General features: G+C 49.6%; 1 protein-coding gene across 2 annotated transcripts; it reads left to right on the forward strand.

The window, feature by feature from the left end:
- The first annotated feature begins 887 nt into the window (after window positions 1-887).
- EIF4E3 (eukaryotic translation initiation factor 4E family member 3) lies at window positions 888-55871 on the forward strand. 2 transcript variants are annotated; one of them, XM_089305437.1, is made up of 8 exons: window positions 888-1132; window positions 20082-20154; window positions 34199-34293; window positions 35379-35439; window positions 37822-37888; window positions 42452-42607; window positions 54481-54497; window positions 55806-55871. In XM_089305437.1, exons 1-8 carry the CDS (start codon window positions 969-971, stop codon window positions 55854-55856), a joined length of 684 nt encoding a protein of 227 aa, XP_089161563.1. In that variant the 5' UTR covers window positions 888-968; the 3' UTR covers window positions 55857-55871. The 2 variants fall into 2 exon arrangements, with proteins under 2 accessions (XP_089161563.1, XP_051708176.1); XM_051852216.3 differs by lacking the exons at window positions 54481-54497; window positions 55806-55871 and adding an exon at window positions 47437-49350 and having other exon boundaries at window positions 893-1132.
- Window positions 55872-56287: the final 416 nt, after the last annotated feature.

Here is a 56287-nt window from a genome sequence, read left to right on the forward strand (position 1 = left end):
ACGCAGAACATGTAATGAGATGCAACTCCACATCCTTCGCTGTGCAAGGCCAGAGAGGACGCCGGGTTCGTGCCAAAGATGTGCATAAGCCGCAGGCTTCACTTTTCTATTGTAGGAGAGTGCCAGAGACCTGAGGACCGGCTGTGCTGGGAGGTGCCCAGTCACCCCTGGCTCAGCAATCTCGCTGGCATGAGGACTTCCCTGGTGTGCAGAGCTGCGGGAAACACAGGGCCCGCCTTCCTCCCGCTCCTGGCCGTGCTTGGGGCAGGCCTAGAGAACCCCGGCGGGCCTTGGGAACCGTGCTTTGCGCCGGGCTGGAGCCCCTCTCTGCGGGCACGCGGTGACGCCGCCGAGGGTGCGGTGGGGTCGTCCGCCTCCGCTGCAGCTGGAAGCATGCCGCCGGCGTAAGGAAGGCAAAGCTGCCCTTCCCCTGGTCTTCTCCGGTCCGGGCCCTCGGTCCTGCACTCTCGGGCCCCGGAGTCTCTTGATCCATCTCTGTCGCATCCAACTGTGCCTCCATCTGCCCTGCCATCCCTGCGGCCCTGCTTCCCGCCTCCAGCCATCTGCCAGCTCTCCCATCCGTCCTCAGCCTCTCCACCGCGCCTTCCCTCGCACCGCGGGAGCCCGGGACGCCATCCTCTGGGCCCCGCGCCGCTCCATCTGTGCGCAGCCCGCCTGCCACCCCCTTCGTCTCCCGCCTGGCTGCTCGGCCAGCCCCTGGCCCGTCCTCCGGCCCTCTCACGCCACGGCCCGCACCGTCTCACCAGCCCCGTCCCCACCGCGGCCGGCCGGCCTGCCTTTGTGCGGTGGCCGCGGCCAGCCGGGCCGTGCCCCTGACGGCCCCGCGGAGCGGCTCCCAGGCCCGGGGCGGGGCGCGCGCGGGGCGGGGCGGGCGGGGCCGGGGTGACTCAGCCGCCGCCGGCCCCGCGGTCCGTGCGTCCGCCGGCCTCGCAGGCGGGGCGGAGAAAATGGCGCTGCCCCCAGCCGCCGCGCCCCCCACCGGGACCCGGGAGCCGCCGGGGCCCCGCGTCGCCGCCGCCGAGCCGCCGCTGGGCCTGCAGGAGCTGTCGGCGCTGCGGCCCGAGCCGGGCGGGGTCCCGCTGCACTCGCCCTGGACTTTCTGGCTCGACAGGTGAGGGGGCGCGGGACCCGCCGCTTCCGTCCTGGCTGCGGCCCCGGCGCGCGTCCGCCCGGCCTGCGCCGCCGCTTTGTCCCCGGTGCGGCCCGGGGCCCAGTGCGCTCGGCCCCACCCGGCCCGGCCCGGCCCCTGCGCCCCGCGCCCCGCAAGCCGCGAGCCACGGCGACCCCGCTTGGCAATGGCGCAGACCCCGGCCCCGCGCGCGTCCGTATCCGGCCGCGCGCCCTCGGGGGCCGGCGCGGAGCGGGGTCGGGAACCACGGCTTGGGCCGCGCCGCGCGCCTCGTCGCAGGGCCGGGAGAGCAGAGCGCAGCTGCCCCGAAAGTTTCGGCCGCACTTTCCCCGGGGCTCGCTCGGCACCACGGAGCCGGCGCGCGTGCGCCCGGGCTGAGCTGTGCGAGAAGGGGCGGCCGGGGTCGTCGGGTCCCCGCGTGGGCAGCGGCTGTCCGGGTTATCCTCGGGGCTCTTGGGGAGCCCAGGACAGGACCTTGGCCATGGCAGCCCCCGGAGAAGTTGGCAGCCCCTGGGGACGTGCAGTGGTGGCGTCAGCGGTGCACGGCACCGCTTCTCGCTCGTCCGCCGGGCAGGTGTTCCGGAGTGCACACCTGCCGTGCGCTGGGAATCCGACAGTGACAGCTCGCCCTGTCAGTCAAGGGGACAGTGACAGCTCTGCAGCGACCTCCTTGTCTAAGGTTCTGAAACAGAAACCTCCCCCCCCCCCCAACCCCCTTCATTCTGATTGCTCCTGCCCAGAGTCCCTTCTCCCCTTGGCGCTTCGTTTAACCGCAGCCTGTTATATATGAGTTTATCTTCAATCTGTCTGCACGGCGCCTCAGCCGCTGCCTTCCGTTAAAGATCAAAGGGCCTTTTCTTTTTTCTTTCTTTCTTTTTTCTTTTTTTTTTTTTTTCTTGTCCTGAATACTTGCTCAGTGACAGTGCCTAGAATTGAGCCCGACGGGTAATAGGAACGTGCAGATTTCTGACGGGGTGAATGCAAGCTTCCCTCTTAGTATTTGTGCTGCCGTGGGTGCCTGTTGCTGACGCTTCCAAGCTGTTTCCAGAACTTAGAGAAATTGTGATGAAACTGGCTAGGAGGAAATGTACGCGATAGTTATCTGAGACTCACTGAGCAGACACAAAGCTTGGTTTTTAAAAGGCGTTGCCTGAACTGCGTGCAAGATTTCTAGAAAGTCCTAATCATCTGCTTCAAGGAAGACAAACTCCTCCCTTTTTCCCTTGTTGGGATTAGCGCTCGCCCATAAATGAGGACGCTTGGAGCCATTGCCTCTGCTGGGGAGCCCAAGAAGTTGGGGGCGGAGGAGAAGGAGGCAGCCTGGCTTCTCAGCGTTTTCACTTTCGGTACGGGATGCTGAGAGCGCCTTTAAGTTTCGTAACCACCGTGGTTTTGGCAAACTTCAGCAGAATGGAATCGTGGGTGTTTGTTTTCAAAGGTGTGCGGTAGCTCTGCTGTTGTTACCTGGTACCTGTTTTCAGGGTGTTCGCTTGGCCCTGTGGTCACAGCTGTGGAGACTGCTGGCTGATGGGAACCCTCAGCGGTTTCTCCTCAAGCAGTTGGGTCTACAGCTACAGTCGGTTTTAGGAAGGGCCCAAGATGTCGTGCTGGGTAACACCAGCTTCTCAAGATTGCCTTGTACCTTTCAGGACTATGTAACTTCAGTGAAGATGCAAATTGTGTCTTTCGTACTATTGGTCCACAGTTTTCTTTGTAAGTCAGTAATCAGATAAACTGTTATTGCCACAGTGTTGTTGCCACAGTGTCCACATCTTTGACAGAAATGGCAGTAAGAATTTAGAAATAATGAGTTTCAACATTTTCCATATGCATTCATTTTGATCAGTTGTCCCCATTGTTTTTATCGAACTTTGGAATCCATCACGTGTCTGTATGTTGCCCCCCTCTCCCTTGGGGTATGCATATTCTAGAACTTCATGTGGTAACCTTTTCTCCCCAAAGAACATTCTAGAGAGGAACAAGGTTTCTCAGACGAGCCCTGCAAGGCAGCCTTGGCTGCAGCTTGGCCCGTACGTGTCACGAATGACATACATGTGTCTTGAGTGCCCCAGCGTGCAGTCTTCTGCTAATTAAAGCTACCCTTAGCATCTCCCTGCTCTCTCTCCGGCCCACCTTCAGCCTCCAGGATGGTGATGGGCACGTGACCTTGGCCCGCCCAGCCTCACTTTCATTGTTTGTAAACTGGAGGTAGTCATAGCCAGCTGAGTTTCCCTGGGCTGTTCTGCATTCCGTGAGAGCCATGGAGGCAAAACACCCGGCAGGTGTGCAAAATTTGGAGGGCTTAATAAAGGCTAGCTGTTAGCACTGCTGTTAGCCCGCTCCCCAGCGACTGGCCTTGCACAGCACCCACGTACCTCCACAGCAGGCTCTGGGAGAAGCTGTCTGACTTCAGTGTTAGGAAGTCACACACACATACACACACACGCACACAGTCAACTCCTGTAAATCCTTGTGTGGTTAAAAGAAATTAGGCTCTGCAGCTAAGAATTTAAGCAGCTGGGATGAGTAGTTTGGGGTTGGGAATATGGAATGAATAGTTTTCCTTCTGTTTTCTGGACTTCTGAAGTCCTGCCCTGTTGGCTTTTTTTTTTTTTCCCTCAAGATTTGTTTATTTAATATTTTTTTATTTGGGAGGTAGATTTACAGACAGTTAGAGGGAGAGACAGAGTGAAAGGTCTTCCATCCATTGGTTCACTCCCCAATGGCCACAATGGATGGAGCTGTGCTGATCTGAAGCCAGGAGCTTCTTCCAGGTCTCCCATGTGGGTGCAGGGGCCCAAGGACTTGGGCCGTCTTCTTCTGCTTTCCCAGGCCACAGCAGAGAGCTGGATTGGGAGAGGAGCAGCCGGGACTAGAACCAGCACCCACATGGGATGCTGGCGCCTCAGGCGGAGGATTAACCCACTGCACCACAGCACTGGCCCCGTTTATTTATTTATTTGAAAGGCAGATCAATGGAGAGAGGTAGAGACAGAGAAAGAGAGAAATCTTCCATCCGCTGTTTCATTCCTCAAATGGCCTACAACAGCCGGGGCTAGGCCAGGCTGAAACTGGGAGCCTGGACCTTCATCCGGGCCTCCCACATGGGTGGCAGGGGCCCAAGCATGTGGGCCGTCTTCTGCTGCTTCCCAGGCACATTTGCGGGGGGCTGGATGGGAAGTAGAGCAGCCAGGCTGTGAATCTGTGGAGCACCAGCCCCTCCTGTGCTGTCTTGATGCTTGGCAGGCGCCCTCGGCTGTGTGTCTCTGCTTCGTTTGCTTCTTGTGGCACGGCTCCTTCTCTCTGAGCTTTGTCCCAGGCTGCCTCCCTCATCTGCCTACACGAGGGAGTTCATCCAGGCACCAGGCTTATGCCATCCAAGGGCAGCTGACACCCAAAACTTCTACTTGCAGAGCCAGCTCCCCGTCCTGTCTGCATGCAGAGGATGGCTAATATATGAGGGTACTTTGGGAAATTTGTGGGAAAATGGAATTTAAAGATAAGTTCCTTGTGATGCAGAAAAATTTCAGAATCCTTATACACCATAATATACCTTTCCCGTGACCTTTTTGCAGTACCCTGGTATTGTACATCCAAACTCAACGTGTGCCAAGCCACCTGCTCAGCTGCCATCCCACACATGCCGCCTTCTGTCTAATCTCAGATAAGAGCAGTTGACAACAGACTAATCCTTCCAGTTGCTCAGTGCAGATGCCGCAGATCCATCTATAAGCACCCCCAACCTGCCCAGAGCAGAAGCCGGAGGGCTGGGGCAGCCCGAGGCTGCAGGCTTCCTTGCTGCTGCCGGGCCCCCCCTTCTCTCTCTGCCACTCTTCTGCCCATGCCCTCCAGCTCATTGGTCCCTTGCTCCTTCTCCATCAGCCCATGCCCAGGCCTTTGCTCCCACCTGCCTGGTGTGCCCGTCCCTCCGTTACCTGCATGGTCACTCTTTCCTGTCCTTCAAGTCCTTGCTCGTGTGTCATGTTCTCGGCAGATGGTCCCTGTCCACCAATGTTAAATGGCACACACTGCCTGGGCCCCAACCTTGTTTTACTTTCCCCTTCAGTCCTTACAGTTTGCTGTCATCTCTCACCAGAAGGTAAGCTTCGTGGGTTCTGTGGGCTCCTAGGGCACAGCCTGGCCCAAGTTGGCCAGCCCCAGATGCCGACAGTGGTGTTGAATTCTACCTAGAGTGGTCCATCTCACTTCTGGGCTCACTGTCCTCTGCTCACTTGGAAATCTCAGTGTTGAGCCCTTGACTTTCCCCCCGAGTTCGGGACGCACTGCTGAGAGCCGGGGTGTCCACAGGCAGCCCTGGTTATTCAGGAGCTGAGCTGGTTTCTCTCCACTCTTCATTTTCTGCTTATCATATGTCAGTTAACAATCCCACCTTACTACCAGTTTCTCAGAACTGGAATTTCTATTCTGTCCTTGGATCTCTTTCTCTTCCCAAGCACTCTGCTCCATCCCATTCTGTACTTCGTACTTTGATAACTCTTGGAAAACAGGGTCTGAGTCTACACTTCCCCCTCCTCCCCACTTTCTGCACCCAGACCCCCTGCAGGTCCTGGTTGCACTCTCCCTGCCTAACTGTGCACCTGTTCAGCCAGGTTCTTCTCTTCCGCAAACACTGCGAGCTGCGCCGGCAAGCTGAGCATCCTAAACATGCCCTGATCTTGGCACGCCCAGCTCCCTAGCCCGCTCCTCTGCCTCCACCGTGGGTTTTCACCACCCGGGGGTTTCTGTGCTGTGGGGTTGTGTGGTCCAGGCAGGGAGGTCTGGATCTTTCACCAAAGCAACTCTGAATGGTAGTAGTGGTGGTGGCTCACTTGGCTTTTTGAAATGGGGCTGTTCGCATTTAAAGAAGGGATTCTGGGATGGGTACTTGGGGCTAGCGGGTAAGACAACTGCTTCATGTTGGAGTACCTGGGTTTGATTCCCAGCTCCAACTCCTGATTCCAGCTTGCTGCCAATGCAGACCCTGGGAAGCAGCAGGTGATGGCTCAAGTACTTGGATCCCTGCCACCCACATGGGAGACCTGGATTGAGTTCCTGGCTCCCAGCTTTGGGCTGGCCCTGTCCTTGGCTGTTATGGGCAGCACTCTCCCTGTCTCCCAAGTAAGTAAATATCTTTTAAAACATTATTTAAATTAGTAAAAAATAAGTAAATAATAACTTTTACTGCTTTCAAGGAAACCCATAGGCTTACAGGTTATGATACAAATGGCTGTAGTTGTATTGCTGTTTTTAACAAGAAACCCACTTCCTTTGTGCGTCCCCCTCCTCAACGCCAAGATACCACTCAATCTGTTCATTCTTTCCAGTAGCATCTGACTGCTGGCCCTTTTCTTGGCTCGACCCTGGACTTGCCAGCTTGTGAGATTTGTCTCCTGATGTTCCCTCTGCTTGGGCTGCCTCCTCCCCTCTGTCTGCAGAAAACCTGCCCTGCATCCTTCAAGGCCCTCCTAAAATACCCTGTGCTCTGTACCTGTCCCCGAGCAGCCTCTGCTGCCAGTGCGAGCCGGCTCGCCCCCTCTGTATCTGCACCGAGGCTGGTGTTTATGTTCAGACCATCAATTCCTCTCCTGTCTCTGCCTCTCTCTGTGAGACTCTCGACTGCCTCCCATCCTCAGGAAGTGCCTGTGGCTGTGCCTGGCACCCAGGAGGTGCTTCGTGAGTATCTGTGAACCTGTCATCATAAACGTGAAGCATCGTGTACACATCCCCCCAGCCCTACCCTCCCATGCCCCCAGCATAGTGTCTCGCTGCCCCTTCTTCTCACAGCACAGTCCCACATCCCAGCCATGCTTGTTTAAACCACAGGGCTCCCGACCCTACCCCAGACCTCTGGTAAAAAAAAAAAAAAAAAAGGCAAGCCTAGGCAACAAAATGTGCAGGTCACTGCCTCCCTGTTTATTTTTTATTTATTTATTTTTCAATTATTTTATTTGAAAGGCAGAGTTACAGAGAGGTAGCGGCAAAGAGAGAGAGAGAGAGAGGGAGAGAGGTCTTCTATCTGCTGGTTCACTCCCCAGATGGCCGCAATGGCCAGAGCTGCACCAATCTGAAGCTTTTTCTGGGTCTCCCACATGGGTGCAGGGTCCCAAGGACTTGGGCCATCCTCTGCTGCTTTCTCAGGCCATAGCAGAGAGCTGGCTCAGAAGCAGAGCAGCCAGGACTTGAACTAGCACCCATATGGGATGCCGGTGCTGCAGGTAGCGGGTTTACTGGCTACACCACAGTGCTGGCCCTGTCTCCCTGTTTATTGATCTTTTACTTGCAGAGCTGTAGGTCATGAGGAAGCGGGGGATACTGCAGCTTGGGCCTTGCTGTCTGGGAGGGACAGCTCATGTGCCACCTGCTTCAGTCTACGTGTTGAGTTCTGCAGGGACCCACCTTCCAAAGGGCAGAGCTTCCAAATGCATTGCAATGGTGTGCTGCCTAGTGACAGATCTGCTAAAGGAGGGCTCAGGCTCAACAGAGGAGACTCTACCATCATCCCTGTTCATAGGACAACGTGGGCAGAAGAGGGCCACGGCAGGAAGGGACTGTGCTGGCATCGCCTCTTTCCCTGTGTTTCCCCCACACTTGCCCTTCCAAACCCACAGACCCTAAATGGCCCAGGGTTCACTTTCTGTAAGGGACAAGAGGCCTGTGGGTAGATGTGGCAGGGAAGGACCCTGGCCTGGGGGACTCATGGCTTTTCTGGCTGGGGGCTCAGGGGTCGCTTCTTGCAGAGTGATCCCAGGGCCGTAAACATCCTCACTCCAAAAAGTTGCTAGTCCTTAGCTGGTACTAACTGCTCAAAAAAATTTCTCCCCTGCTTTTAATATTACAGTTGCCATTTCCTTATTTCGAGACGGAAGGCAGCTGGCAAGATGTGCAGGGTGGCGCCGTGACAGTTCAGACGCAGGCCTTGTTTAGATCTGTCGTGAACTCTGCCACTGTGACACTTCTCTTCCACCCAGTGGCCACACACTGAAGGGTCCGTTCTACATGGAGATGCAAACAGCCCCAGTGACTACCGTAAAGGAGCCACATGGGTAGCTTAGCGGTGATAACAGAGGGAAGCAGGGAGAAATCAAAATCGAATAAACAAAGATGCAGAACCAAGACATTTGTATCGTGCAGACAATTTCAGCAGATGCATTATTAACCATAATAGGACTAGGATCATTTTTGTATGTGACTCTTTCTCAGACAGGAAGCTGATGTAGCCGCAAGCCACAGATCTATCCAAGAGTGATTAAAATGAAATTATCTTTAATGGAGTGAGTGATATGTGAGGAGCGTATTTAATCATGTAACCGGGCCTGTGCAGATCATCCCTGGGACAGCTGAGCCTGATGCTGATGGAAATGCCACAGGAACACTGGCTTTTAAGAGTCCTCATCCTGGCCTCAGAGACTTTCCCCTTAAGCTTGGCCTCTCCTGGCTGAACCGAAGTCCTCTCCCATAGATGGTGGAATCAGCATTCATTTTTCCAATCATATGTAAGGAACATGCTTGGGTACTGGGCACATGGGACCAGCAGCTGGACATCCCATACCGTATCAAGTGTCAAGTGTATTTTTCTGCTGCAACCTGTTCACATGAACTGCAGTGTAGTCCTGTGTGTTAAGCCCTGAACTGAGTGCCAGCTAGAGTTATCCACCAGAGTCCTCATGCTGTCTACATGGGATGTATCAACAACTTTTGCAGATGAGGAAACCGAGTCCTGGAGAAGTGACTTGCTGGAAGTCCCGCGATGATGCAGAACGCAAGCAGGATTTGAATCTGGGGCTGAGTGACCCCGGGCACTGGCAATTCCAACCCAGCTGGATGCTGCTCCCCTCTGAATGAGAGCACCGGGTGGGGCATAAGCAAAAATGTGAGAGCTGGACAGGACTCAAGAGGGCCAGCGTCTGGTCTCCTGGAAACTAGATGCTGGTTTCGTGGGAGAAGATTAAGCCTAAGACCTCCTCCTTTAAAACTTAGAAAGGGGCCGGCACTATGGCATAGTGGGTAAAACCACCACCTGCAGTGCTGGCATCCCATATGAGTGCCGGTTCGAGTCCCTGCTGCTCCACTTCCAATCCAGATCCCTGCTAATGCACCTGGGAAAGGCGCTTGGGTCCCTGCACCCACGTGGGAGACCCAGAAGAAACTCCTGGCTCCTGGCTTCAGTTGGCCCAGCTGTGGCCATTGTGGCCAGCTGGGTAATGAACCAGCAGATGGAAAACCCCTCTTTCTCTCTGCTTCTGCCTCTCTAACTCCGCCTTTCAAATAAGTAAATCTTTTTTTTAAAAAGTATTAAGTTCCTTAAAAAAAAGTTACATAGAAAAAGAAAGCTTTTGCCTGCAAAGCCCTATTTAAGCCCCCATACAGACTCATCCTTCACATTGAACCATAACCCCGTCTTGGTCACGTGATGACAAATGCATCAGTGAGAATAATGACTTTTACATTTTTCTTGGGATGCTGTTGCTCATTAGATTTTACTTGCAGACCTGTTGGCTTCTTATGATAACTTAATTTAGTATCCTTATCTGTTTATTTATGGGAAAGACAGAGTTCCCACCTGCTGATTCACTTCCCAAATGCCTGAAATGGCTAGGGCTGGGCCAGGCCAAATCCAGGAGCCATGAACTACATCCAGATCCCCAGCATGAGTGGCAGGAACCCAAGTACTTGAGCCATCACCCACTGCCTCCCAGGGTCCACATGAGCAGACAGCTGGAATTGGGAGCAGAGCCAGGACTGAACCCCAGAGCTCTGGTGTGGGCTGTGAGCATCCCAGCTGGCATCTTACCCCCTAGCCAAGCACCCTTTCCTGGTGACCTGACTTCCGTGACATAGGCCAGCACCTCTCAAGCTGTCTTGTGTGTCTGAATCACGTGGGGTGTAGCAGGTGTCTGGTGGGGCCTGGAGTCTGCACCTCTAACAAGCTCCCAGGCTGGGGTGCCCATCCATGGATCACACTTTCAATGACAAGGATGCAGCAGAGTTTGGGGGAACCTCTTCAGCGTCTTTGCTTTGTAAGAAGCATCTCCAGATACCCAGACAGCTCATGAGTGGAGTAATGGCCCCCTAAGGGCTACTCAGGAAATGGTTAAGATCATTTCCCTGGGTATTTACGAAGGCCATGTCCCCAAGAACATTGTCAGTGACTTTAGACCATAGCAGGTGGTCAGAGAATTGCGAACTGCAGGAGAATTGGGGCCGTGCTGGGTGCAGAGCCTGTCTGCGGTGCCACACAGAGTGTTGTTCATGCATTTGGCTGTGTTTGGTTTAGGCTAGAGACCAGGAGCAAGGTTGGCTGGCAGCCCTCAGTTCAAGTCCCAGCTTGGCTTCTGACCACCACTGTTTTTTCCTCCCAGAACCCTTTTATTTAAGGAATCCAATCTTTATGCATTTCCTAAGCACAACTTTGGGAACATAGTGACTCTTCCCACCATATCCACCCTCCCACGCTTCTTCCTCTTCCCTCTCCTATTCTCATTCCTGTTTTTTACTCAGATCTATTTTCATTTAACTTCATACACATATGATTAATCTAGACTGAGAGATCAACAGATAGTATGAAAAAAAAAAAACTGTTCCTCAGGACAAGGGCTGTTCAAAGTCATCACATCTCAGAGTGTCAGTTTCACTTCTATAGATTACCTTTTAGGTGCTCTATTAGTTATCAAAGATCAAGGAGAACATATGGTATTTGCCCTTTTGAGACTGGGTTATTTTACTAACTGATGTTTTCCAGTTTCATCTATTTTGTTGCAAACAACAGGATTTAATTTTTTTCACTGCTGTGTAGTATTCCATGGTGTACATATCCCATAATTTCTTTATCTAGTCTTCAGCTGACACACATTTGGGTTGATTCCATGTCTTAGCTATTGTGAATTGAGCTGCTCACACGCTGTTTCTTTAAACAAGTTGCCCTAGTACTTACTCTCAGAAGTAGTTTGCTTCTGTGCCAGGTGGGGCTGCGCTCTGATCTCCCACAAGGTGTTTGAATGAGGAGGGAATGAGATCATGCAAGTACATCCCGCGTGATGGGCAGTCCTCAGTTGTAGGTGGCTCAAGCTTCAACGCTTTCATGCATTTCAGACTTAAATTAAAGGCTTTATGAAGATTCCCGGGAACCTGCTTGAGTGATTAAATAAATATCATTTTAGATTTTTGCACGTAAATGGTGCTTAGGTGCCTGGAAACCATCTTCATAGAGCAGCTGGTCCACGCTTATCCACATCCTGCCCTTTCCTAACTCTCCAAAGAAAAGGAGTTTTCCCCAGTCCTAGTTTGTTCTGAAGTTGGAGATGCACAGGAGTGATATAAAGCTGGAGTTGGGAGTTCTGGTCTTAGGTAACATAAACCACTCCCCTCGCATCTTTACGTTAATCGTACATGTGTCAGACTTGTAAGAGTCTCCTCCCACTCCCACTTCTGTCCTGACCACCACCGTTTGTGGATTTTGCCACGTCCTAATCAAAACGGCCTAGGTCCAGAGAGGTGCTGTCAGTGGGCTTTGTTCCCCCTGCAGGTGGGTGCAGGAGGTTCTCAGCTCTGTGGGAAACTTCTTACTGCCCATTCCACAGATTAGGAAATAATCTTGGTGTCTCTCAGTCCTAATGGCTTCCCTGTCTACATCCTGTCTCAACGAGGATGATATCAGCATCAATTGCTTGTTAAATGCTGTTGGATGTACTGTAGAAATACTTTATATAGCATTGGCAGCATGTAGGCTAAGCAGCAAAGCGATGAGTAGAGACCATGTCTCCAGAGAGGATGGTGAGGGCTTGTCACACAGCTAGGAGGTGGCAGAGCTGGGACCTGAGCTGAGGTCTCTTGCTGTCCTCCTCTGCCATCCTGCCACAGCCCATCCCAGTCTTTGTTGTTTCCTTAGCTTTCTCCCTTGACCAGTGCTCCAAAATGCTGACCTGGGCATGTGCTATACACATCTGAAGTATCATAATTGCCAGGGAGTCCAGTGGCACCTGACCCTTTCCTGCATCTCTTGTTTCTGTGGCCTCCAACAGTGTGGCCAGATTGCATCGGTGCAGGAGCAGTGGGTAGACCCCAGGAGGGAGCCGGTGGGCTAGGAAGGATTGAGAAGGGGATTCACTGTAGGATGAGCTAAAATGTGTTCACCCACCGCTGACAGTGACGCCTCCAGTCCCCTTGGGAGGCAGCGCAGTCCAAGGGGAAAGTTGCGGGCATCAGAGCTAGACAAACCAGGAGCAGAACCCGGACCTGCTACTTAGAAATGAGCCTCTGAGCCTTGGTTCCCCAGTATAAAGTAGGGATCATGACAGCTGTCTTGCAGGACTGGTGTAATAATTTCAGCAAATGCAGCTGAAGTCCTGTAATAGGAGCTCAGTAACATTGTGACATTACAAGCATCAGATAGAGGGAGACTCCTAGAAGGACGGTTCCAGTTCCTTAACAGATGCATCCATCACGGGGCATTTATTGTTCCATCGTCGTATCTCAGCTCTAGCTGTGTTCTGTGAGAGTGGCTCTGCGTTCAGAGAAGTTGAAAGCAGGTCCTCATTCCTTGGTTCTCTGGAGTTGCACAGCTCCGGCCGTGTCTTCGCGTAGGAATGGTTGGAATAAGCGACCATTGGTATCTAGGTGGGACTGAGTCTGGACCAGCTCCATAGCAAACCCCCTAGTCATTCAAGTCCCATATGTAACAGTGTACTGTTTACATACAACCTCCAGTATATGTTAAGTCACCTCTTATAATGCCTAATACTATTTAAGTGATCATTAAACTGTATTTGTCAGGGATAGAGACAAGACGAAAAAAAACTAAGAATTGGTACAGATGCAATTTTTTCTCCCAAATATTTCCCATCCAAGTCACTTGAGTCATCTGAGTTCACAGGTATGAAACCCAAGGAGTGGGAGGCGGGCTGTGTATTCCCCTCTTGGCTTTTCTTTTCCGTCTCGTCCCTCCCACATGAGTAGGAAGGATCTGACCATTGTTTCACCGCCTTCAGGAGCCTGAGAGTTCCTAGAGCAGGGATGTTGGTTCCGGAACAGGAGTACCATGGGGACCAAGGCCCTGTCTGGAGAGATCCCCAGCAGCTAGAATCTGCTGTGTGTCTCCGGTCTTGGAGACCACTGTCAGTGTCCGCCGCAGGGTTTCCGGGCCAGCATGCTTCTGGCATTTTGTCCTAGGTCATCCCTGTGGCGGGGCTGTCTTGGGTACTGGGGGACGTCCAGCAGCCCCCTCAGCCTCTATGTGCCAGAAGAAGCCCCTCCACTAGGACAACCAACAGGGTCTCCAGATGTGGCCAGATGTTCTCTGGGGGGGACACATCGCCTCCAGATGAGCGCCTTTGGTCTGCAGAGAGCGAGCTCAGGTAGGATTCTGTTGGGAAATTAAGGTGTGCAGCATGAATGAACTAGAATGACTTCGTTTAAAGATAAGAGACTTCCTATATACACTTATCTTCAAGATAAGATGCAGACTGCGTGCCACCGGTACAAGTGTCTCTTTCACTGAGCTGCCTCACAAGCCGTTACCTGCCAGCTGCTGCAGCTGACTGTTGGAGTGACAGGGAGCAGAGGAGAGGCCGCCAGCTGCCGAGGGCGCAGTCTGCCCAGGCACAGCCTGCAGCACTATAAGAAACACAACAAACAGTAGACGACTGCTTCTGGCTGCACCTGTCATCAGTGAGTCCAGTACAGCCTGAGCCGATCACAGGCAGACCAGAGAACAATCTCAGCTCGCTCGCCCTGCTCACCTTGATTCTATGCACATGGCCCACTTTTGCTTGTGAAAGAAGTCTGAGGTTCAGCCCTGGGATTTTGGTGAATCAGTGCATTCCAGTGACTGTCAGAATCAGATCTGGCTCCCTGAAGAGCGCCTTGTCTTCCCGCCCTCGGCCAGCCAGCCAACCATTAGCTATTGTGGTCGCTCTGACAACGTTGTTTTGTTTGCTTTGAAACCTGAGTGTCCATGAAACTGGCCAGCAGTTAATGGAACTTCCGGAAGCAGGAAGGAACCTTCAGAGCAGGGAGTCTCGCCTCCTGCAGGAAGAAGTTAGGAAACTGAGCTTCTAGGGAACTTGCGCCTCCTCCCAAGCCGTGGTCCGTCAGTGCCCTGAGGTCTTGATCCATCAAGGAGAGGTGTCTTTGCGCATGACACTCCCTGCCCTGCTCCAATGGAAAGACTCTCTCCGTATGAGCCACTTCAAAGAGGTTGTGGGAAAATGGAATTAAAGGATAAGTTTATTTGGGGTGCAGAGATGTCTTGAGATGTCTGCATAGTTTTTTCATAATACACGTTTACCAGAAGCTTTTCAGAGACTCCTTGTATTGTTTTCTCTAAGCAAATCATAGGGTTATAATGTTGCAAATACAGATGAGATTCAGGGGTGAGATTTGGTCTGGCAGTCGGGGCAGCAGGGGCAGCAGGGGCAGCGGTCGGTGCCCATGTCCCATGTTGGAGTACCCGCCTTTGGTTCCCAGCTCCAGCTCAGGACTGCAGCTTCCTGCTGGCGTAGACTCTGGGAAGCAGCAATATGGGTCCAAGAAATTAGGTTCCTGCCACCCCTCGGAGAGGCCTGGCTTGGGTTTTCAGCCCCTGCCCAAGTGGGGGAGTCAACCATGGATGGGGGCTCCTTGTTTTTGTCTTTCTCTCTTTTTTTTTTTTTTTGCCTTTCTAATACATTTTTTAAAACTTTCAAAAAATGTTTTGTTTACTGGAGAGGTTACAGACAGAGGTTTACTTGAGAGGTTACAGACAGAGGAAGACAGAGAAAGGTCTTCCATCCACTGGTTCACTCCCCAGTTGGCTGCAATAGCCGGAGCTGGCCCAATCTGAAGTCAGGAGTCAGGAGCTTCTTTCAGGTCTTCCATGTGGGTACAGGCGCCCAAGCTCTTGGGCCATCTTCTACTGCTTTCCCAGGCCATAGCAGAGAGCTGGATCAGAAGTGGAGCAGCCGAGACTAGAACCGGCGCCACAAGTGGGATGCTGGTGCCACAAGTGGAGGCTTAGCATACTATGCCATGGTGCCAGCCCCTCTAATACATTTTTTTTTTAAGAAAACAATTTTTAAATGAGACTCAGCATGAGAATATGCCAGGAGTCAGCTGGGAAAGCCCATTTAACAGTGTAAGCGTGTAAGAGCAGGAGGTGGCAGATGGGTCATGTGTTGCTGGAACACGTATCTGTGGCTGTGGGTGCATTACTGAACCTTGGTGAGCCCAAATTCCTCAGCAAAGCAGTGTAGGTAATATTGACAGTTGCATGGTAAGGGTGCAGGAATGCAATGGAGGCCAAGTGCTCATCGCAGTAGCAAGAGCTTAGTACATCTGTGGTGTCTTCAGGAAGTCCATGCAACATGTGTGTGGGTTTCAAGTATTTGTTTGCACCAACATAGACATATTTTAATGCAGTTTCCCGCGAACATTTTGTAGCACCCTTCTACATATCTGCTGCTGGCATTGTTGTCTTACACTAGGAATCACTGCCTCATTGTTTCATTCTTTTTTTTTTTTTTTTAAGATTTATTTATTTGAAAGTCAGAGTTACACAGAGAGAGGAGAGGCAGAAAGAGAGAGAGAGAGGTCTTCCGTCCGATGGTTCATTCCCCCATTGGCCGCAACGGCCGGAGCTGTGCCAATCCGAAGCCAGGAGCCAGGAGCTTCTTCTGGGTCTCCCATGCGGGGGCAGGGGCCCAACAACTTGGGCCATTTTTTACTGCTTTCCCAGGCCATAGCAGAGAGCTGGATCGGAAATGGAACAGCCAGGTCTTGAACTGGCGCCCATATGGGGTACCAGCGCTTCAGGCCAGGGTGTTAACTTGCTGCGCCACAGTGCCGGCCCCTCGTTGTTTCATTCTAGAGATTTCTTCCTTGGCCTCTGGACACTCAGTTTCTTGGAAAACCTTGAACAGTGAAGGGAAGGGAACCTGAATGACATACGTGATTGTCTCCTCTTCGGGAATGCAAGCAAAAGACCAAAAGTGGGGGGCAGAGGCTTTTAAGAGAGGCACGTCAAGCACTGTTCTTCAGTGACTTTTTTTCTGGGTTTAATGGTATTATCTTCACATTGTGGTTGCTTAAATTGGCATGATGCTATACGAATGAGAATTTAAATTACCTCATTCTTTTTTTCTTTCTTTCTTTCTATTTATTTATTGATTGATTGATTGATTTTTATCCCCCCCCCACAAGAAACCTTTTATTTAAGGAATACAGACTTCCTGCATTTCATAAGTACAACTTTAGGAATATAGTGATTCTTCCTACCATATCTGCCCTGCCACCCACTCTCCCACTACTCCTCCTCCCTCTTCCATTCCCAGTCCCATTCTCCACTAAGATCCATTTTCAATTAATTTTATACACATAAGACCAACTCTCTACTAAGTAAACAGTTTAATAATTTGCACAGTAAAAAAAAAAAACAATTAAACAAAATAAAGCAAAAAAGAACCTGTTCTTCAATAGTTGAGACAAGGGCTGTTCAAACTCATTGCATCTTGAAGTTAATTTCACTTCCTTTTTTTTTTTTTTTTTTTTTTTTTAGAAACTTAATAAACTTTGGTGAAGCACCCAAGAATGATATATCTTTTGGGAGCACTTAGACATAATTATAATACAACTCTTTGAGGACAGAGATCCTACATGGGAAGTTAGTGCACAATGACTTTTATTGTTAGTTTAATAGTTAACACTCTTATGTATGACATCGGTGATCACCCAAGGCTCTTGATATGAGCTGCCTAGGCTATGGAAGCCTTTTAAATCCAGAAACTCCTTCAGTATTTAGACAAGGCCATAAGCAAAGTGGAAGTTCTCTCCTCCCTTCAGAGAAAATTACATTCTTCTTTGATGACCACTTATTTCCATTGGGGTCTCACTCACAGAGGTCCTTCATGTAGGACATTTTTTTTTTTGCCTCAGTATCTTGGCTTTCCTTGCCTGAAATGCTCTCATGGGCTTTTCAGCCAGACCAGAATGCCTTAAGGGCTGATCCTGAGGTCAGAGTGCAATTTAAAGCAGTTGTCATTCTAGGAGTCACATGTGTGGATTTCTTCCCATGTTGGATATTCACTCCTTTTAATTGTATCTATTATTATTACCAGATAATTAATCCTATCCATAAGATCACTTTAACACTTAAGATGAAATTGCCTCATTCTTAACCATCCTTAATTGAAGCACAACTTAAAAGTTAGTAAAGGGTAGGGCTGGCGCTGTGGCACAGCAGGTTAATGCCCTGGCCTAAAGCACTGGCATCCCATATGGGTGCCAGTTTGAGACCTGGCTGCTCCACTTCCAATCCAGCTCTCTGTTTTGGCCTGGGAAAGCAGTGGATGATGGCTCAAGTCCTTGGGCCCCTGCACCCATGTGGGAGACCCGGAAGAAGCTCCTGCCTCCTGGCTTCAGATTGGCACAGCTCTGACCATTGCAGTCAATTGGGGAGTGAACCAGTGGATAGAAGACCTCTCTCTCTTTCTCTGTGCTTCTCCTCTCTTCTGTGTAACTCTGGCTTTCAAGTAAATAAATAAATCTTTAAAAAAAATTTAGTAAAGGGTGCTGGCATTGTGGCACAGTGGCTTAAGCTGCTGCTTACAAAACTGGCATCTCATATTGGGGCACTTGTTTTGAGTCCTGGCTGTTTCACTTCTGATCCAGCTCCTTGCTAATGCACCTGAGAAAGCAGCAAAAGACGGCCCAAGTGGTTGGGCCCCTGCCACTCACATGGGAGACCTGGATGGAATTCCTGGCTGCTGGCTTCACTGTGGTCCAGATGTGGCTATTGTGACCATTTGGGTACTGAAGTTTGCAGATGGAAGATCTGTCTCTCTGTCTCTCTTTCTCTGACACTCTTCCCATTAAATAAATCGATCTTAAGAAAAAAAATTGGAAGTACCTCCTCCCTTCCCATAAACACACACACACACATTATATATATATATATATACACACATACACACACACCCCAGAGTTAGGGAAGGAGCCGTCTGTATACTCCTATGTGAGAGTCCATGAATTGATTTGCTGGGCGTGTTTGGGGAGCAGTCAGCTCAACCTTTCAAAGGAAGAAAAATTAGTATTGGAATAAATGCCGGTAGATTTTCCATCTAAAAACAATGGGTTTTTCATATAATAATCTAGTCAGAAAAAGTTCAGGTATGTTTTTAGTTTCCTCCCTAATCTTTTTATGAATTAAGCCCAGAAAAGGGCATAAACCTCTGCATTTATCCAGATTGGTTCTTCAGTGGTGCTGATACCCTTGGATCCCTGCAGATGGTGGATTCTATTAGTGTTCTTTTTTTTTTAAGATTTATTTATTTATTATTTGAAAGGCAGAGTTACAGAGAGGCAGAGGCAGAGAGAGAGGTCTTCAGTCCACTGGTTCACTCCTCAATTGGCTGGAACGGCTGGAACTGTTCTGATCCAAAGCCAGGAGCCAGGAGCTTCTTCCAGGTCTCCCACGTGGGTGCAGGAGCCGAAGGACTTGGGCCATCTTCTACTGCTTTCCCAGGCCATAGCAGAGAGCTGGATCAGAAGTAGAGCAGCAGGGACTCGAACCGGAGTCCTTATGGCTTTACCTGCTAGGCCACAGTACCAGCCCCTATCCAGTGTTCTTAGCAGAGTGTTTATGGAGCACCTGCTCTTCACCACACTGTGCAACAGTTATTTTAGGCCTCAGATCTGGCAGCAAAATGCAGTCCTGGTGGTGACTGCCGATTTGCTTTTTAAAAGTGATGTCCAGCAAGTGTACAGACAACCACGGAAGAGCTGGAACCACAGTGCTTTGGTGTCCATTTACTTAGTGGACTTCACCTGCCCAGCGAGGGCCCCTTTGCCCCCAGAGTAATCCATTATTATGACCTCTAGAAGAGGGATCTGTGCTCCGGTGCAACACCTGGGGTGCATTCCTCAGCCCATAGTTCAAGGAGCATGGTGCTTTGCCACCCATTGCCCCTGCCTCTGAGCCAGTGGGCAGTTCATGATTGCCTGTAGCCTTGCAAAAAGTCCACTGTGTTGCGGGTCTCTGCAGGTTGTGTCCCTGGGTGCCCATGACCAGTACACACTGTCTCTTTTAGGATTTCACTTGCAAGGGTTACGTCTCCCCAGGGGCTTTCAAGCCAGATCCGTGTGGTGAAACGTCTCTTAGGCTTGCTATCCTGGATCCCGATGTTCTTGAGTACAGACTGCTGGGTCGGTACAGGGAGAAAGAAAAGGCAGCAGCAACCGGGCCTACACATCTAAAGATCACAAGACGTGGTCATTTCCCTCCCGATCCCAGGAAATAATGGCACTCGTTATAAAGCTGGTTTGGTTGCATGGCTTTTCTGGTGACTAAGCCTGTAGTATGTTGCCATCTAGTGGAATGTGTAGCAAACTAAAGCCGAATGCCTTGTGGCCAGCAAGTTCAGCAGAGCTCGCGAAACAACAGCAAGTCGTTTCCAAAGGCCAGCGTTTGGGAAACGCGTGCAGATTCGGATGAAGCCAAAGCTGACTTTGCCAAGTCAGGGTTTCTGAAAGTAGGTGAGGGGCCACGCTGTTTCTCAAGAGTGGGTGCGTGTTTACCATCAGAGTGCCACTCAGATCACCAGGTCAAGACGTTGCGTCTCATTGCCATCCGTACCAGAAGCAGTTTCTCTTCTAAAGTCCTAGGCAAAAAGCCAGAGTGTTACTGGGTGATTTGCCTTATTTTTTTAAAAATGTGATTCTGGAAGTTTCTGACACCTTTCTGACGTAGGTTTTCTCGTTTCCTAGTCAAGTGTTGCAGAATTCACCTGCCGGCACGACTTCCCAGAGTTGAGATTTTACATTCTAAATTCGGCCTGGCTTCTTGGAGCTGCCCCACCTGTCGTTTTAGACCTGAGTTGCATTAAGTCCTCAGAGTGGGGTGGTGGAACCTTCCAGTGACGACTCGTTCTGTTTGTGTCTTTGTCCTTGGGCTTGGTTTTCTCAGGTCCCTCCCTGGTGCCACGGCGGCCGAGTGTGCGTCGAACCTGAAGAAAATCTACACAGTGGAGACAGTACAGGTAAGAGCAGGAGAGGGGTGCACTGGGCATTCCCCCACCCCACCCCCCACCTTGGAAACCACCAGTGTGCCTGCAGCCCCTTCCCGGAGGGGTCTGCTCTGGCCTGGGCTCTGTGGTGCATTTTAGTACAGTCTCCGCCACCTGCACCTTGCACGGGCCTGCGCCAGAAGCCGACCACGGTGGCACGGGACGAAGGTTTTGAGGCCAGTTTGCTGTGCCCCTGTTGAGACTCCATCTCTGCCACACGTTATCTGTGCTGCTCTTCCCCGCAGGTGCAGGGCCATGGACAGTACAGAGGTCACAAGGGGAGAGCAGGACAGCGTGGAGCATGGAGGTCGGGGGTCTCTGCCCAGTCTGCTGCCTTGCCTTAGACTCCATTACCCTACATTCGGCATGGATCAAGCAACCCTGTTGTTTCTGTACAATTTCTAGAGAAAGAGCAGCTCCCTGCGCAGCTTCCTGGGAGGGTTCAGTACGATCGTGTTTGCACCATGCTTAGCAGGGTAGCTGGCGCGTGACAGGTTCTCAGCAGATGTCACCAACTCAGAGCGTGACCATTTTCTTTTTTTTAAAGATTTATTTTATTTATTTGAAAGACAGTTACAGAAAGAGGTAGAGCTAGAGAGAGAGCAGCAGCCAGAGCAGAGCTGATCCAAAGCCTGGAGCCTCCTCTGGGTCTCCCATGTGGGTGCAGGGGCCCAAGGACTTGGGCCATCTTCTACTGCTTTCCCAGGTCATAGCAGAGAGCTGGATTGGAAGTGGAGCAGCCGGGACTTAAACTGGCGCCCATGTGGGATGCCAGCACTGCAAGCTGGGACTTTAACCTGCTGCACCACAGCGCTGGCCCGGAGGGTGACCATTTTCTGAAAACTGGTTTATGTAGTGGATCATGCTCCTATTTTCTCCAATAGCAAATTCTGTCAAGTTTCTCCTCACGTCTAGTATAATAACACACTGCGTATGGCCTGGGAAAGGGCTACTAGAAGGGTAGACGTTTGGCCCAGAGGTTGAAAGGCCAGTTAAGAGGCCTACCTCCCATATGGGGGTTCCTGGGTTCGATTCCCAGCTCCACTCCTGATTCCAGTTTCCTGGTAAAGTGCACCCTGGGAAGCAGCAGGTGACGGCTCCAGTAATTGGATTCCTGCCACCCAGGAGGGAAACCTGGATTGAGGCCCCAACTCCTGGCTTGGTTGCAGGCATCTGGGGAGTAGACCAGCAGATGAGAATTCTCTGTCAGTTCTTGCCCCCACCTCTCTCTCTCTCTCTCTCTGCTTTTTTTTTTTTTTTTTTTTAATTTAACCAGTAGAGTTTACAGACAGTGAGAGAAAGAGACAGAGGGAAAGGTCTTCCTTCCATTGGTTCACTCTCCAAATGGCCACAATGGCTGGAGCTATGCCGATCTGAAGCCAGGAGCCAGGGTCTCTTCCTGGTCTTCCATGCAGATGCAGGGCCATCCCACTGCTATCCCAGGCCACAGCAGAGAGCTGGACTGGGAGAGGAGCAACCGGGACTAGAACCCAGCACCCATATGGGTTGCCAGAACCACAGGCAGAGGATTAACCTAGTGAGCCACAGTACCGGCCCCTCTGCCTCTTTTTTGAAAAGGGCTGCTTCAGACTTGGACTGACCACATGTCCATCAATTTTCTGGAAGGGTCAGATTTCAGATAGTTTTCCCGTGTGTCCCTAAGTCACTTCACGTGGCAGAAGGCCCGGCAGATTGGCATGTAGGTCATTCTGTCCGGCAGCCTCTCACAGGCAGAAGTCGCACCGAGATCCCCTTCCAGCCCCTCATCCCAGAATCAGGCCCAAAGCTGGGGGATTCGCGGGCTGCTGCACCGAGTTGGGGAGAGGCTTCCCCTGGAGTCCCCTGGGTGTGAGGTTCTGGACCTGAGCTCCCGCCTCCCAGCACCCATTGGGTGACCCTCAGAGCACTCGATCATAAGGCTGGTCCTTGAGTGAAGCCCTCAGAGCTGCCTGCTCTTTTGAAAGATGCATTGGGGTTTTTCCCACTCTGCTGTGACGACACCGGATCCTCAGAGCTGTGTGTGGGATCCTGGGGCCCACAGCGGTGAAGTCGGAAGTGGGGACTGACTTGTTCTTCCTGCCCCAACTGGATAACACACAGTCCTGGGTTAGACGTCAGGGCCCAGCAATGTGTTGGCATCTTTAGTAAAGTGCCCAGACCAGAGCCAGTGCTGTAGCGTAGCAGGGCAAGCTGCCATCTGCAGTACCAGCATCCCGTGTGGGCACCAGTTCAAGACCTGGCTGCTCCACTTCTTATCCAGCTCTCTGCTGTGGCCTGGGAAAGCAGCAAAAGATGGCCCAGGTGCTTGCGCCCCTGCCACCCTCCCAGGAGACTCAGAGGAAGCTCCTGCCTCCTGGCTTCAGTCTGGCCCAGCTCTGGCTGTTGCAGCCACTTAGGGAATGAGCCAGTGGATGGAAGATCTCTCTCTCTGTGTAACTCTACCTCTCAAATAAATCTTTGAAAAAAAAAAAAATGCCTGGGCTGGCACTCCAGGACATGCTTTCCTTAAACCTGGATTTTATTGCAATATAGTTTATATGCAGTTTCTTATGTGTAAGTTTTGACAAAGGTATACACACCTGTGACCATCACACAGATGGGAGGTCAAAAAATGTCCATCATTCTGCACCAGAGAAGTTCTTCAGGCCCCCTTCCCCACAGACCCCTCCTCAAGAAGCAGCCCCTGCTCTCGTTGCCGACACCTTCCATTGATTTTTCCTGTTACTGAGCTTCATATAAATGGAATCATGGGTCTGCAGTCTGTTGCATCCCTACCCTTTCATGTAGTAAATATTGAAGGAATGAATGAGAAATTTGCCAATGAGCCACTTTGCTGTGTTGTAGCACACTCAGCAGTAACCACAGTTCTCAGTGGCGGCAAAAATTGGTTCTTGGGGGGTAGGTGAGCACCTCTTCCTCTTGTTATAGATAGAACATGAACACACAGTCCATAAGCAAGTATAGTTTGTGCTGTTAGAACTTCATCTGGGGTAGGGCTGGCGTTGGGGCACAGCTGGTTAAGGCAGTGCCTGTGATGTTGGCATTCCATATGCACCCTGGTTCCAGTATTGGCTGTTTTGCTTCTGATCCAGCTCCATGCTAATGCACCTGGGAAGGCAGTGGATGATGGCCCAAGTGCTTGGGACCCTGCCACCTACACTGGAGAGCTGGGTGCAGTTCCAGGCTCCTGACTTCCACTTGGCCCAGCCTCAGCCGTCACGACCATTTGGGTAGTGAACCAGAAGATGGATGATCCCTGTCTCTCCCATCTTTTCTCTCTCTCTCTCTCTCTCTCCTGCCTTTCAAATAATTAAATAAATCCTAGAGAACGTTTCTTCCAGGATGACTGGGAGAAGGGGTCCTTTCAGCCAGGGGGTGGGGATGGGGTGAGGAAGGACAATGGTGAAAGATCGGTTGAGAAAACTGCGCTGAGTGGTCAGGATGTGGCTTCCACCTCTGGTGTCTCTGCCCGCCTTTTCCCCCGAGCTAACAATACAGCTTGCTCCCTAGAGCTCAGCAAGGGTTCTTTGTAGTGCCTGGCACTTAGTAAGCCCTCAGATGTGGCTGGCTTTTACTAAAGTGTGACTAGATCCCAACCCTCAGCTATGGCATGGGCTAGAGTGTGGGGCAGTGACACTGCCTGGCTTCCTGGCCCACAGCTGGCCCTTTGCTAGCTTGGACAAGTTCCTCAGCCTCTCTGTATCTCAGTTTGCTCATCTGTAAGATGGGAAGAATCATGCTAGCAATTACACGATGCTGTTGTGTGGGAATGAAATGGTACAACGAAGTAAAAAGTGCATAGTAAGTACCTAGCAATAATGGTAAACTCGTCTGCCACCAGTTGCCTGCTTTTAGTGGGAGATACATTTTTGAATTTTTAAAATTTTTCATTTATTTGAGGGGGGTGTAGATGGAGAGAGTTCCCATTCACTCACTAGTTCACTCCCGACATGCCCTCAATGACTAGGGCTGGTAAAGGCTGAAGCCGGGAACTTAGAACTCAATCCAGGTCTCCCACATCGGGGGCCAAGAACCCAGTTACTTGCGCTGTCACTGCTGACCCCCAGGGTCTGCATTAGCAGAAAGCTGGAGTTGAGAGCAGAGCTGGGGCTCAAACCCAGGGCAGTGTGGGATGCAGGCGTCCCAACCAGCACCTTAACCAGCAGGTCAAATGCTACTCTCTGGAAACTCATCTAATTCCCTTTCATGTTTTCTATCAGAAGACCACATACCACTGCTTCTAGGCTGTTGGTCTCAAGTAGTCACACCCAGATTACACGAATGCCAACTGCTTGTGAAACCGAATTTAACTTACCACTGACTTTTGGGACTTCTGCCTGTGAGTGGCCCTGGCATCTCTTGAATAGTACTTAGTACTAAAGGAATAGCCTGGGTGCTGATTTTAAAGTCACTTGAGGACATGCCCTTTTCTTTTAAGATTTTATTTATTTGAGAGGTAGAGCTACAGGCAGAGAGAGAGAGAAACAGAGACAGAGACAGACAGGAAGGTCTTCCATCTGCTAGTTCACTCCCCAAATGGCCAATCTGGAGCCAGGAGCCAGGAGCTTCTTCCGGGTCTCCCACACAGGTGCAGGGGCCCAAGCACTAGGACAGTTTTCTGCTTTCGCAGGCCATTAACAGAGAGCTACATCGGAAGACGGGCAGACGGGACATGAACCAGCGCCCACAGGGGATGGCGGCACTGCAGGCAGAGGCTTAGCCCACTACAGCACAGCGCCGCCCCAGGATATGCCCTTCTTTGTTCCCCTCTCTCTCTGCTGATTGCCACACTCCCTGCCACATTTGTGCTTGGATGAAATGTAAGAATCATGCGTTGTTAGTGATTGCTTTACACCAAGACATTCGTGTCTTTTTATACTTTAAGGCCCTTTAGCAATCCAAGTTGCTGGGGTGGGGAAAGAATTTATTAGCTGGGGAGACTGAGGCTGGGAGGTGAGTGGCCCCACAGCCAGTGCAAAGAGCCAGCCCTGTGGTGTCCCTGGTACTGGAATTCCACTTCTGTTCAGTCCACTCCCTGCTGACTGCACAGCGGAAGAGGTGTGGCCTCCCCAGGACCCAGCAGCCCCTGCTGAGGACACTCTCCTCCAGGCCAACAATAATTCTGCCTGTTGGGCATTAAATTTATTTCCTACTTTCCTGTCTTTCTTGGAAAATTCCACTTTGCAGTTAGGTGTGTGTTCCAGAGGCTTACTGGTTCCTTTTACTCTTTCCTGAACGTGTGCAGATTTTCCACGTTTTTCCCAAGTTTTTGCATCTTCAGAGGGTGCAGTACAGAACCTGGCTTCTGAGCAAGGCCAGTCTCCCCTGTGGGAGAGGAAAGAGCTACCTACCACGTGTGATTGGCCAGGGGAGGCTCCCTGGGCCTCAGTATTTTTTTTTTTTTTAAGATTCATTTATTTATTAGGAGGGCAGAGTTAAAGAGAGGCAGAGGCAGAGACAGAGGCAGAGGCAGAGGCAGAGAGAGAGAGAGAGAGAACTTCCATCCACTGGTTCATTCCCCAAATGGCCACAAAGGCCAGAGCTGGCCCATTCTGAAGCCAGGAGCTTCTTCCAGGTCTCCCACGTGGGTGCAGGAGCCCAAGGACATGGGCCACCCTCCACTGCTTTCCCAGGCCATAGCAGAGAGCTGGATCAGAAGAGGAGCAACGGGACTTGAACTGGTGCCCATGGGGGGGTGCCAGTACTGCAGGCAGCAGCTTTGCCTGCTATGCCACAGCATATCCCTGCCCCAGTATTCTTCAGCCATGTCTGCCACAGACAGCAATCCCACATTTGAGAACTCTGCAGCTTTCTGTCCCAAAGCCCAGCGATCTGTGTTATCATCTTCAAGATCTCCACATATTCGGCCCTCCTGGGCTATGTTCTTCCTAGTATTTCCCGTAAGTTGAGTTCTTACTGAAATTTACGTGAAACAGAATTGTCATATTTCTTCTGCAAATGGAAGTTCAGCCACATTGATCATACACGGAAAATGCACAACCTATGCTGTCTATTAAAATTGACAGAATGTCCTGCTCATGTCTGCTAAAATCATCTAGTGAGCTACCTAGGATGTCGACTCTGAAAGTCTGGCCTCTGGACTGGAGGAGACTTGTCGCTGCAGGGTGCTGAGTTAGGGTAACTGATTGAGTGCCCAAGCCTGGGGGAAGTGAAGTTCTTCTTTCAGAAGGAGAGGTTTCTCAGGTCAGTGTGGGTAATGGAAGATGGTGGACAGATTGATTCAGAGTGCTCACTGCCCTGGACCCAGGGCAGCCCACAGTGGGGTGTGGCTGCAGTTGAACAGCCTGGAATGAACCACGAGGGTAAAGGGGCGGAGCCGAGGGGAGAGAGGGAGAAGCTCACACTGTGTAACGAGAGAGAAGGAGCTGAAGCCGGATCTACTTTGTAGTTACGTCTAGCACAGACCTAATATCTTATGTAACAGGAGTCTTTGTCCATGATTTCATTTGTTCATCATATATAAAATGGGATCACCATTCTATCATCAAAACTCAGTTATGCAGACATGTATCAGAAGTCACACTGCCCGTGACCCACCATGTTTGTTCATGGCAGTGGACACAATGGAATGGTGAGTGAATCGGAATCTTACATCGGTCACTTCGGATGGAGCACGTGGTCTCTTCCAGTTTAAATCGTTCTAGGGGGAAAGGTTCACTCTCTTCCTCTCTCCCCGGAAGTGGCATTTGCAGAGATGCACCTGCTCCTTCCTGTCCTTGGGGTATTCATTGACCATCCTCAGCCCTTCCGTGGCCTTGCTCCCAGCTGGGGTTCCTAGAGTCACTGGCCACCACCCCACTCCCCGACAGGATGAGAGGAACTTTGTTAGGCTGCAGGAGCATCACCCCTGCCACCTTCCCACTGTCCTCTGACCTAGCTACTGTGCACAGGAAGAGGGTCTTCTGTGGGGGGCTTGGAGCCTCGTGGGCCGCACGCAGGGGGCAGGGTGCACTCTATTCTGCTCTGGATTTCCCAGACTCCCCAGGGGCTTTCTCCCAGTCTTCCCAAGGTCTGGCCGCCATGCTCCCCTCCTCACTCCAAGCTTGTAACGCCCAACTCAGAGTAAAGTCAAGCCCTTTTGGAATTCAAAGCAAAACCCATTTCTCTGTCAAGTACCAGCTCTTGCAGATGAGAAGCCCTGAGCTTTGAGTCTGCTGTGAGTTTATCCACCTCCCCGAAAAGACCATTGATTCTGTTGATGGGGAGCCCCCGGGCAACTGGAACCACCTAAGGAGCAGAAATCGGTGTTTAATATTTCAAAGAACTACTAGTCTCCTGCTACCCTGACTATAAGACCCTCAGAAGCAGTCTGGGATCTCTTTCTTGCTTTTTGAAGTATGTGTGCTGGGTGGATTTGTTTCTGTTTTGTTTGACAAAACAAATGTACCACTTTGTTGTCAGTGCACACAGGGCATCCTTTCTTCTCCAGAATTTTCAAGGATATTCTTTTTCTTTAGAACATTCCAGTAGGAAGTTGAGGAGGAAATAGCCCTGCTTTCCTAGCAATAAATGATGACCTGTTTGGCGGAAGACTGTCAGGTGGGGCGTAACTGCTCCAGTCAGAACTCGGAGACTGGGGAGTGGGCTTTGTGGTGCAGGGAGTTAAGCACTGCCTGGGATATCCCAAAACATGGGGGTGCCTGGGATCAAGTCCCTCCTCCACTTCCAGTCCAGCTTCCTGCTGGTGCGTATCCTGGGAGGCAGTACATGGTGGCTGAAGTGCTTGTGTTTCTGCCACCTACCTGGGAGGTGGGGTGGAGCTCCAGGATCCTGGCTTCAGCCTGGCCCAGCCCCAGCTGTTGTAGGCATTTAGAGAGTGAAGCAGCAGGTAGAAGATCTCTCTCCCTTCTTTTTCACTCTACCTTTCAAATAAATGAAAATAAAAAATGCTACCAATATTATCATCTTACTAAAAGCTAGTAGATTGGGGATTTATCAAGTGGTCCCTATATTTCATGTGCTAACCCCCCACCTTGCTCCCTTGATGTAATCCTCCCCAGGATTTTCACTTTGTATTTAACTGAAAATCAGCCAATGAGATTGCTGTGCCATACTCACTCTACAGAAGGGGCCCCTGGGGTTCAGAAGCAGTATGGCCTATAAGAGTTATCCCAAGTATCCACTGGACAGGCGTGGCCGAGCCTTGGCTCCTCAAGGCGAGATGCCAGAGTGATGCTGGGGAACCCACAGCTGGAGGAGTGGACTCCCACGGCCAGAGGCTGCCCCTCCCGCACAGTCAGTGCCCCAGGTACTCAGCTTAGCACCCTGCCATGACTGCCTGCTAACTGACACCCAACTTTAATACTGCTTTCAGTCTCTGGGTGTGCATTAAGGCTTTTTTTTTTTTTTAAAGCATTCAACCATCGTCAGTAAACATTGTTCCCAGTTTACTTTTCCTTCCAACTTCTACTTTGCAAGCAAAGTAGAATTAATTATAAGCCAATGGCTTTTGCAATCTATTTCTAGGGTTTTATCTGTGGTGAAATTTAGGTGGTTTCCATTAAGAAGACTTAGGGTCAAATCCCAAATTATTGAGCCCTTTCGCCTCTGCAGGGGAGGAAGAGGGTCTTAGGAGCTGAGGCTTTGCCGAGCCTGTCAGTGACCTCACTGTTCAGCCCAGGTAACAGGTGTTCTCCCTATGCAGTGAGGCTTGCAACAAGGAAACAGGTCTGCTCCATGCCAAGACATTTTAAAGGGGACGCTTTTCAGTGGTATCGTGGGATGCTTTGCTCCTGTTTTGTGTTCATGCACCAGCATGCCAAGATGTGCTTGCATAAGTACTGAAATCAGAGTTGAGGCCCTCGCTGTGTCTTGTTGGGTTGTCATCTCTTCCTGTCGGTTTTGTCAGGACAAACAAAACCCGTGATCTGATTTTGTTTCGGTTTTCAAGAGACGCTTCTAAAGCTACAGCGCTTCGAGTGATCCTCGGAGTGTTTTCCTTATCTCTGGGGCAGGAGAAGCAGGTAGGTTGGCAGGGGGGTGAGGGCAGGAGCTGTGGTCTGGATGCTTCTCAGGAGACGTCGTGGCATTTGCCAGCTCCAAAGGCCCCTGGATTTTACCTTAGGCAGGGGTTTTCATTTTAGAGTCACTTTGTCCATGACTTCTGTGGAAGTCATTGCCACGTGGTAGCAGGGGACTCAGGGCACTCAGGCTGGAGTGAAGCTGACCACGGGACCTGGTGCAGTGAGGACATCTCAGTGAAGGACAAGTGGCTTCACCAGGGGTCCCTCTCTCTCTGTGACTGCAGGACCTGGTCTGTGGCTTTCAAGATGGGAGAAAGATGCACCTGCAGTATATACACTGATAGCATGCTGGCTAAGGCCTTAGGTGTCCCGGCTTCATTTTCCAGTGCTCTCTGTCCACACCTGCACCACTGAAACTGAAATGTTGGTGCAGTCCTGGCGTTTCCTCTATTAGTTGAACATGTATAGGATAGACAGTGCCTAAGGACAGACCCCTGTCTGAGAAGCTGCTGTTACTGCAAATCTACCTTCAGCTCCGCCTGCATGAACACCTTTTCCGCAGAAGGGGTTCAAGGAGGGTTCTCAGTAGGTCCACCATCTTGTGGGATTTTGTCTTCAGTTTGTTTTTTGAAGATTTATCTATTTGAAAGGCAGAGTCAGAGGTGGGGCAAGGGGAGAGATGAAGATAGAAGTCTTCCATCTACTGGTTCACTCCCCAGATGGCCACAATGGCCAGAGATGGGCCAGACCAAAGCCAGGAGTCAGGAGCTTCATCCAGGTCTCCCATAAGGGTGCAGGGGCCCAAGCAGTTGCGTCCTCTTCCTCTCCTTTCCCAGGCACACTAGCAGGGAGCTGGCTCAGAAGTGGAGCAACTGGGACTCGAACTGGCGCCCACATGAGATGCCGGTGTCACAGGTAGCAACTTAACCCTCTGTGCCATACACTGGCCTCTATCTTCAGTTTCCATCCCACAGTTCATCGTTACCACCTTTGTAATCATTTCAGCTCCCCCCACCCATAAAACAGATGTGAACAACCTGTCAGGTTTGTCATGTGAGTTCGTTCAGGAGGCCCCAGCACCATTTTTCTTTTCTCTCCTTTAGTCTCCTCTCTTCTCTTCAGATTTATTTATTTGCTTGAAAGGCAGAGTGACAGAGAGAGAGCGAGACAGAGAGAGGAGCTTCTATCTACTGGTTCATCTCCAAATGCCCAAAACAACTGGGCATGGGTCAGGCTGAAACCAGAAGCCAGAACTCCATCCAGGTCTCCCACGTGGGTGGCAGGCACACAAGCACTTGGACTTCCGTCTGCTGCCTCTCAGGTGCTTTATCAGGAAGCTGCTTTGGAAGTGGAGGCCCGGGGCCGGCACTGTGGCGTAGCAGGTAAAGCTGCCGCCTTCAGTGCCGGCATCCCATATGGGTACCAGTTTGAGACCTGGCTGCTCCACTTCCGATCCAGCTCTCTACTATGGCCTAGGAAAGCAGTAGAAGATGGCCCATGCCCTTGGGCCCCTGCACCTTCGTGGGAGACCCGGAGAAAGCTCCTGGCTCCTGGCTTCAGATCGGTGCTGTTCCGGCCATTGCGGCCAACTGGGGAGTAAACCAGTGAATGGAAGATCTCTCTGTCTTGCTCTTGCTGCCTCTCTTCCTCCCTCTCTTCAACTCTGACTTTCAAATAAATAAATCTTTAAAAGAAAAAAAAAAAAAAGGAAGTGGAGACAGGACTCCATACCAGATCCTGTGATGGGGTATGGGCATCCCGAGCCATGGCTTAACCCATTGCACCACAATGTCTGATTGCTCTGGGACTTAGCCCATTCTCTCAGACCCTCTAGGAGACTCTGACTGCTTCCCTCACCACACGGAGCATGGTTCTCATCGGCACAGCAGTCCTGTGTTCATTCTACAACCCATTCCGAGCAGTCTGGCACATGTTTCCTTCCCCGTGGCCTCATCCTAACCGTAGTGGTCAGACCAGACAGTGACGCGTGGCCAGGCCTCTCTCTGTGCCGCAGTTTCCCTGTCTCTGAAGCAAGGATGCTCCCCATTCCCTGTCATCGTGCAGATCACACGAACAGAAAAGTTCATAGAGCAAAGCCTTGCACAGGCGCCAGCTCAGGAGGTGTCACTTGTTGATGTTTTGATTACTGTTGCTGTCATTTTTATGTGACCCATTGCTGTGTCTGAGTCGGTTCAGGCTTTTGTAATAGAATACCATAGAATGGGCAGCTTAAACGAAACACCATACACACACACACACACACACACTCACACACTCACACTCACACCAGTCTTTGTCATAGTTTTGGAGATGGGAAGTCCAAGGTCATGGCGGCAACATGGGCAGGTTCTGGTGAGGGCCTGCCTCCTGGTTTACAGGCGACTGTGGTTCTGAGCTCTCGCAGGGCAGAGAGAGAGCTAGGTCTCTTCCTCTTCTCAGGGGGACACGACTGCCACCCCAGGGGCTCTGCCCTCGTGCCTGATCCACTCCTCCAGGCCCTCCCTCCTCATGCTGCCCCTGGGGTTACAGTCATGGTGTGGATTTTCTGAGGACCCAAACGTGTGGTCTAACTCCCTGGTCACGGGCAGCATCTTGCTTCAGCAGCTGAGCCGGTCCCTGTTCTTCTAGGAGGGGACAGAGGAGGATGGAGAGCCAAGAATCACCACCTTTTTGCCTCCTTCCACCCCCAGTCCCGAAGCCACATCATCACAGACTCCTTCGGGGCTGAGAAGTCACAGTGTGTTACAAAGAAATACACATACTCAACACTGGGCAGTACACATACTCAGTACTGGAAGCTTCTTAGGTACCATTAACCTGTCAGACCACTGGCAGAGTCCTATTTAGATTTTGTTTTTTAGGATAAAGCCAATCCATTTACCACAAAGTATCATTGACAGTTCAGCCATAACTGTTGAGAATCTGTGTGTGTTAGAGCATTAGATGCAAAGACCAGACCGGCATTTAGCCTAGTGGTTAAGATGCTCACGTCCCACGTCAGAGTGCCTGGATTTAATTCCCATTTCCAGCTCCTGACTCCAGCTACCCACTAATGGAGACCCTGGGTGGGGAGGGGGAGATAGCATTGATGGTACAAGTAATTGGGTTCCTGCCACTCCTGTGGGAGCCTTGGATTGCATTCCTACCTCCTGGCTCTGGCCCTAAGCTGTTGCCAGTATTTGGAGAGGTGACCCTGCAGATGAGAACGCTGTCTCTATTATAGTCTGTCTCTCTCAAATAGAATAGTTAGGGGGCTGACTTTGTGGCGTAGTGGGTAAAGCCACTGCCTGCGACACTGGCATCCCATATGGGCGCCAGTTCAAGACCGGCTGCTCCATTCTGATCCAACTCCCTGCTAATGCATCTGGGAAAGCAGCAGACGATGCCCAAGTGCTTGGGCCTCTGCACCCACATGGGAGACCTGGAAGAAACTTCTGGCTTCAGCCTGGCCCAGTCCCCGCCATTGTGGCCATTTGGCGAGTGAACTGGTGGATGGAAGATTCTCTCTCTCTCTCTCTCTCACTCTCTCACTCTCTCACTCTCTCTCTCTTCCTCTCTTCCTCCCCCTCCCCTCCTCTTCCCCTCCTCTTCCCCTCCCTTCCTTCCTCTCTCCTCTTCCAATTTGTGTAACTCTGACTTTCAAATAAATAAATAAATCTTTAAAAAATAAAATAGTTATAGAAAAATACAAAATGTAAAATATTTTCCCTTCAAGAATATAAAAGGGTGACTGGCGCTGTGGCATAGTGGGTAATGCCGCCGCCTGCAGTGCTGGCATCCTGTATGGGCGCTGGTTCAGGTCCTGGCTGTTCTACTTCCTATCCAGCTCTCTGCTATGACCTGGGAAAGCAGTGGAGGATGGCCCAGGTCCTTGGGCCCCTGCACCTGCATGGGAGACCTGGAAAAAGCTTCTAGCTCCTGGCTTCAGATGGGCCCAGCTTTGGCTTTTGTGGCCGTTTGGGGAGTGAACCAGCAGATGGAAGACCTCTCTCTCTCTGTCTCTCTCTCTCTCTCTCTCTCTCTGCTTTTCCTCCTCTCTGTGTAACTTTTAAAAAATAAAAATAAGGCCGGCGCCGTGGCTCAATAGGCTAATCCTCCACCTTGCGGCGCCGGCACACCGGGTTCTAGTCCCGGTTGGGGTGCCGGATTCTGTCCCGGTTGCCCCTCTTCCAGGCCAGCTCTCTGCTATGGCCAGGGAGTGCAGTGGAGGATGGCCCAGGTGCTTGGGCCCTGCACCCCATGGGAGACCAGGAAAAGCACCTGGATCCTGGCTCCTGCCATCGGATCAGCGCGGTGCGCCGGCTGCAGCGGTGGCCATTGGAGGGTGAACCAATGGCAAAAGGAAGACCTTTCTCTCTCTGTCTCTCTCTCTCACTGTCCACTCTGCCTGTCAAAAAAAAAAAAAAAAAGAAAAAAAAAATAAAAATAAAAAAGGTTTAAATTCCTTACAAATTAAAGTTAACCTAATATACTTAAATAAACATTGATTTATACAGTAGGAAAATGCACGTTTTCCTCCTGTGTCAATTGATAATTTCTTTTTTAAAAGCAAATTTTATCACATATATTTGGGATTTACAACATGATGTTATGGGATGCATATAAATAATAAAATGGTTCCTATAGTGAAGCAGATTAACGTGTCTGTCATCTCGTATAGTTAATTTTGTGACAGGAAGAGCTAGAGTCTGTATAGCAAAAACTCTCTAATACACTACAGTTTGTTAACTTCAGTCCTGATGTTGTGTATTGCCGTCTCAGTTTCATGTGTTGGGTTACCCAGGAATGCTTCCTTAATCACCGTAGCTTCCTAAAACACAGAACCCGCCCTACCATGTCAAGGAACTTTCTTTCATGTGCCATTACATTTTCTCACAGAAAATTAGAAGGGATACTGAGAAAAGCCTATTTTGAATGCATAGTACTAAGTAAGAATCACTGTTTTGTTTTTTTTTTTTCTATAATGCATTAATCTTATGATCTAGCGGTGCAGTCAATACCGGGCTGCTAAGCAAAGTGTTTTTCTTTTAAAGATATTCTGGAGCGTGTACAATAACATACCTCCCGTGACCAGCCTGCCTTTGCGATGTAGCTACCATTTAATGAGAGGAGAGAGGCGGCCACTCTGGTGAGTGTCTAAGGTGCCACTTGAGGTCGAGGCAGGGGGGAAGTGGTTGTGAATACGTGGCAGAATCTGGCACCTGAGACGTGGCTCTCACACACGGACCTGGTGGAGAGCTGGCCGTGTCGTCTCTGGGGACGGTGTCGTGGCGGGGCTATGGGGCAGTCGGCCTGGGCAGGCTGGAGTCCCTGTTAGTGAGGAGGCCTCCTATCACACCCTGCAGCCTTCCTGAGCCATCTCGTCATTCACACAGCGTAGATGGAGCTAAGCTCATTCAGGAGCAAATGACGGACTGCGAAGTCTGGCTGGTTTCCAGCAGCAATCCGCTAGTCTCCATCATATTCCCTTTGCTTTGCTCTGCGTTGCTTTAATTTTTTCAGGCGGGCTTCCTCCTTTGCAGAGGCAAGATGGCTTTCAGAAGCTCCCGCCTGCAGCCTGCAAATTGGTCAAAGTCAGCACTAAACAGCCCCGGCAGAATCCCTTGTCTCACGGTGGCGCACCCCACCATCCCTGGCCAATCCCGGAGTCCCGAAGAGGCAGGATTCTCGGGCAGATGCGGGCCGTGGGCCTGCCTTGGAAGCCGGGTTGAGGAATTAACCTAGCCAAGTGGATCTGGCAGAAGAGCAGGGGCAGCGGCTCCTTTTAAGGAAAATGGGGTGCTCTTGCCAGAGCGGGGTGCAGGTGATAAACAGCAGAGTGTCCACCTTGGGACACCTGTGGCCCCGGAGGTGATTGGAGAATCAAATGAGAAAGTGTCCTGAACACGCTGCTGAAATGCCAAGGCCTCCACCCACGGGCAGCAGTCACATGAACTGCCCACCTCCAGTCTGGGGACCCTTCTGGAGGAGGACCTCCTGACCCCCTCACCCTCCCTGCCCTGGGGGCCCCTGAATTCCCCTTCTCCCTCCCTGTTCCTGTTCTTTCTTTCTTGTTTCCTTCCGTGAAAGGACTGGGGGCAGTTTATCAAAAGATGCCTGATTGCCCTGGCTGCTGAGGTTCTGCGTCGTCACACTAGGTGAACGCAGAGCCGCTGAGTCTCGCATGAGCAGTCCTCCCTCGCACGTAACTCTCCCCCTTGCTCTTTGGTCCAGGGAAGAGGAGAGTAATGCAAAGGGCGGCGTCTGGAAGATGAAAGTTCCCAAGGACAGCACGGTAGGTTTGTTTCTGATCTTTTCCAGGGCAGGCTGGGCCACGCTGGTCGCTGACTGCATGCGAGGAGCACTTTGTGCTTTTTCAGAGAGCCCACCTGCGGGTCTCCTCCCAGGCCCAGGGGTGAGAAGTTCAGGTCTGACTTGGGTGGATTTCTGCCTCAAACGGTCGCCTCAATCAAACAGGGATTGTCACCATACAGACACCGTATTGGAGTGTCACTATACCCCGGAACCTGCAAGCTCACGTCTCCCTCCAGCTTTGACTATCCTCTCCGGGGATCATTCCTGCCCTGCTGTAACTCACATGAGGGAACTGGTTCTAAGAAGTGGGAAGGGGGGCTCTTCCCTCTTGTGCTGTGGGGCAGGAGCAGTTCTGAATGCCCCTGGCATGCAGAATGGGGAGGCGTGGAACCTGCCCACTGTTTAGCTGTGCCCAGCTATATACAGCCTCTCAGGAAGGCCTGCTGGGCTGCAGGTGTGCAGCCCTGGTTTCTCAGGACTAGGCTCTCACTCATCATATTAGCTGCAAATGATGAACATGACTATGGAATCCGTCATCGAAACCCTAGAAAACCCCCAGGCTTCTTTGAAAGTGGACGGAAGGGCCCATGCTCCCCAGTGTCACTTTCTCATGGTTTCTTTCATGTGGAGAAGCTCCCAGGACGGAAGTGTCTCCAGGAGCCCCCTGGTTTGAGCTGGGGTCCCTGCCCCATAAGCACACACCTGAAGTTAGCACCAGCTTCATTGGCTAAAGGCACAAACTCCATGTCAAGTTGTATAGGTTCGACTGTTACTTGGCACACGTTATAAAAAGTATCAGAGGAACATGTAACAGATCAGGCGAGAGTAAGAAGCCCCACTGCCTCCCCCATAAAAAAGAGAGAACAGAGAATCTGTAAGAGAACGGAAGAATCTGAGATTTTACAAAATTCCCCCAAGTGTGTGTTCTCGCACCTTTTCATCTTCTTTATATGTTCACTGTAGACTTTGAGCTGTAGTAGAAGCACTCCCGATGTCAGTGTTAATTGAAAAGTGGCTGTAAAGCTCTTTGTCTAACACATAATAAGGCGCCCGTGGCCAGGCAGGTGCCCTCCTCCCAGGCAGTTCAGCCTGCTCCCGTTGTGGCCTCTGGGAGGGAGTCTGGTGAGCCGGCTATGCCAGAAGGCCAGCCGGGAGCATGAAGTCTCCCTTCTCCTGGCTTCCTTTCCCCATGCTCACCTTCACCCCTCGTAGTGGAAAAGGCTGCAGGTGGACAGACGAAAAAGGAAAGCAGTGGCTGCCAGTTGGGAGAGGAGCAGACCCGAAGGGAGGATCCAGCAAAGAGAAAGGAAAAGCCACTTGCAGGCTGAGGGTTAACTGCCCTGCCCTGGTTAAAAAATGCCCGAGGCAGCATTAAGCTCATTCGAACATAAAACTAAACACTGTCACTGTAGTTAATATGTATCGAGTACTTGGCTTAAAGCAAACATGTCGCGTGGTTGACGGGCTGGATCTTTAAGTGGAGCCCTTTTGTTGCAATCCCTGAGCTAAATCCTGTGAAGCATCTGTTGAGTCATCTCACACTCACGGCACCCCTGGGAGGTCAGGCCTGTGGTGACTGCTTTACTCACCTACCAAAGCTGATTCTCAGGTTGTAAACTCCCAGGTCCCCGAGAGTCAGCAGCCCAGTCCTGGGAGACCTCGGAGCCTGGGGCTTGGCAAGAACACTGACTGGGAGAGCTTCAGGGCTCCCAGTGGGCCGGGAGGGAGGGGGTTCTGCCTGCTCACTGTTCACTGGGTGCCGTTAGTAGACCCTTAGGAGAAGGACTTCCTAACAGGAGGTCGGAGATTGACCAGAGCGTGACTAATTCTTTCAGGGAAATTGCATCCGTTCATCCTTACTGCGCTGTCACTTAGCACTGCCTCAAGTGAATGGAATTCTGCAGAAGTCTAGCATTCAACAAACAAGGAATTGCCCTAAGCATATGAAGTACCTTATTCGCAATGAGAAAAACAGAGGAAAGAGTGTTAAAGAGGGTTTTACTAAGGGCATCCGGGTATTATCAGCTGATGCATTTTGTATCAGCAAGAGATAAAGAAATGAGAACATTCTAAGTAAGTCGTTTGATTTCCTTTCTGGCCCCCCCAATCTTCTGGGCATCATCGGGGTCTCACAGAGAGGGGTTTCCGTGAGGCTGTGGCTCCCTTGGAGAAGTTACCAGAACAGCATATGCCACTGTGGGACATGTTTACGCCTGGGGTTTGCAGCCATCTGCAGACCCCAGAGGTTTGGCATGAGAAGTACAGGTACAGCTGAGGAAAATGTAACTTGTCTGGCTCCTGAAGATGTTCTAAAAAACATGTATGTGTTTTGTTTTTCTATTTTGTGCCTCTCCCACACTAGTCCACAGTTTGGAAAGAATTGTTGTTAGCAACTATCGGAGAACAGTTCACAGACTGTGTGGCAGCAGGTAAGGGACCCTCGCTCCAGCCACCACCCCTGCCTCGTGCGTTGTGTGCTCGGGTTAGCCTGTTACTCGCACAAGTGTGTCAAGTGTGTCTTTGGCCGGTCGTGTGTCTTAGAGTTGTTTATTTTGTAACTGTGAGGTTGTTCAGACTTTTTTCCCCCATGTGATTGTGAGGTTTACACGTTAGATGTGTGTGAATATGTATCTTTATTTTCATGTGCGGGTATGGGTTGAGCATCCCTAATCTCAAAATCCAAAATGCTCTGAAATCTGAGCCGCAAGTAGAAATTTCCATGCCTGACCTCTTGTGCACAAAATTTGTCTCATGCACAGCATCGTTGAAAGCATTGTATGAAGTTAGCTTCAGGCTCTGTGTATAAGGTGTTTATGAAACATAGGCAAAGGGCCGGCACTGTGGTGTAGCAGGTAAAGCCACCACCTGCAGTGCCAACATCCCATATGAATGCCAGTTCAAGTCCTGGCTGCTCTACTTCTGATCCAGCTCTCTGCTATGGCCTGGGAAAGCAGTGGAAGATGGCCCAAGAAAATAACCTAAGTCTTGGGCCCCTGCATCCATGTGGGAGACCTGGAAGAAGCTCCTGGCTCCTGGCTCCTGATCTCTGGCCGTTCCGGCCATCTGGGGAGTGAACCAATTGATGGAAGACCTCTCTCTCTCTGCCTCTGCCTTTCTGTAACTCTGCCTTTTGAATAAATAAATAAATCTTAAAAAAAAAAAAAAGAAGGAAACATAGACGAGTTGCCTGTTTTGACATGGGTCCATCCCCAAGGATATCTCATTTATATCTATAAGTATTCCAAAATCCAGAAAAAAATCCCAAATCTAAAACACTTTTAGTCACCAGCATTTCAGATACCGAACACTCAGCATGAGGTGTATGCATATTTTCCCCTCATAGCTCAGCTTCCCTGTATCCACAACCATCTGTCCAAAATAAGGAAGCAGGGGAAAAAAAAAAAAAAAAAAAAAAAAAAGACGTCAGTTGGGCATGACACTGCTTGTGGTGGAGTTCCTTTCTCTGTCCCTGTGCTTCCAGAAGAGCAGAGTGCCCTTGGTGCCCAGTGAGGTGTCTCTGGGGAGGCAGGCACAGTCCCTGTGCACTTCCCAGTCCACCTTTGCACTTCTTCCCCTGCTCAGAGAGTTTGCACAGCGAGGCAAGCAGCTGTCGTCATTCTCATCCTACGGTGAAGATGAAATGCAAAGCTCAGGCCTTCAGGACTTGTCTTTGGAGACCATTTGCAAACACAAAGTGAATGTCCAAGAGCCTCCGTCGGCATGTTTCGTTTTGCTCCGTGTTGACCATGAAGCCACTCAAAGAAGAGAATTCACCTGCTTGGTTTTTTTTTTATTTTTTTTGAAGTTGCGCTTTCTTCTTGAGTCTTCTGAGTGCTTTGGAGGTAACACAGAGAGTCCTGTTTTTCCCATTCAGCTTTCAGTGCTGTTTTTTCCCTGCCTTTTTTTTTTTAAAAGCTAATTGATATTGATCTGCTGGCCCTGCGACTCCTCAGGTGGAGCTCTGAGAGCCAGCCCCTGATGTCCCTCCATTCCCGTGGCAAGTTTCAAATCCATCTCGCTAACAGTTCCAATAATTCCTCTTTTGTTTTGCTTACCTCTTCCACCACTTTTTATTCACTCCAGACAAATCCCGGTTTAAGACAAAATTGCCCTAAGAGTTCCTCCATTCCGATAGGGAGTCCTTAGACTAAATGCATCCTGTGTGTGATTAGAAACACCTAAGTCCCTGAGAGGAGGTTTTTAGAATGAATTATCCTTGTTTCCAGGACCGGAGAAAATAGCCTAAGTAATAATAAATAGCCAGTATTGAGTAAAGACGTGCAATTGTTCTGCGGTTGACTTAGGAAAGGGAGAGCACCATTAACTATTAATGGTTACCTATTAATTAACTATTAACCATTAGCTCTTCCATTAACCTGCCCTGCCTCTTGGAGCAAGTCAGCCAGTCTCTGTGGGCCTCACACTGTCATCTTCAAACAGTGACTCCCCCTCGCTGTAGTGTCTAATGCTGCCAGTTTATGTGTTGCTGCGGGATCCAACTTAGGAATATGACACATTTGCTGATGGATCTGCCCCTGTGACAGGGCTGTGCTCAGGGCTATGCCGAGTGACCAAAAGCCAAGCCAAACCAAGATGGTGACAGCTCAGTTAAGCCTCGGACCAGGAGTGTGGGAAATGAGTGAGACCGACAGACAAACTCACACCTCCCTCCGAAAGGCGGATCCAGCCTGGAGAATGGCACACTGCAAAGCCTCCCTCTTCCCTTGGTTTTATTTTCACATAAAATTTAATGTTGTGCTCTAGCTCAAAGTATTTTTTTTTTTTTAAGATTTATTTGTTTATTTGAAAGGCAGAGTTACAGAGAGGCAGAGAGACAAAGAGAGGTCTTCCATCCTCTGGTTCACTCTCCAGGTGACTGCAATAGCTAGAGCTGTGCCAATCCGAAGCCAGGAGCCAGGAACTTCTGGGTCTCCCACATGGGTGCAGAGGCCCAAGGACTTGGGCCATCCTCTAATGCTTTCCCAGGCCCTAGCAGAGGGCTGGACCAGAAATGGACCACCCGGGACTCAAACCAGCACCCATATGGGATGGCAGCACTGCAGGCGGGGGCTTTACCCACTACGCCACAGCACTGGCCCCAGCTCAAAGTGTTTTTAAAGTATAAATTAAAAACACACCTATACCTAAAAATGGTCTTTTCTTGACAGGGTAATAAATGTCCATGGATGGCGATGGCCAGACTCGTCTGTTTAGAACTTTCTATTGAAGTGTGATGCACCTACAGCAAGCTGCACACACTGTGTGAATAGAGCCTCGTCAGTGCTCGCTGAGAAAGCTGTCCCTGGTGCTGGCACTCAGATCAGAGAGGAAGGTGCTACCTGCTCCCCAGAATCCCCCCAAAACCCTTCCCCTTGAGGGCAGCCACTGGTCTAACTTCTAACACCATGGGCTACTATCACCTGTTTGAGCATTTACCTAAATGGACTCAGTGTCAAATCCTCTCTGTTGGGCCAGGATCAAGTTCACTGGGAAAGGAGAGGAGGAAGGCAGGGAGGAAGAGAAGGGAAGAAGAAGGTGATTTCTTTCAGTGACTTGGATGCGTCTTTATTTAAATTATATCCTAGCAGGTGCCGCAGCTCACTAGGCTAATCCTCCGCCTTGCGGTGCCAGCACACCGGGTTCTAGTCCCGGTCGGGGCGCCAGATTCTGTCCCGGTTGCCCCTCTTCCAGGCCAGCTCTCTGCTGTGGCCTGGGAGTGCAGTGGAGGATGGCCCAAGTGCTTGGGCCCTGCACCCCATGGGAGACCAGGATAAGTACCTGGCTCCCGCCATCGGATCAGCACGGTGCTGATGAACCAATGGCAAAGGAAGACCTTTCTCTCTGTCTCTCTCTCACTGTCCACTCTGCCTGTCAAAAAAAATAAATAAATTATATCCTAAAACTGAGGTGTTTTAACCACCAGAAGACGGCTGGAAAAACCATTGGTGTGAATATTTAGATTCGCAGAGGCTAGCAAATCAGGCAAAGCGCAGTAACCAGAGCGAAATCCCCTACTTCAGACAGCGCTCATGTTTTGCATGTAAGTTATCAATGCGGAGCCTGCAAGGGCAGAGCACTGACCCAGCGTCATCACTGTGTCATCAACATGTCACAGTGGGAGTCGGAAGTCTGGACTGTTTCGCTGTAAACACAGTGACTGTGAGGGAGGGTAGCACAGTACAACGAAACCTCCCTACCTGGTCAGGTTTCTCAGGGTCCACCAGGCAGCCCCAAACCCGGAATGCCTGTGCTCATTGCCGTGGGTAATTATTTTAATGTTCGTTCACTGAAGGACTCAAATAGCAGAGTTACTGTGACTCTGCACGCGGTGCTAACAGGTGGCAGTCGGGTCGCTAGCCCCCAGTTCAGTGCCCATGACCCCGGGGGATCATTGCTAGAGGAAAGCACCAGAGAGCAGGGAGAGTTAACAGGAGAGAAGCAGGCAGACAAGTGAAGCACAGAAAGCCGGGAAAACTGGGGAGGGACAGGCTGGGTCCCCTTAGCACAGGGGGCAAACAGCAGGAGCACCCCAGCCTCCCCCCCCCCCCCCCCCCCGCAGCGCTGCAGGAAGTCTGGAGAAATTCTTGCTGTCCTTAACAAAGACTGCAGGGCAGGGAGGAAAAGTTCCTTTAAGGTTACTCGGCTTTTGGAGGGTGGGGAATTATGTGACCCATTTTAGAAAAAAACCTCATCGAAACAAGAAGTTTTGGTAACTTGTTTAAAAGGGCAAACAGGCTTATCTGGAAGGCGCGTTTGGCCAGAGGCGCTTTGTTGCTCCGTGTGTTTAGATGGGAGGGGGCGGGTGTATGAACTCGTTGTTCCCAGCACGTCCCCACAGAGATGCTGGCTGATTGCAGGTGTTTTTGCGCCACCTTCTTCTTCCCATCTTGTCCCGCGCTTACAAAGATAAAGCGACTCCGTGCTTGAACACCATCAGGCTGCCTTGCCGTGGTCACTCATGGCCTTTTGGTTTCCCCTCCCCTGCCCTGCAGATGACGAAGTCATAGGAGTGAGCGTCAGCGTGCGGGACCGCGAGGATGTGGTCCAGGTGTGGAACGCCAGCGCCTCGCTAGCAGGCGAAGCCACCGTCTTAGAGAAGATCCATGAACTTCTGCCCCACCTCTCTTTTAAAGCAGTATTTTATAAACGTAAGTGCTTCATTTCTGGTTCCTACTTTCTAGCCTAGTCTGTCATTCTCTCAGAGATAGAAACTGTGTTGCAAATGAGGTGAAGGCAGCATCATTTGAGATTCTACAATGCAGAGAATTCACTAAAATACCTTTGGATAAGTTTAGTCTCAGAAATTAACACGAGCTTTGATTCTTGCCTCATGGGTTGGACCAGAAAGGGAAGTACATACTGTCTTTGTTAAGTCTCAGAAATTTAAACCTGAGTTTGAATTTTGTTATGCTCAGAAAAAAAATGGATATTCTATTGGAAACAGCAATAACGAAAATGCCATTACGTGAACTGCCAGGTAGCTATTCAGTCATGCCTTCCTCAACAGCAGTGTGTAATACGTAGCGTCTGTGTGTGGAGGCAGCTCGCTCTGAGCCTGGGCGTGATTGATTGGTCTGCTGAAGTGCTAGTACTTCCTCAGTGCGGGTGACTGTGCCACAGAACCGAGAGAACACCCGCGTGCTGGGTGAGAGGTCACCAGGACGAACAGGTGTGTGGACCCATTGTTTCCATCATGACTCACGTCCATTGCTTTTGTGTGCTCTTTGGAAAAAGTCATCTTTTCCCATAATGAAAACATCTTAGCGCCATGAAAGCCAATGTGTGGTAGAGACTGCAGATTGTACTTTTTTTTTTTTTTTTTTTTTTTTTTTTTGGACAGGTAGAGTTATAGACAGAGAGAGAGACAGAGAAAAAGGTCTTCCTTCCATTGGTTCACCCCCAAAATGGCTGCTACGGCCGGTGCTGCACCGATCCAAAGCCAGGAGCCAGGTGCTTCCTCCTGGTCTCTCATGCGGGTGCAGGGTCCAAGCACTTGGGCCATCCTCCACTGCACTCCTGGGCCACAGCAGAGAGCTGGACTGGAAGAGGAGCTACCGGGACTAGAACCTGGTGCCCCAACTGGGACTAGAACCCAGTGCCCATATGGGATGCCAGTGCTGCAGGTGGAAGATTAACCAAGTGAGCCACGGCGCCAGCCCCTAGATCGCACTTTTAACTGTGAGTGAGAGGGGAGGATGGACAGTCCTACACATACAAGTGATAAATGTCCTGAACCCCAAGCTAGAATCAGGTGATAAATATCCTACACCCCAAGCTAGGATCAGGTGATAAATGTCCTACATCCTTAGCTAGAATCAAGAACCCACTGTTTTCAACTATTACATTTCACTGAATCTTAAGATGCCTTTTGGTGACAAGATGCCCTGTTATGAAGTCTTATGAAGAAAGAAAAATAAAAAGCTCCCAACCAGTTATTGATTCCAGAGGTCTTCAAATATGTGTGTGTGGCATTGGGGGCCCAGTGCATCTTAGAATCGCTGAAATACGCTGCCTGGTTGTTTCATGTTTCCCAACAAGGATTTTTTTTTTCAATCACATTTTTGTTTTGCGATTGTCCTCGTGCGATAGAGGCTGTTACAGCTCAGGCTTGATGTCCGGAATAGCACGATGCGGGCCAACGATTCAGGCTGTGCCCAGTGAGTCTGGTCTGGAGGTGCCCATCTTCCAGAATCTAAATGAAGGTTTCCCCATGAGAGCCAGAAGGGTGGCAGCACGGAAGGCGCTCATTGGCTCGCAGCATGGAAATGGCACGTTCATTGGTGCCATTTTTACTCTCCAGGGCTGCAGTAATTGCGTTTTCACTCCAGATACTACTTGAAAGGTCACTGCAAACCTAACTGGCAGAAGGTCCACAGATGGAAGTGCGTTCCACTGCCATTTACACATGGGGCTAAGACATTCTTTATCACTCACTCGGCCTTAGCCTTGACCCAAGGGAGGAGTCGCTGAGCCGGGCACTCTGGATTTCGGTGCCACTGTGGAGTATCAAGGAGGTTGGTCTTAGATGATCTCCAAGGTTCCTTCCATTTCAGAGTTCTCTGACTAAATCCCCAGGGCATATGTTGATTGACAGCAGGCTCAACAGATACTGGTTTGTTGGATAAGTAGGCCACAGAGTGTTAGGCTAGTTTCTAGAGCCATGGCCACACACTCAGGTAAGACCGACCCGGGACAGGATGATTGATGGCTTAGTTCTTGTGATGGGCGGGGGAAGAAGAGAGCCAAACAAAGGGAAAGGAAGTTGTACCCAGCCGGTTGAATGAAGGTGAACCCACACCCTGAAGGCGGATGCCATGGCAGGTTACGAGGGCTGCAGAACTGGCTCAGCAGACGTCCACTGTTTGAATCTCATCACTGGACATTTCAAAATGCAAGGATTATTGAAATAAAAAAATTGGAAAAACAACAAGCAATCTACTTTACTTGACATGAGGCAGGCGGTCTTTTCCTGAGCAGGGTTACACGCCGCGTGCTGCAGAAGTGACCTGGAAAGCTGAGGTTTGGGCCGAAGCGCCACTCACAGCACGATGCAGCCCAGGGGCAGGGGGTGCTCAGCTGGAAACGGCCAGAGCTCGCTTTTGCTCTGCCTTGTCAGTGGCATCCTGGTGTGAGCAGTCTCAAGTGCACAGAAGCAGGCGGACCGCAGACTTTGTGCGTAGAAAGAACCCAAGCCTGTTCACCCTCGGCCGACAGCAGGGAGATGAGGATCGGGCCGTTGATAACTTACAGATGATTATTTCACCGAGAACCTCACCGTGTGCAAAGACCCTTCCCTTCCCTCCCCATTTTGTTAAGCTCCGCAGAGTGGCTGGATAGCAGAGGTCTTTTCTGGTAGGCGAACTGTTTGGAGCAAGGATTGGCAAACTGGGAACCTTGGCCAAATCAGCCCTCCCCCCCTTCTCCCTGCCCATTTGCATAGGGGTGCAGCTGAGAATGATGTTTTTGCATTTTTAAATGGCGGGGAAAAAAATCAAAAGAACTATATTTTGTGGCACCTGAGCACAACGTGGATATCAAATTTCAGTGCCCTTCTATAAAGTTTTTTTTTTTTTTTTTGACAGGCAGAGTGGACAGTGAGAGAGAGAGACAGAGAGAAAGGGCTTCCTTTGCCGTTGGTTCACCCTCCAATGGCCGCCGCGGCTGGCGCGCTGCGGCTGGCACACAACACTGATCCGAAGGCAGGAGCCAGGTGCTTCTCCTGGTCTCCCATGGGGTGCAGGGCCCAAGCACTTGGGCCATCCTCCACTGCATTCCCAGGCCACAGCAGAGAGCTGGCCTGGAAGAGGGGCAACCGGGACAGAATCCGGCGCCCCAACCGGGACCAGAACCCGGTGTGCCGGCGCTGCAAGGCGGAGGATTAGCCTAGTGAGCCGCGGCACCAGCACCCTTCCATAAAGTTTTATTGGCATTCGGCAGCACACACTTGTGTACATATTGTTCATAGCTGCTTTGCCAAGGTGCCAAAGCTCATGGTTGGGACAGAAACCATATGGCCCATGAAGACTGAACTATTCATTCCTTTCCCTTTTCCAGGAAGTTTCCGGCCCGTGGCTGGGAGTGGTTATAAAGTCCCTGTGTACCGAGGCTGATGTAGGGGCAGCTGCAGCCCCTGTGGTCCCTCAGATGCTCGGGGGCTGAAGGTTCTGTTCTGCTGTCTCCTTTACACGTCAGCGTGGTGGCACCCCAGCTCAGGCTGTCTGTCACACCTATAAGTCACAGAAGCCTGGCTGGTCCACACCTCCAGAGTTATCATTTGAAGACCAGGATCACTATAGTTCTACCGCTCCTCTGCCCGGCCGTAAAGCACCATCTATTTTATGGCAGAATGGTGGTGATTGCCCTGAGCACACACACAAAATGCAATATTTATATAGTTAATAGCTCTCACAAGTGTTCAATGACGTTAGCTCAGATTTCGGGGCAGCCTGAGATATCCCCAGGATCTCCAAGGTGTGCCTTTCCCAGTGTTTCATGCAAGGAACGAGCAGGCTGGAGTAAACATCAAAGATGTCTTTACAGAGAAAAATAGTCCTGTCTTCCCTCCCCACGCAGCCATCCTCGAGGGATTGCCTGTCTATGTGGACAACAGTAAAGTGGGAGGGGCTTCAGGGTCTGCCTTCTCTGTGCCTTCCATTCTGGGGCTGCAAGGGCCCAGGGTGCAAAGCGCACAGGCTCCTGCGCAGCCCCGCGGCTGAGTCAGACCTTGCTGGTGGTTAACCAAGGCCAGCACGGGGGTTTTCACACTTGGCCACTGGCCTTTATTATGCATTTCACAGATCTCCTGTTTCCCACCTCCTACTCTAAGAAATGCGAAGTCTTTGCAAGTATTTTCAGTAGCATATTTTTTTTTAACTCTCAAGTTCCTGATTATAATTAGTCATTCTGAAAGCCATCAAGGGGGTGGGAAATCCACTGGGGAGAACCAACCAACGAATGGGGAGTGGGAATGATAAAAGACCCTTCGGTATCTTGAGACTTCATTTTCCCCAGCAGAGTGCTGGGGGGAGGGGGGCGAGTATCACGGCTGTCACCCTTGTGTGTTTTTTTGTTTTGTTTTGTTTTTGTTCTATTTTATTTTTAAAGGTAGGCTTGTGAATGGCTCTGTTGTGGGTAACAGAAGGACCTCCCCTTGCATTTGTGGGGTGCAAACCCCCATCCCTGCAGCCTCTGCCTGGAGCTCGGGTGTATTCACCTCCTGGGCTTGCCGGCTGCCTCCTCCTCTCGGGAACAGCAGAGGCAGGCAGTGCGGCCCATGGCTTGTGTATCCCTTGATTTAATTTTCATTATTACGCTTCTCAGGAAATGCACGCCTTAGCTAAGTTACTGGCAGAAAAGGTGTTTTGAGTTCTTGCCAACATTTGGGGAAGCTGAATGAGATGCCGAGAGAAGGGTTGGCCCATCCTTTGCTTAAAGTTTTCTTTCCTTTTTTTCTTTTTTGTTTTTTTCTGTCCTTTAGCCCATGAAGAGCATCATGCTTTTGAAGGTGGACGTGGAAAACACTAATTGCACTCTGTAAAGAATTCTTTGTCCTTTGCTGATTGGTTTTGGAAACGGTCTTAACAGGAGGGAGAGTGAAGAGAAGACTTGCCGCAGCCCGGAGCTGGTGCATTTAGAGTGGGTTTCTGTGCTTGCAGAGTGGGCAATTAGGACTCAAAGTGGCAGGTGGGGTGGGGGGAGAGGGAGTGGGTTTCTACCGTCACATTACTTGTTTCCTTGGGGAAGAAAAATTATTATTATTTTTGCTTTTGAAATTCTGTTTTCTTTTTACTCTGAATTTTTTTGGGGGTCCCTTTAAAATTCCTTATTCAGTCTAATTATTGTTTTCTACACTCCTCTTTCATTGAGGCACAAGGCATCAGTTTGCCTTTAAGTAGCTCTGCCGTAACTAGTTAATGAGAACGTGCGCAGCCATGACAATACTGTTTTTGCAAACCATGCTGTACACGGAGGAATACGAGCTTGGTGAAACCTGTCTCCTGTCTGTCTGTTGTGACACATTCCTACACACTCTCAGCTGGGTATTGTTCTTGTCTCGCCCAGCGAAAAGAAAAACCATACTTCATCTGATTTTGCACTAACATCACGCACATCTCTTATTTTTCATTTTTAAAACATTTTTGTTGTTAGCAATCAAAGGAAAATAATAGTTGGGTTTACCTAACATGAAAACGGTCATCACAGTTCAGATCAGGATATAAACCAAAGCCCGAGGTCTTTGGACCCTTCGTGGAAATGTTTCCAAGCAGAATTTCACTTCGGCCTTTTCAACGAAAGACTTAGCGAGGGATTTCCCTGCTGGGAAACCTGGCATTTTTGATTTCAAGAGAAGGTGACATTTTAATTGCTTGAACCAAGATTCTGCCAAAGGGCCGCTGTGTCTGCCCACTGAGGGCTTTGCACGTCAGCCCCACCCCGTTTTGTGCCCCCTTTACCTGCTCACCTGGAGCGTCCCTTCTGGCCATCGGTGGCCCGTTCTCCCCACTCTTCTTCATGTGGGAGCAGGAAGCCAAGTCTCGTGGCGCAGGTGAATATGAACCTTCACAAAGGTGGGCCTTGGGGTGCGTTCTCTCCCTGGGAGCTGTTGGAGTCCTTACTCTAGTTGATCCCATACTACCAACAGCGTACCGGTTTTCAAGGAAGGAACCGGTCACCCCAGGGCTCATGGAGGCTCACTGGGAATGAGCCGGTTTCCCTCTCTTGACCTGGCCGAGCCTCTGGCTGCCTTTAGCTGAACAGTGCCAGGCCCAGCTGGAGAGGCTCCTGTGAGCTTGCTTTGTCAGTGTCTGGAGCTCAGGCGTCCCCTGCACTCAGGACATCATTGTACCTTCAATGCCTCTTGCAGTGCTGACCAGCAGAGACAGGCTACTCTATGCCGCCAACATGTGTTTGTGAAATAAAATTCTCTGCTCGAACATGTTAAAGGACTTCCACAACGTCTGCTTATGAACGCTGTGCTCTTTAGTTGCGTTACTGATGCCTCAGCCAGCATCATCAAAATCCCTTTTATACGATGCTCTTTTCTAAACATGAGTTTCTGCTGTGATTTCAAAACTGAAGTGTGAGGATATCAGACCCATGTAGCACTTTACTAACATTGACCTTGTTTTATGACTGTTCCTAAAGGATTTTTTAAAAAAAATTATTCTGGACATGAATTAAAACTTTTTTTAAAATAATATAAGTATTTTTCTGATAGATAAGAAAAAAAGATATAATTGACTTCAGTATATTTGTCGTATACATTTCCATAAGTGAATGGATTTTGAAGCATTTTTATTTTTTTGAACTTTATTAAAAGATTTGTGATGACATGTTGAACTTTTGCATGTATATAGCCTTTGAAGTAAAAATAAAGTGAAATAAATAGGAATGCTAGGCTCACATCCATGCTTCCTAGTTTCTCTCGTGTATGCTCATGGGACATGGCTCACACACAAAGTGGATTTTTGTCCCAGTGAACTTTTGCAACTTTTTCTGACCCTTTGGAAAATACCAACTGTGAGAAGGATTGAGTTTGCCTAATGTTAAGAACCTATCATCTAAATTGCTTTAAGAAAGGATTTTGTCAGATTTTGCTTTGGAAATTGTTTTAATTGAATATTTAGTCATAATAGACTTGGTATGAACTAAGCTGATTTAATCAGTTTAAAAGCCTCTCATTACCTTCTTAGATTAAAGCAGCTAATACTTTCCTGAGATAGAAGGAAATAGTTGGCAGGGCATGTGACTTGTGTGTTGGGCAGTTTACCCATCGTGGCCAATGCTGGGCAAAGCGGGAACTTGCAGTAGAATCGTGGGCAGCTGAGCGGTTGCAGGTGCAACTCTGTGCTCTCTGCAAACAGCGTTCAGAAGCCCGGGGCTCCCTTTCCTGTAACTCTCAGGATCTGGGAGGCAGAGCCAGGACATCTCACTGCAACAAATACGTGTCCTTTGCTCCCGTTCTTGCCCAGACAGCCTATTGTAGGCACTTGCTTAGGCTGCAAAAGTCACACCCATTAAACAAGGAGGGTTAGCGCCCATTTCAAGTAACCTGTGTACATTTCAAATTTCATAGGCACCTTCCGAGGTTGGCTTGCTCTATTTGAAGATTTCCTCTTGCCCCTCAACTTTTTCACATTTCTGAAATGAACCTGGCATTTACAGCAAACACGTACATTCACTATAAAGTTGCTGTGCCGTTCACGGTACGCTTGGTAGGGGAAAGAACACGAAAGGGAAACTCAACAGTAGCCAACTGTAGGGGTAAGTTGACTGCAGCCTTCTCCCCCTCCCCTGGCTTGTAGCTCAGGTTTACACCATGCACACAAGACTTGCTAGTTGAAAGAGACTGCAGATATAATTGGGTCCAGGAGACACTGCACTGCGCAATCTGCCGACTGCGCCTTGACCAAATTTGTGCCTTGTTAAAGGACACGAGGCAGGCAAGCGACAGAGCTGGGTGCTGGAATCTGCAAACCACATCCCCTGTTCAGCCACGGGTAAATGGAAAACACTCCCAGTTTGTCAACTTCACTTCCCGGACAAGTCACCCTGATGAAGCACGTACACTGACCTGGTCCAGTCTGGTCACTGACAGGTGTTCCCCTTGTGACAGCTCCTCATTCTCTCCCTTTCACTCTCGGTGGTGAAAGTGGCATGAGGGTTTGCCGTTTGAAGGTGACCTTACCATGAGGGTGTTGCCTTAAACCGTAGAGGTTGTGGAGGAGCCCACCTGTTGTTCTCATACCTACCCGGCGACATCCCGATGATGACACGGCAGCCAGCGGTCCGGACAATGGTTCTGGCTCAACAACAAATGCATCCAGCTACACTTGTGAAATTATCTTAAGATCCTCCTGCATTTTGTTCTTAACACTTCTTTTAAAATTTTGATTAGGAAAATGTTTTTAAAAATCCTTTAAAAATCATACTTAGCAATAAAGATTATTTAACTCCCTCACAGCTAATAAGAATGTGTCAAACACAAAGCCTCCACATGTGCTTCACATCTCACATCCTAGCCTCTCATCGGGCTGTAAGAAGCTACAAAGAGAAAGATAAAGTAACCTCACATGTAAGAAAGATGGCAAGTGTGGGAGTCTTCAAATAGTTCATGGAAGATGTGTGTTACGAAAAACCAGGCATGAGTTTCAAAAGCGTGTTGCATGAAAATAAACATCTTTTAAGTCCATTTTCGCATGAACTTTTTGGAGGACCTCATGTATCATCAACTGTCACTCCCAAAGAGAAAATAATTAGGATTTGAATTTTTTTTTGGAGGGGGGAGGGGTTTCTGAATATGGAACTCCCCTTTGAAAGGAGAAGTCTACTTTTCACTTTCTTGTATTGTATGGTTTCTGTAGGAGTTCACACATTACAAAGCAGAGGACCGCCTGTGTGTTGTTTATTTCTTAAACAAGTATGTTGAGATCAGTTAAAGTTTCTCAAGAGCTTGGGGACTCAACATGTAAAAAGCCTGGGTAGTTTGAACAGCCAGGTGGGGTCAGGTGAAGAGGAAACAGATAGGAACCATCAGGCAGTGCCGGTCCCTGTGAACCTGTGTTCCTGTAGGCAGCTATAGTGGGTTCCTGTCTACTTCTTTCAAGTGTGTGTGGAGGTGGGCGGGGGGAGCCCGCAGAGATTTCTTATACATCTGATTTGACTGTTCTGGTTTTGCTTTCTATTATTTTTATATATGCATCAAACTCTAAGGACACTTCTTATGTAGCTTAACTCATGGAGACCTAAAGTCACTCTGTTGTGTGTGGAGAGTCTTCTGTGTGCTGACACGACTCCACCGTTCAAAGATAGCTCCAGGGACTCTTAGAATTTTAGGGTGGAAGGGACCTTCGAGATCATCTACCCGTGCCTCTCGCCCCTTGGCAGGCAGAAACAACTAGGCTGCCTGCCCGCCTGCTGCGTTTCTCCTGGCGGTCTGGGAGGCCAGGACACCGGGACTTTTAGCAACGGCCGCAGTGACTGTAATGTGATTCTCTGACCTCACTCGAGACCCCGGCATGTGACAAATGAGGAAAGCCCTCCTCCCTTGACCCAAATGTATGAAACCAGAAATCCTGTGAAGACTGAAGGAAGCCATTCTTTTTTTAAAATATTGATTGATTAATTGATTGATTGATTTGAAAGGTGGAGTTACAGAGAGACAGAAGCAGAGAGAGAGAGAGACGTCTTCTGGTTCACTCCCCAAATGGCTGCAATGGGCAGAGCTAGGCAGATCCGAGCCAGGAGCCAGGAATTTCTTCCAGGTCTCCCATGTGGGTGCAGGGACCCAAGGACTTGAGCCATCTTCTACTGCTTTCCCAGGCCAAAGCAGAGAGCTAGATGGGAAGTGAAGCAGCTGGGTCTCGAACCAGCAGCCATATGGGATGCCGGCACTGCTGGCTGGTGGCAGCTTTACCTGCCACACCACATGCCGGCCCCAGAAGCCATTCTTTTAAGACTGGAGTAGATGATGTTCATAAATAAAGATTTTATGGCTAGTACCACAGCAATCCAAGTAGCCCATCTCCGGAAGTCCCTGATATAAAACCTGTAATCCAGAGTGGTGGCTTTTCTCTTTAATAAATACCATTTCAGCCTGTTAGGAGAAAAGAAATTAATGTTCAGAAAAAGTAGTTACTCCGTATGTGCAGTAACTACTTTTCTATAATATCTTGCGGCATCTGGGGTTCAGCACCATTGAACAAGATTAAATGAACGTTATAGAGCTATAAAATTGCATGTAAAATAACGCGAAACTGTTCAAATGACTATCAAAGTAGCCTAGGAATGAATTTCCACTAAAATTAATTGTCACTTTCTAAACGTAGCTTAGCAAAGCTGTTACTAAACTGGAGGGATTCTTTAATCCATAGAGGTGTCAAAAAAAAAAAAAAAAAAGAAAAAAAAAGAAAAGAAAGAAGTATTCCCCAAACTGTGTGAATGGTAAGCGAAAGCCATTGTGAAGTCAGTATTTTTCTGTTCATCGTTGCTGCTGAAGTTCAGAGTCCCATTGTATATGTGTGTGTTGGGTGTACCTCGTCAGAATATCTGATGAAATAGCCTTTGGGTATTCTATGCGCTCGTGTCCTTCAGAAATCATGAAGTCAGAGGAATCTGTGTTAAATGTTTTCATTTGGGTTGCTGCCTGCGAAAAGCTGTCAACTCGTTTAATGAAATGCAAGACTTCTTTTTAATGAAAATTTCAACTTCTAATATTGAAGTCAGAGGATTTTTTTTGAACTTTTATGTTAGAACAAGTGTTTATTTATCTGGGATTTGTTAAACTGGCAACTTTGCATTTTAGAAATGAGCACAGCATTGATAGGTGTGTTCCCGAGTTTTCTTTGTAAAAATTATTGGTACCTGGCACCCTTTCACATACGAAGAAGCAACTTTTAATGCAGGATCAAGGAGGTGGAAATTTTAGCTGTTTCGCTTCATATGATGAATGACAAATATTCAACAACGTTGCACATTTTAGCGCAGTTACCAAGTTTCTGTTTACAAATAGAGCTATGAATTTCATGACCCTATATATTGATTCTCCCCAGACGTCCTAGATCTTTATTAGGTAATGTGGCTTACAATCGTTGTATTTTATTCTTAAAAAAAATCAGACACTATCTTCCCTCTTCTCGGCATTTGTTTCGTAACAAGTCACCGTCACTTGGCATGTGTCCTCAGGGAGAATTTTCATTTCATTTAATTCTTTACACAAAAGGATTCCAAAACGTAAATGAGTGAGCACATTTTACCTTGAGACATCTAGCACCATTTGTCACAAATTTAAAATCTTTTTTTTTTTTTTTTTTTTTTTTTTTTTTTTTTTGACAGGCAGAGTGGACAGTGAGAGAGAGAGACAGAGAGAGAAAGGTCTTCCTTTTGCCGCTGGTTCACCCTCCAATGGCCGCCGCTGCAGCCGGCGCACCGCGCTGATCCTGGCAGGAGCCAGGAGCCAGGTGCTTTTCCTGGTCTCCCATGGGGTGCAGGGCCCAAGCACCTGGGCCATCCTCCACTGCACTCCCTGGCCACAGCAGAGAGCTGGCCTGGAAGAGGGGCAACCGGGACAGAATCCGGCGCCCCAACCGGGACTAGAACCCGGTTTGCCGGCGCCGCAAGGTGGAGGATTAGCCTATTGAGCCACGGCGCCGGCTACAAATTTAAAATCTTATCAGTTGCCTCAAACGTTACTCATTCTGTAGGACAGCCTTACCTGTCTAAGTTGAACCAGGTTTATTTGCCTTATGTTTTGGATCTGCTTGTCCCCCCCCCCCCGCCCCCGCCGCCTCCCCGTTTTATACCATCTGTGCCCTGTGCAATCGGGGAGCCTCTCACATCTGGCTACAAGCTGGTGTAATGCCCTCGCTTTTGATCTGGCTTCATCTAGTGATTTCCTCAGTATTTTTAAGGTCAGACTGAAAACTTTTCTGTTCCAGTTATTTTTGATTTTATATTGTGTGTTGTGTTTGATGTTCAGATACATGTGAAAGTTGCTTCTCTAAGTCGGTAATTTTTATTCCAGCCTTTTGCAGCAATAAGGTAAGACTGGATTGTATTTTTCTTACTTGAGAAATGGAGTGATGTATGTGTTTGGTGCAAATGTCGAGAGTATTCATGCAAATGCTCTTGCAGTCTTTTAATTTGGGACTACATTGCTGGGAATTTGTGCTTCTCTGTTTTCGAGGTATAATTTCACGGGGTTTAAGTGTTATTAGGTTGCAGAATTTGGAGTTCTGTTCTAATCTGTTGCCACTCATGCTCACACTCTATTTGGATTCTTAGTATATAGAAATGTCATTTTCATCCCCCAGGTTTCAAATTGCATGCAGGTTTATGAACTCCGTTGCTCACTCTTAATTGGGTTACAAGTCTGTGTGCGCTGATGCCCGTAACCCCATTGATTCTGCACATTCTGTCCAGCAGCTGTGACGTGTGAAGCTCCTAGTGTGCTGCCTGACACTTAGTGGGTTGTCTGAGGTGCGCTGTGGTCTCTTGGGAAGCCTCTATTTCTACTTTTACACTCCCTTGTTGAACACATCTGCACATAGCGCTCAACCTGGTCTTTAACAAAACAGTTCGCTTGTTTTCATTTTTTTTTAACTCTTTAGTAATGATGGTTTCCTTTTAGACTAAATCGATTGTTCTGGGTTCTTTTTTTGTGCTACAGAATAACCATGAGATTCAGTTGTTCCCATTTAGCCAAGTAGAGTGAAATTTACTCTTCCTCTCTGGCTGTCTACTATGCTGTACTTTCAAGACTTCTTGGAAAGTGGAATTAAAAATGAGTTTATTTTGGTACAAAAAGTTTTAAATCCATGCATAATTTTTTATAAGACACATTTTCCATGAATGTTTCAAAGGCCTCTTGTGTGCATGGATCTGAAAATTCTTTGCACCAAAATAAATGTATTGTTAAATTCCATTTTCCTTTTTTATTTTAAGATTTATTTTATTTATTTGAAAGGGTTATAGAGTGAGACAGAGACAGAGAGAGAGGTCTTCCATCTGATGATTGACTCCCCAAATGGCAGTTGGAGCTGAGCTGAAGCCAGGAGCCAGGAGCTTGTTCCAGGTCTCCCACGTTGGTGCAGAGGCCCAAGGACTTGGACCATCCTCTGCAGCTTTCCCAGGCGCATTAGCAGGGAGCTGGATCAGAAGTGAAGCGCTGGTACTTGAACCCGCACCTATATGGGATGCTGGCACTGCCGGCCAGGGCTTTAACCCGCTGCACCACAGCGCTGGCCCATTTGATTCCATTTTCCATGAATGTTTTGAGGATCCCTCATGTATCCATTTGAAAGAAAACAAGAATGCCAGCAAACTCTTATTTCTTGCCTCTCTCTGCAGACTGTCGCCTCTGTCGGCACAAGAGCTAGCAACTCAAGAATGCATGTGTGATGCCCAGGCAATTTTAACACAGCAAATTTAGTGCAGTCTTTGTGGGGCAGCGCATGACACTGTGACAGCTTTGGAATCTCCTACTATCTGCTTCTCATAGCTGAGTCTGACTCCTGTCGCCGTGCATCCTGTGTGTGCTTTGTCATCTAGAGATTATCAGTGCCCCTTTTGGAACGTGTTCTTGGTTACTTTGTTAGCAAACACTCTGCCTTCCCCACCTAACATCCGTGTTTGAGGGGGTGAAGACCATGCATGTCTTTTCTTTCCTGGTGATTCCTTTTCATGTAAAAATTTCTATTAAGTAACTCTTAACTGCTTTTTCACTAACAAATGTATTTAAAAAAATCCCTGGCATCTTACAGGATGATAGGTCTTTTGTTATAGGAAGAAAAGAAAACAGTAGCGTTTACAAAGTTCAGCAAGTTAAAATA

This window comes from Oryctolagus cuniculus, chromosome 10, assembly GCF_051225735.1.
Source record: "Oryctolagus cuniculus isolate XC-2025 breed Fujian yellow rabbit chromosome 10, ASM5122573v1, whole genome shotgun sequence".
In the NCBI taxonomy this organism is placed as follows: Eukaryota; Metazoa; Chordata; class Mammalia; order Lagomorpha; family Leporidae; genus Oryctolagus; species Oryctolagus cuniculus.

What these genes read in the sequence shown, in the direction of transcription:
- EIF4E3 (XM_089305437.1), top strand. Translation starts at nt 969, where the DNA reads ATGGCGCTGCCCCCAGCCGCCGCGCCCCCCACCGGGACCCGGGAGCCG. An exon ending in ACACAGTGGAGACAGTACAG is followed by an intron (nt 20,155 to 34,198) that starts GTAAGAGCAGGA and finishes TTTCTTTTAAAG; the next exon opens with ATATTCTGGAGCGTGTACAA. An exon ending in CACAGACTGTGTGGCAGCAG is followed by an intron (nt 37,889 to 42,451) that starts GTAAGGGACCCT and finishes CCTGCCCTGCAG; the next exon opens with ATGACGAAGTCATAGGAGTG.